General features: G+C 35.2%; 7 protein-coding genes across 9 annotated transcripts in view; 3 read left to right on the top strand and 4 right to left on the bottom strand.

Moving 5' to 3' along the window:
• LOC129802891 (transmembrane protein 64) overlaps nt 1-496 on the top strand; it is a 17,416-nt gene extending 16,920 nt beyond the window's left edge. For both annotated transcript variants that reach the window (XM_055849083.1, XM_055849082.1), the window contains exon 5: nt 31-496. In XM_055849083.1, coding sequence (XP_055705058.1) covers nt 31-108 — 78 coding nt within the window. In that variant the 3' untranslated portion in view covers nt 109-496. The remainder of the gene's footprint in view (nt 1-30) is intronic.
• On the bottom strand, nt 433-12,522 carry LOC129802887 (alanine--glyoxylate aminotransferase 2, mitochondrial). 2 transcript variants are annotated; one of them, XM_055849079.1, is made up of 4 exons: nt 12,344-12,522; nt 2,909-4,128; nt 842-976; nt 433-738 (listed from the first exon to the last, which is right to left on the bottom strand). In XM_055849079.1, the coding sequence occupies exons 1-4, from the start codon at nt 12,366-12,368 to the stop codon at nt 643-645; spliced, it is 1,476 nt and encodes a 491-aa protein (XP_055705054.1). In that variant the 5' UTR covers nt 12,369-12,522; the 3' UTR covers nt 433-642. The 2 variants fall into 2 exon arrangements, with proteins under 2 accessions (XP_055705054.1, XP_055705053.1); XM_055849078.1 differs by having other exon boundaries at nt 433-603; nt 12,344-12,472.
• LOC129802888 (uncharacterized) lies at nt 7,314-9,109 on the bottom strand. The gene has a single exon (XM_055849080.1). It carries the CDS (start codon nt 8,882-8,884, stop codon nt 7,502-7,504), a length of 1,383 nt encoding a protein of 460 aa, XP_055705055.1. The 5' UTR covers nt 8,885-9,109; the 3' UTR covers nt 7,314-7,501.
• Nucleotides 12,523-12,577: 55 nt separating the features above from the next.
• Nucleotides 12,578-20,929, top strand: LOC129802885 (uncharacterized). The gene is made up of 6 exons (XM_055849076.1): nt 12,578-12,808; nt 12,900-13,145; nt 15,625-16,523; nt 16,583-16,645; nt 20,175-20,350; nt 20,415-20,929. The coding sequence occupies exons 1-6, from the start codon at nt 12,685-12,687 to the stop codon at nt 20,545-20,547; spliced, it is 1,641 nt and encodes a 546-aa protein (XP_055705051.1). The 5' UTR covers nt 12,578-12,684; the 3' UTR covers nt 20,548-20,929.
• Nucleotides 20,930-25,256: 4,327 nt separating this feature from the next.
• On the bottom strand, nt 25,257-27,071 carry LOC129802884 (dnaJ homolog subfamily A member 1-like). Its single transcript, XM_055849075.1, has 2 exons — nt 26,180-27,071; nt 25,257-26,087 (listed from the first exon to the last, which is right to left on the bottom strand). The coding sequence occupies exons 1-2, from the start codon at nt 26,678-26,680 to the stop codon at nt 25,392-25,394; spliced, it is 1,197 nt and encodes a 398-aa protein (XP_055705050.1). The 5' UTR covers nt 26,681-27,071; the 3' UTR covers nt 25,257-25,391.
• A 2,507-nt stretch (nt 27,072-29,578) lies between these two features.
• On the bottom strand, nt 29,579-30,969 carry LOC129802883 (ATM interactor). The gene is made up of 2 exons (XM_055849073.1): nt 30,829-30,969; nt 29,579-30,769 (listed from the first exon to the last, which is right to left on the bottom strand). The coding sequence occupies exons 1-2, from the start codon at nt 30,874-30,876 to the stop codon at nt 29,912-29,914; spliced, it is 906 nt and encodes a 301-aa protein (XP_055705048.1). The 5' UTR covers nt 30,877-30,969; the 3' UTR covers nt 29,579-29,911.
• Nucleotides 30,970-34,238: 3,269 nt separating this feature from the next.
• Nucleotides 34,239-70,668, top strand: LOC129802882 (calcium-transporting ATPase type 2C member 1). Its single transcript, XM_055849072.1, has 6 exons — nt 34,239-34,514; nt 49,347-49,590; nt 49,671-49,827; nt 53,962-55,286; nt 60,366-60,681; nt 64,714-70,668. Exons 1-6 carry the CDS (start codon nt 34,398-34,400, stop codon nt 65,411-65,413), a joined length of 2,859 nt encoding a protein of 952 aa, XP_055705047.1. The 5' UTR covers nt 34,239-34,397; the 3' UTR covers nt 65,414-70,668.
• Nucleotides 70,669-71,461: the final 793 nt, after the last annotated feature.

The raw sequence follows: 71,461 nt of genomic DNA, 5'->3' as shown, positions 1-71,461 counted from the left end.
ACAACACAGAAATTATTTTTTATGTTTCAGAAACGTTCCAAACTCAAATGGATGCGGAAATTGTACAAATGTGACAATACTATGGTCATTAATCCGCGTATAATTTAACATTCGCCGATTAATGCTATCATTTATGGTTAACATTAGAACAAGAAAACAAGTAATTTTTTCGTAAATAATTTTTACATGAGAAAATTTCATTATTGACTTTCTCGTTGTCATGACTCATATTTTTTTGGAGGGATCCACTGAAGATAATAGTCCCTTTTTTCCACGAATTTTAGCATTTTTTTTTTAGTAGAGTTTTATAATAATTCTCATTATATTTATGTTATTAAATGTGTAGACAAAAAAATTGTATTCTCTTATAATTATTTTTTAATAATTTTTATTATAAGACGTTCAGTGTTGTATTAAGTAAAAAAAAATAAGTAAGAAGGTCAAAAAGTCACAATTTATTATTCTTAATTTATATTATAAAGTCTATCGCAGTGAATTCCGCCGTCTTTTACTGTGATGCAGCATCAGAACTTTTTCCAGGGCCTCCAGGGTCAATTGGGCATCATCCTGGCTGATGCACATTGGTGGCTTTATTCTCAGAGTCTGGAAGAATGAAAGGCGTGAGATATCTTTGATGGAAATCTACGCATTTCGACTCTCCAGGATATGATCAAGGACTTGCAGTGTAAAATCAACATCTTGCGTGTTAATGCACATGGGTGGTTTAATGCGGAAGACCTGTTAGTTTGAAGGAAGAAGTGTTTTGATGAGTTTTTGAGTGGTTTTTTTTCTTGCTTTGAAAATGGATAGAGTTTCTATTTTTTGTATAAAAATTCCTTACATTTCCATTGAGACCTCCACGGCCCAGAAGAACACCTAGATCTTTACATTTCTCCCAGATTTCGATCACATGAGGTATGCTCAATGGTTTTCTTGTATTTCGATCCTCAACCAATTCCACCCCAATCATCAAACCCTGAAAAAATTCCAAGTAATATGTAGGGGAGACTGGGGCAAAAAGTCACAAATCGAAAATTTCATAATTCAATATCTTCCAAGGTAAAAGAGATATCAGCTTCAATTTTTTTTCTATAGGTAGCTTCCATAGACATTCTTCAATGTCGTAAAGTTTCTTAGAATTCGAACTAGAAATTTAGAAAATAAAAAATATCGAAGTCTTTAGCCCTATTTTTGAAATATTTTCCTTGCAGAAAATAACAATTATTACCTACTTATTTTCCAAAATTGATGCACTGGTGAATATTTTCGAAATAATTTGGACTTTTTGAATACGAATCCGCTATCTATTTTAGAATTTCACAAAAGTTCTTTTCTTCAGAAATCCTTTTATTAAAAATGGCCACTTGGGGTAAAAAGTAACATAAGGTATAGAGCAAAAAGTAACAAAAAAGCGAAGCAATTTCTGATGTGTCACGGCGAAAAGAAACGTCATTATCATGTCTCGCCGCTTTTTGTTTGCATTGGTCAAACGATTTGCAGTCTTTTGTGTGTTTTTTTTTCTAAAATAGCTTTAAAAGCGCTTTTCTCGTTATCTCTTTCGTCTCCTTTGGGACTCTGGGTACCCATGGAAAAAATATTTTTTTTAGACTATTTAGAATCGATTAAATTTCGATTCTTGTGGATGATTACAAAATTATAAACTATAAGGATGTCCAAATCTAGGATATAAAAAACGTGAATTTTCGGTTTTCTGCTTCCTTGCAGATATTGTGACTTTTTTGATATTTCTAGACCCGAATGAGGAAAAACCTCTAGTATGACAACTAACAATTACAGATTACATAAATTCGAAAAACAATTTTTTCTTAAATTTTCAAAAAACTTGTTCAAATTCTATGGGTACTCTCTCGTCTACAAAAATCTAGAGGTCAAATGTAAGGTTATCCCGCCAATGCCCGCCATTTGCTTTTTGACACCAACCTTGTAAGAAAATTCCAAGCGGTAGCGACATTTCTGCCAATATGGCCGATAATTTTGACATTTGGCAGCGTGGGAGATTGCTTTCCGGGAAGTTTTTCCTGATTTTAATGAATTCTGATTGTCCACGAAGGGTTTTTTTTGACTCTTGAGAAAGCTTAATGTGTCTACAATAACATCGTGTTGAAAGAAATGTGTTTTAAAGTGTTATGTGAGGAATCTGTTTACAAGCAGGAGCTGGGTGTCTTTTTTAGCACTTCCTGGACATCACAGAAGATACTGGTCAATAATTCACCTTGTTTTAGTTATCAACATCGTACAGGAGTTCTTTGACACGCACAAATAGTTTACAAAATCGATAATATTGGCTTTGGGAAAATTGAAGTTTGTATCCTTTGCGTTCTTTTGGCGACGAGAGTACCCTTGAGTTTTTCAATTTCCCAGAGGCGGCTAAAATTCTTTCTCTACAAAAATATCATATTTGACCACTAAGAGTTACAATAAAGTGAGTTTTACTGAAATTCGTTCGTTGGATATGTTGTGGTCCGGAAAGAGTTATCTCACTTTTCTCGCAGAGAAAAAGGTGTTCTACAAAGGTGTAGATGAATAAATTTTCTATGAAAATATATCCTCTAGGCATTTTTTCAAATTTACGAAAGCCTGTGATGAAGCGAATCAAAATATTTTAATACTCAATGTCTGTTACTTTTTGCCCCAGCATTTTTGAGAGTAGTCACAAAATTACCTCTTAGAAATTGGCTCGATAAACGTATTTCCTTACAAAATAGAGGAAAATTACTTTCACAAAGTTGTAGAGCGGTAAATTTCCTATAAAACTGCGCTAATTAGAAATTTTTGAAGCGCTCGAGTAGCTTATAAAAAAATAAAATATCCGTTTTGTGACTTTTTGCCCCAGTCTCCCCTATAGTTTTTTTTTCTGATTTCAATAAAAGATTCCAAAGAGACTCACCTTCCCTCTCACATCACCAATGATTTCATATTTCTTCTGAAGCTCAAGAAGACCCTTGATCAGACAAGTTCCCACAATTTTGGAATTCTTCTGAAGTTCTTCTTCCTCAATAACATCCAACACAGCTATGCCCACAGCACTGGCCAGAGGATTCCCGCCGAAAGTGTTGAAGTGCAGCGCTCTGTCGAGGCACTGAGCTATCTCAGGAGTTGTAATCACAGCTCCGATAGGGAATCCATTGCCAATCCCCTTAGCACATGTCACAATATCCGGAATGATTCCATGTTCTTGGAAGCCCCAAAAATGATCTCCCGTACGCCCAAATCCTGACTGGACTTCGTCCGAAATGAAAATTCCTCCATTCGCTCTCACAAGTTTAGCCGCTTTTTTGATGTATCCCTTTGGATACTGCACAGTTCCTCCAACACCCTGAATTGATTCAGCAAACATCCCTGCAACTTTCCCACGAGGAAGGGAGAATCTAAAAATCTGTTCCAGTTCATGATAGTACTTATCCGAGGCTTCACATGAGTTCCCATCTTCACAGTTGCATTCCCTAATTGTCTGGGCGATGGAATCCCGACAATATTTCCCGCCCCAGTGTCCGAGAAAGGGATCAGGATTCATAGCATGAATGATCCCGTTGCTGACACCAGGAAGTGGGAAGCGCCACGTGGAATGAGCAGTTATGCCCATTGTGAGTGGTGATGCTCCATGATAGGCATTCCTGAAGGAAATAATCTCATGGTTTCCGGTATGTAGACGTGCCATGAGAATTGCGAGATCATTAGCTTCACTCCCAGAATTCACAAAGTACACCTTCTTGAGGTTTCCAGGCATTGTCTCAGTGATCCTGTAGGCATATTCGTGAATCTTGGGATGCATGTAGATATTTGTGGTGTGCCAGAGTGTGTCCATTTGATCAGCTAAGGCAGCATTGATTTTTGGATGGCAGTGTCCAACAGATACCGTTACAATTCCTCCAAACATATCCAGGTACTTTCGACCCTCATGATCGAAGAGCCACTGCATTCGACCGGAATGAATAAGCAGGGGCTTCTTATAATAAGGAGTCACGTTGGGTGTCAGCCTTGTCTTTTGCAGTTCAACAATTTTTTCATACGTCGGACCTCGATACGCAGGAGCTTCGAAGTCACTTACTGGAAGTGAAGGCAGTTGGGAACTTGTGGCTGATGTTGTGAGGCCTCGCAGGGGTATGTCTTTAAAAAATATAACATTTTAATTTATGGTTTCATCCATAGTATTATTGGAATTTTTAATATTTTATTAAATGAGTAAGCTCTATATGTCAATAATTTTAGGCCACGCCCCCTCAGGAGTCATGATCAATTATTTTAGATGGACAGATATATTATAACTCCCTCCCAAAAATATTACCTCCGATATTTACATTGGTAATGAAATAAGATCCCATGTAAAATAGGCCCCGCCCCCTACAAAATTTAGTGTTAAAAGTAACAAATTAAATGAATATTTAATACCAATTAGCATATGTATACAAAAATACCAAATAGTGTTTTGGGGCTTATAAACTAAATATAGAGAAGGTCTTTTAATATTTCAACTTGTGGTGCTCTTCCTTACAATAGGTTTCCAATCAATTTTATTGTGAACACTTGACTTTAGTTTCCCCAAACAGGAGACTGAAAATTAACTCGAGTTGTGTAGTACTCGAGTATGGCTTCATAAAGGCTTTGCTCATTACTCCTTAAATTACTTTCGAGAGGGAGACTCCTAAGAGAAATAAATCTAACGAATAGCACAATTAAAACAATATCAAAATGAGATAAGTCAGCGTTTTGTGGTGAATAACGAAAATACAATGGTATGACTGAATCTTAACAGCAAGTACTTAATTAAGATCTTTGTACAAGTCATTAATTAAATAGTTTGACACGCAGGTTAACAGCCCCGGCCTTTTGATCCTCCACCATTCCAGGAAGATAATTCGCGCTCAGTCCCAAGGCGGTCTAAGGCAAGATCCTGAATTTGTTTCAGCCACCATGTCTTAGGTCTGTCCTGAGGTTGATGCCGCTTCACAATAGTTTGCAGATATCCCATGTAGCCATTTTGAAATAGCATTGTAGTCGTGGGTAGGTTTACCAAACCTAAGGACACTCTAGCTAGAGTTTCGTTTGTAGTTCTAGTGGTCCCCGGTCCACTAGAACCCCGGTCCGGGACTAACGGTTGAAGCAACAGGTTTTCCATTGTCTAGCATATGTCGTTTCCTGTGCAATTCATGCGCACGGATGCAATCCATCTATTCGGTAGTCCGCGATTTAGTATTCACTAAGGACTTCTCCTACGCAAAGATGCCAATTTGTGCCTAGCTATTTCCAAATAAACTGTAGCAGGTTGTAGGACCAACTACAACCATTCCCTACAACCACCTGGGGACGCGCGCTCGATGGGTACCTAACCACACAGGTGTACGAAGCCATTCACTGACTGAGAGAAATCCGAAAAAGTTAAAATAATATTCCAGAAATGTTAAGTTTACCCTGCAGTGATCCAAAATCGGTGTAAATATTATCCTTTTTAGGTGTATTAGGGGTTAAAGTTACCCTTTTTCATGTTAATTTTACCCTTAAAAAGATGTAAAATTAACAATAAAAATGTTGATATATTTTTTACACCTAAAAAGTGTTAAGGTTATGAGGAAAAAAAGTTAATCGCATCCTCTTTTTTTCTCAGTGTTAAAATATTACTATTTATTGAGTACTTTAATTTAGGTCTTGATAAGTACTTATTAAGGACTTATTTTATGCACTTGAACAAAGGTTTCATTAAAAACCATGCATAATGCCTTTAATTATAGAATTGCCATAGTAACGTCTTACCTTGTACACGCAGAGAAATTTCCAATTACCCAGATTCAATCCCCATGGGATTGTTTCAATTCCACGATTTTTATCTCAAAAATATCCCAAAATTATCCCATTTTGCGATTGAATCGAGAGCATAATTTCTCTGCGTGTATTAGCCAGGAAGCTTAAGTTAAAATTAAAGCATTCTAAAGTAGAACGAAAAGTATACAAATAGCAAAAAATCAAATCTGATCTTGAATTCGATCAATCTTCTTGTCTTGATCATTCATTTCATTTTAAACTTTAAATTTGAACCCTTTTTAATCGTTTTAGGACGATTGGGTCACCCGTAACCCATAGAGAACATGATTTTTCCTGACTACCTAAAGTTATTCCCTAATATTTATACGTAATCGTAAAGTAGAAGGTTGTAAAAATCTAGAATATTTTTTGCAAATCACCAACTATTTGCTATATTCTAAATATTTAAGCTCAAGAGTGGCGAATTTTCAAATGACAACACTGATAGGTTATATGATTTAATTAATAATTTATATTTCCAATTTTTTTTAACCAAAGCCCTCTTGGGAATAGAAAGTTCTATACTTATATACTTAATATTTTTCATTAGAGCGAAAATTATTATACATTGGTATCGTTAGAAAAATTACTTAAATTTTTAGGCTATTTTTGCCCCTATAGGCCATAGACGCAAAAAACACATCGAATCAGACTCGATGTAACTTTCGTTATCACACTTGCACATTAAAATTTTAATGTGATTCACATTAATTGTCGCTTGTGAGCGTCCAAATATGTTATTTGTGTCTTTGAGTCACCTAATATTTGAGGTTTTTCTATTTATTGATAAAGAAGTGGACTTGGCCTGCAAAAATAAGTTTAAATTTACCTAAAGCATAAATATTTTTCACATTAAAAAATTAAAGAGAAAATCGCATTAATTTTTCGCATTAATGTTATAAATCAATTTATATCAAATTTTGCGGGCCAAGTCAACCTTTTTATCAACAAATAGATCAAATTTTGAATATAAAATGATTCAAACACACAAATTATACATTTGGACTCTCACCAGCGACAATTAATGTGAATCATATTAAAATTTTAATGTGCAAGTGTGATAACACAGTAAGACGTTTCATTGATTTTATTTATCAGTTTTATTTTTATTGTTGATTTTCGGTCACCGAAAAGTGTCTCATCGTCCTTAAAGGGTTAAACAAATTACCCTTTTCCAATCTTTAACTATATTATTCATTTGATATTTCTTTTACTTTTTTCTTTTCAAATAATTTTTTACTTCGATCGCTCAGAAAAAGAAACGAATAATTCGCAGTAACCAAATTTTACAGGAGAGCAATTTGAAGCTGAGATTTTACATGCGGAGTATAGAATTTTTGAGATTTAAAATCTCTATAACTTTGAAAATAATTAACTTTCAAGTATAATATTAACTTAAACGATTTTTGTGAAAAATCGAGTTGTTCGACTTATATTCTGAGTCGTCGACTTATCCTTTACAGTTAATCATTAGCAATTGACGATAAAAAAAAATATTTTTATTTTCTTTGCACTTAAGTTTACATTTATTCAGTCGTTTCTTTTCAAATTTTAGAGCACCTCAAATATATTTTTTATTACATATTTGATTCAAAATATTTCCAGCCTCAAAATGAAAACCATTAATTTTACAATACATTTTTTTAAGTCGCACAATCAAGCGATGGGAGGGGCTTCTTTTCTTTTAAAACATTTGCCGAAGACGTGTGTAGATGCTCTTCATTTCGGGCCTCAGGCTATAATTGTGCTTTGTGCAGAGGTAGGCCATATATATTATTCGGACAGCAATGGCTCTGGCCGTAGGATCGGGTCGGTCCCTCATATCAATCACGTGCTCTACTGATCGATCGCGATTGATGAGATTGTGGATATAGTTGCGAATATGTCTGCCATCGGGATCATCCTCAACTTGGCAAGCGAGTAGCTGCATAACCGTTACCCCAAAGCTGTAGATATCGAGTTTTGTGGAGACATAGTGGGGCCAGAAGATGTATTCCATGGGGTAATAGGCGATAATTTCGTAGAGATTATCTGTTGGCATGGGCGGATCGCGTGGCAGAGGTCCTTCCCTGGCTAGGCTGAAGTTGGCAATCTTAGGCGTTAGGTCGATGTCTAGTAAAATATTGTGTGGGCGGATATTGAGATGAATGAGCGGGAGATCTCGGTGGGTGTGCAAATAGTTGATTCCCTTGGCAATTCCACGACAAATGAAGAATCTTCGGTAAAAGGGTAAGGGATTCTCCACCGGATAGATCATGTTGATGTGGTAGTATAGGCTGTATTGCAAGGCATATGTGTAAACTAAGCACATCTCATCTGCCTGAAAGCCAAATCCCCAGAGTCTCAGGACATTCTCATGTCGATAGATCTGCATGTACTTTATGTCTTTGAGGGCCATCTCCAATTGATGCGTATTGATCTCAAAGTGCCCTAATTGGCAAAAGTGGAATTTTTTAATCAGCAACTTCTTTCCACGCACTTCTGCTTTGTAGTGGGTGTTGAAGGTACCTTTCTGGACAATTAGGGAAGGTTTAAATTTATCCGTTAATTTCTCAATGGTGCGATAGGACATGAGTATCGTGGTATCAACGCTGTAAATGTAGTCACAGATATCAATCGGGCGGATTGCTCCTCGTTCTACGGCCCCATTTGCCGGTAGGTAGTTCTTGCGGTAGTCATACTCCAGTTGCAGGGATAGTTTCTTGAGGAAAATCTTGAGATCGGTGGATTCTTCTAGGAGGATCTGATACTTTTCATCCACATACTCTTTTAGTGGGAGCATACCTCTTACGCACTTGACTCTGGCCAGATAAACGAAAAGATCCGTTATCGTACAATCGGAATCACAGAGTCTCATCATCAAGTATGATCCTGGAGTCAGTCCACACCGTGTGTACGTATACATCAATTTAAAGTACCCATAAAGTACTTTTAATTTGCACGTGGAATCGAGAATTCTGGCCAAATTCTCCCTCACGTGGATGGGAAGCACTTTCACCGGATGGTGAATGAAGGAATCCCCCTCAGCTGGGTAATCAAACTTATCATCCCACGTGGGAAATAGCATTTTACACTTGGAAACACTTTTAACAATCACAAACACGTAATTTTCCACGTAATATGCGTGGAAAAACTCAGGGACGACACAAGAAAACTCCACAAAAACCTCCTTTGTCCCTAAATGGCGAGACTAGGGCAGACAATGGCCAGATGGAATTGGGAGTTGGAGAGAAAAGCCCATCCCAAAACGAGATTTTTATCAAAAGATTTGCAAAAATCCGTTACATTCTCTGAATCTCTCTTGAGAGAAATTCTCTTATTTTTTTTGGCGGGAAATGTCGCGCAATTGCAAGGGAAGCGGCACAAGGGACAAGGCGCACTACACTCAGTCCCGGGATTACGCACATTTTTGGGACCGAAAAAACGTGCGAAATGGCATTATGCATCGAGAAAATTTGTATACCCACAGGGGCTTTCTTTTGAATACAGTAGACTCTCACTCAATCGGCTCTTTTTCAATCGGGCGACAAATTTTGTTGACAATTTTCACGTTTAATTATGAAGCTAATTCGCTCAAATTCGCCGTAGTTCTTCCTATTTTATCGTGATTCTTTATAATTGAGCGCTTTTTGTGGAAATTACAAAGGCTTTGACGCCCAAATCTATCGCTAAACCGGATGACATTTTGCCCCATATTCCCGATTGAGAGAGAGTCTACTGTAAATCGGCCGTAGAACGAATTTCGCGCGAAATAAAAGTAGTTCAAACAAAAAGATTCAACTGTTTAATAGAAATGCATTAACTAAAGCTGTCTACACATTAGACAAATTATTGAAATAATAGCATTTCAAAGTGACATTGAAAAGAAACTTCAATATTGAAGCGAATATTGAAACCAATATTTCAATAATTGCCTACACACTAAACAAATTGACTTCAATATTAAAACTTCAATATTAAAAACACCAGTATAGTCAGGAATTTACAGATCTTCTGGGATTTTCTTCCGTATTTTGACAAGAACACCCAAAAATACTCAAGTTGGTCAGAAGATTTCTCCAGCTTCCTCCAGGAAATCCCAGTCTTCTGGGATTTTCTTGTATATTATGTCAAAAACACTTCAGATACTTTCTGTGGTCAGAGGATTTTTTGAGCTTTCTCCAGAAATCCCAGATCTTCTGGGATTTTCTTGTTCATTATACCCAAAGCACTTCAGATACTTTCTGTGGTCAGAGGATTCCTGGAGCTTCCTCCAGGAAATCCCAGATCTTCTGGGATTTTCTTGTTTTCAAAAAAATCCAGAAGACTGGGATTTCCTGGAGGAAGCTCCAGGAATCCTCTGACCACCTAACGTATCTGACTGGTTTTTGATATAATATTCAAAAAAATCCCAGAAGATCGGGAATTTCTTGGAGGAAGCTCCAGGAATCATCTGACCACAGAATGTATCTGAAGTGCTTTGTTTGGGCATAATATTCAAGAAAACCCCAGAAGTTCTGAGATTTTCTGGAGGAAGCAGGTGATTAGTGCTGACCATGTTGGGTTCTTGAGGAGATTGAACAAAATATATAACCAAATTCCAAGAATCTGGGATTTCTGGAGGAAGCAGGAGAGATGTGTCTTGACTTGGATTTTGATCTTGGATGTGTTTTCATTCATGAACAAGGAAAATCGAGCAGTTCTGTGATGTTCTGAAGGACGAAGATTCCTGACCATTAAAAAATATTGAAGGAAATATCAAATCAATTTGATATTTAGAATTTCTTTGAAATTTTATTTCAATGTGACTTTGAAAATTTTTATTGACATAATTTGGCCTAGTTTGTAGCCATTCAAAATAATGAAATAAAATATTGAATAAAATGTTCCATATTGAAACAAATATTTCAATATTTGCATACACACTGTACAATTTTCTTCAATATTGAAACATTTATGTCAATAAATCTTTGCAATGTGGAGGCAATCTTTGTCAATATTTGATATTGAAAAGAAATATGTCTAATGTATAGCTAGCTTCAGTCCCGGGATTACGCACATTTTCGGGACCGAAAAAACGCGAAAAAAATTGCATACCCACAGGGGCTTTCTTTTGAATAAATCGGCCGTAGAACGAATTTTGCGCGGAATAAAAGTAGTTCAAACAAAAAGATTCAACTGTTTAATAGAAATGCATTAACAAACAGTACTCTTTGGCCAGACTTCTTTAATAAATGGATAGAATATTTAAAAAATTTACCTTAATAAAAGAAATTAAAGTTTTATTCTGAAAAGTAGCAAAATCTTTTCAAATTTCCCGCTTCACAACGTAGTATACATTCAGGCGATTCAGGCATATTTCAAAAAAAAGATTTCATAAATTGACTCCCAATGGTAGGCAAACTTGCATAATTGTTTTTTTTTTGTTTCCCCCCTTACCTGTCCCCCCTTACCAAGGTCTTAGGCCTTTAGGCCTATTTTGACCAGTATCCTGTGTAGAAAATCCTTTAAAAACCAAAAACGTCCACAAAAATATATACCAAAATCATCAATCTATAAAATTAAAATATCTCCCAAATACTGAGTAAAAACAATAAATATTTAAGACGGTAACCTTACACATTAATGGCCGTACCTTGCATAATTGTATGTACATAATTCCGCCAGGTGCATAATCCCGAAGGGCTTAATGCCGGGACTGAGTGTACTCGCCTAATTTGATTTTATGATTTTAATTTTTTTCTTATCTCAGTAATTATTTTATTGATAGATTACATTCCCCAAAAAATGGTTCAAAGTTTAAATAAATTGCCCTTTCTATTGCAGCTGTGCTTTTTTGTTAGATTCTCCTTGTGAGCTAGAACACAGGAACAAAATCAAAGAATGGAACAAATTAATTATCAGCATTCTAATTCACTTTTCTAGGTGATATATTGAATAATTTTGATTAACGCTAATTTCAAAAATGGCCAAGGTCAAACAAATCAACCAAAAATAGCAATCTTATCAAATCGTTGATTTGTGATTCCTCTCTACGCTATCCGTAATCATAGCCGTCATAAAATGGTTCATGTATTAATAAAATAATTCTCCAAGTGTATTGATTAGAATTAGATTGTTTATCATTCCAGTGATTCCAGTATTCTAATGAGTATTTCCTGTTTCTTTGAAGAATTTTGCTTCTTTTTCCAAGCTCTATTGGATTTCTAATTATTTTTTGTTCACTGAATTCAATTGAAATCAGAGTGAAGAGGCGGAAAAAATGTAGCTTCTCACTGTGACATTTTTGGATTTTGAGGACCTCTCTCGACCTCTTGATCCGGCTGAATTGCTTTAATGAAAACATTACTCTAGCATTTCAGTGTTTATCAACACACAAGCTTTAGCACTTGAGCTAAGAGCGTATCAGTCGTATCAATTGTATAAAAAACCACCAGCAAAGTACATTGATAATGAGCCGTAAATCTTATTAAAATGGGGAAATCAGGAATTATAGATTTTTCTTGCACCAAAACCTTGCACAAATTGGTTAAAAAAATCTTCTTACTTGTGCGTAAAATAGTCGAATACATGATTCCTGAGAATAATTCTATACACTAGTGACTTTTTCTTCCTACTTTTGCCAATGAATTAGCACCTCCACAATTGACCGCGGTCTACAATTTACTGAGAAATTGCGCTGCATTTCGCGATCCCATCAATCAACGGTTTTTTTTCTGGCGGGACATAAAAATCCCGCCAATTTGGTGCCATCTGGCGGAAATTTCCAGAAACTAGTTATACAGCTTTTTGCTGTCAGTTGGGGACGTCAAAATAAGTCCGTCGTCTGGCAAGTGGGAGAAAAAACGCAATTTTTTATTTGAAAATAAAAGGGTGGTTTTGTATAGTATGGCCAAAGAGAATAGTGGCAAAAACCCAGATGAACTCCTGTCTGTCCTAGGAAATAGTGATGGTGTTGTTAATGGCACGGCAGAAGAGGAAAATACCGAAAATCCAAGTGGTGACAACAATGGTAGGCCCCCTTGACTTCTCCCCGTCACTTTTTTTCCCTATTTTCCGGGGAGTTTGGGGTAAAAATTGATGGGATGTTGTTTGTATTGTAGGTGTATCAGCTGAGGTGCCCAGAAAAGAGGAGAATCCCTTCTCTTTCAAGCATTTTCTCAATCGCGACAGTGGAATCTCAAGTTCAACGAACCGAGCTCCTGGAGGGTCCAATTCCTTCAATACCGGTGCACGTCCCAAGGTTCTTCAGTCCAATAGCACCAATGAAATACCCAAAATGAAGCGATCTCCCAGATTTCCATCCTTTGACTCACAAGCCAGTCTCACAGAATACACAGACGATCTGAGTAAGTTTTTCCTTTCTATTTTATTTTATTTATGTCTTTTAGACTTTGTAATGCTCCCTTGTAGAAAGAATCCCTTTTTTAACAAATCCTTTGCATAATCTGAAAAAGTTGAGTGATATATTTTTTGCAAAACTTCATAAATTTTCTTGGGATCTGAAAGTTTAAATGGCATAGCTAGAAACCTGTTAAAGTTCTGAACCTTTGGCGAGTTTCTAGCAAAAATTACAGTGTGCACCAAAAAAATGCATCCTTTGAGCATTTTATACTAAAATTATTTTAGAAAATCATAGGCGTAAGTGGGGCACCTTTAAAAGTGAAGCACCTTTGAAATTGGGATTTTTCACCTATTTTCAAATAAAATTCAATCTTATCGTGATATAATTTAGGTGCACAAACAGATTGAGAAGCTAAATTATATCACGAAAAGGCTCAATTTTATTTCAAAATAGGTGAAAAATGCCAATTTCAAAGGTGCCCCACTGCCCCCTAGAAGTGAAAAAAATTATCAAACGATATATAAAAAAAATGGGTAAAATGTGATAAATCGATAAATTCAAAATTGAATTATAGTAGACTCTCGCTCAATCGGTTCTTTCTCAATCGGGCGACAAATTTTTTTGACAATTTTCACGTTTAATTATGAAGCTAATTTGCTCAAATTCGCTGTAGTTTTTCCTATTTTATCGTGATTCTTTATAATTGAGCGCTTTTTGTGGAATTTACAAAGGCTTTGACGCTCAATTATATCGCTAAACCGGATGACATTTTGCCCCATATTCACGATTGAGAGAGAGTCTACTGTAATATTTTTAAAAATAAAAGAGACAGAGGCTTTAAATTTTTACAATATAAGCTTACAAGAAGCTCATTAAATTAGAAAATTAAAAAAAATCGAAATGAATACGGAAAAAATTACTGCGCCAAAGACATAATAGAAAGAAAAACTCTCATAAAAATAAATTGTCTTATTGATATCTTTGTCGGAAGACGGATAGCTGTTTACTAAACACCCTTTCACTTGAATCTTGCGGAAACATGAAGAAATTTAGAGAAAATTTTCAAATGACAAGCTTCCTCAATCGCGCGCAATTCAACAACTCGAGAGAGAGATAGAGACACAAATAACTCAATTGACAAACGTTTGGCGGCGCTGCGGTTGCAGAAATCTCTAAAATGCGACAAAATATTTTCTTATCTATTTTATCCTTATTAGCAGTTTTGTGTCCCTTCTTGTAATATGTGCTTTTGCATTCCTTATTAACCAAAATAGTGTTGTACAAAAGGGTTTTTCTCATACCTATCCTGAATTTTGAGACACCTAAGAAGAATATGAGTCTTCCAGCTCAAAATTTCTTCGAAATGTTTTTGTTGTAATATCGACAATTATTCACAATTAACCCAAATAACTGTATTCAACTAAATTATTTTAAAGTATTTAAAGTATTTTCTTGTGAAAATGGCTTAATTTTAATGTTTGCTGTATTTTTTTTACAATTTGTTAATGCTATGTAAACTTTAATTTGTTTTACACTGTTATAGTTATTTTGTTATGTCACTTATTGTAATATTATCAGCGGCTTATACGACTAGTGATCCGGGGTTTTCTGCCGTCTTACCCGGTGAAGTCGGTTTTGAAGTCGGCGGCAGACGCAAAAAATGGAGATTGGAAATAAATTATTATTATTATATTATTTAAGAAATTAAGCAATTTTCACATTAAAAACCTTTCATTTTCTCTACGTGAATTTTCGCTGCATTTCGAAGAATCCCAACTGGCACCACCAAATTCGCTTTTGCTTTTATTTTAGCTCAACAATCAGCGCTAAAGCGTCATTTATATGAACTTGGACTTTAGGTTTCCGATAGATTTTCGAATAAGGTTTGGCTTGGCTTTGTCTCTTTGAAAGGTTGTTAGTTGTTACTGAGCGGAGCCATTTCTTCCATTACCTATGTTCGAAAAAAATTCGATATCGAATTTTCAAAGATCAAAGTTTAACCACTTTGGAGGGTCTATTTTTCAACCGATTTGCTTAAATTTGGATTTTTTGAAAGCGAATTAGCCCAAACAGAAGTAGATTTTGATTCTCCAATAGTGTCTTGGATAAAAGGTAAATGGAACTCTATTTGCACAAAAAGTCGTTGAAGTTCGAAGAATTTCGAATTTCAGGACTTCTTATGGAAAGTTTCATGGAAGTTCATGAGTAGAAAAAATGGTTAGAGGCTAGATTATTTTAGTAATTAAATATCTTGTAATACCGAATGAAACACAAATTCATCTAAATGGGAATTCCTTCTGAAAAATATCTTGGAAAACATCATTGGGCGGGGCTTCCTCGGTAATGCCAAAATTCCTTTTATAATAAATTGTAAAAATTTAAATTTGCATTCAAGTTAAGAGTTTTGCAGCCTACTTTCTTCTGGCCTAAATATTTGATTTTTGGGCCAGTTGAAAATGCAATCAATTTTTTTTTTGTTACAGGAAGCTCAATCGGCACAACATCCTCGAATTTCGGCAAGAGATCTTATTCCAACTATGACATCGAGAGCCCCAATTCGCCACGTCCGGAGCGTCGAGGCAAAAGTCCCATTGTGCCAGCGAGTGTGCCCTCGAGCCGGAGCACCACATCAAATGTGGGCGGGCATCGTTTGGGTAATTCTGAATTCTCAGCAGCTCTGCCGGACTTTGTGCAGGATCACCTCATCATTGAGCAACTGTACAATAATTCTGCCCTTGGTGGCAATGGATCTCCCAATACATCACCCCTTTCCGTGGATTTCGATATAATTCCCGGATTTGCAGTCAATGAAGCGGAATCTCGGCCAGTGGCAGATTCAATGGCCTCGGACATGCCCTTTGACCTCATGTTCACATCAGCTCCACGTAGCCGAAGTCCGCTACATCGCAACAGTCCTACAATTCCACTGGATCTGCCTGTGTCCAGTGCATCTAGCATCCCGCTGGATCTAACGGGCAGTCGCTTTGGTCACAATTCACCACCTCCGGACATCTCTCTGGATCTGACTGAACGTCATGACTTCAGCAGCGTGAACCAACCGCCCGCCGACATGATTCAGACGCTGCCGGACTTTCTTTCCGACGGACCTATTCACAGTGGCCGGTTAGCTGATGTTGCCAGTGATCTGCCCCATTTGGACTCCCCGGAAGAAAGCGCCGCCACGACAATTGCACGCCTAAGGCTGGAGAATGAACGACTGCGCCATGAACTGGATGAGAACAGGAGACGTCTCTCTGATAAGACGCGTCACAGTGCCGAACTGGAAAGGACGCTGGAAAGCATGAGGCATACGGAAACACAGTACAGTGCTACGCTGGCCGAGAGTATGGAACAGGTGGAAGAGAATCTGGACAGAAGCAATGTGAGTGTTGGAAAAGTGTTTTTCAGGTGCCATTTAACCAATCTTCTGTATTTCTGCAGAAGAGAGCAGCAGCAGCACAGTCCTTAGCTAATAAGCTAAAGCAGCAAGTGAAACAATTAACGGTGAGTACGCTTTTGTTCTCTAGCATTTTAACACTTTAAGGACGAGGGTGTCAAAAATTGGAAGTCAGAAAAAATAATTTTTCCTTAAATGCCTTAAATGCATGCAACTTTTTTGATGCGGTAAATGTGAACCGGTTTCTTCTTATTTTAAAGCAAATTTAACTGTGTTATCACACTTGCACATTAAAATTTTAATATGATTCATATTAATTGTCGCTGGTGAGAGTCCAAATGTGTAATTTGTATGTTTGAATCATTTTATATTCAAAATTTGATCTATTTGTTGATAAAAGGTAGACTTGGCCCGCAAAATTTGATATAAATTGATTTATAGCATTAATGCGAAAAATTAATGTGATTTTCTCTTTAATTTTTTAATGTGAAAAATATTTATGCTTTAGGCAAATTTAAACGTATTTTTGCAGGCCAAGTCTACTTTTTTATCAATAAATAGAAAAACCCCAAATATTAAGTGACTCAAAGACACAAATAACATATTTGGACGCTCACAAGCGACAATTAATGTGAATCACATTAAAATTTTAATGTGCAAGTGTGATAACGCCGTAAAGCGAAGAAGATGAATTTCTTATGTACAGATGGCGCTGAAAATAGTCCGAAAATTGATGTTAAAAGACATTTGCATATCTTACGGCGTATTTCTGTATCTCATTTGTAAGAAATCTTCTGTGAGAATGGTGAGAATGCAATTTTTTCTGGGTGTATAAAACTACTTCGCGCAGTTTTTCGGTCTCGAAAACATACATAATCCCTGGACCCCCTGTATTTGGTTTTAAAAAGTCAAGAAGGCGGCCTTTTAGTTCTTTTTCTATCTTAGACGATTTTTGAATTTTCAGCTGAATAACTTATTGGAAACGGGAAATATAGCTTACCATTGAAAAGGTCTTGAAATTCTATATTTAACTACGTGTATTCCGATGTTTAATTTTAGATAATATAAGCTAAAAATTGATAAGAACGAATAACCCATTTTGGACAAATTTAATTTTATAGAAGCTCTTTTGAAAGTCACGTATAGATGGCGGTTTTACCCATAACCGAAAAGTCGACAAAAAGATCAATTTTAATTTAATGCGGAACCGTTACTAAATTTTATCCTCGTGCTGAGAGATCAGGCAATCCGGAAAGATTAATCAGGTACATCGATTTAGGTCCGAAAAAGTACAAAAAATACATGGAAAATTTCTTACTTGTGATGACGACTGTACTCTTAACGATATTGCCGATATGATAACAGGATGCTTGAAAGCACTCCATTAAATAAACTTTGTCCTTTAGCAGGGATTGGTCTTCATTGGGTAAGGAAAGATATAATCTCTAGGGTCTAGGAGAATAGACGCGACTTCGGCAGGTCCGTTTGCCATTAAGATCAAATGGTAACTTATAAGTAATTATAATGGCTCCAATTTTCCGTTATCCGAAAAATTGTATAAGTTCCGAGGGTTCTTTGAAAAAATGGGTCCCGGTCAAAATCCCGAAAGCCAAAATCCCAAAAGCCAAAATTAAGAAAGCCAAAATTCTGAAAGCCAAAATCCCGAAAGCCAAAATCCTAAAAGTCAAAATTCCGAAAGCCAAAATCCCGAAAACCAAAATTCCGAAAGCCAAAATCCCAAAATCCAAAATTCCGAAAGCCAAAATCCCGGAAGCCAAAATTCCGAAAGCCAAAATCCCGAATTCTTAAAAGTGTCATAGCTATACACCCACAATTGCACCGGCGCTTGCTGGAGGCAAATAGAAATCTTCTGTGTCTTGGGAAATTATTCTAAACATTTTCCTCCACATAATTTCATCCCTTTCATGATTTTGAACATTCGGGATTTTTGCTTCGAGATTTTGGTTTTCGGGATTTTTGCTGCCGCCGGAAAAATGTATGGGTTCTCCGGGTTCTCCATAGGTTCCCTGGTCAAATTGCTTTGAGTTTCCCGAAATGAGTTACCACTTGATTGGCATAGTAAGACATACTAAAAACTTTAATCCTCGATGTGAATAAATACTATTAGTTAAAAAATCAAAGTGGTTAATAAAAAAATAATTTTCCGATAAGTTTCTTAAATTTAATGTATATTTTACTGCTCGAATTCAAAGAGAGAGCAGTACATCGAATACGGATTTTTTCAACTTATCACCGTCCTACATCTTAAATACTATGAGATATCAATTTCTTATCTTCGGTGACCCCCAATAAAAAAAAACGTTGTCTCCAGACGTTTTCTTCTTTACCCTAAAATTGGCCCAATTTTTTCAATTATTTTCGGATATGTTTTGGAGGAGTCCCTGGAGAACATTCCGTCCATACAAACCTATGCCTGGAAAATTAGCCATTTTGTTTTTTTGAAAATCAAAACTCAACCACTTTGGAGGGCTCATTTTTCAACCGGTTTTGTTAAATTTGGATTTTATGGAAAGGTTTTGAAATTTCCAACCCGGCTGCATTTGTTTTAATCGGCAATGAATTTTTTAAGACTCATTAATTTTTGTTCTGAAATTGTTTTTTTTTAAATTTAATCTTATATCTGTTCCCGAACTAGAGGTCAAACTGTAAGAAATATCGATTTCTGGTCAATGATCCCCTTTACGCTAAAAGGAACACTATCTCGGGCGGTCTTTTTTCCTTTCTCCCTTCGCCCTCTTCATCCCCTCAAAACCATATTTTTCAGTTTTTCTCAAAATTGAACCAAGTTTTTAATTGATTTTCGGATATGTTTCGGAGCTACTCCAGGAAAACATTTGATCCATACTTCCTTTGATCGGAAAATTCGCCTTTTTGACTTTTTGAAAGTTCAACCACTTTGGAGGCTCATTTTTCAACCGATTTACTTAACCTTAGATTTTTTGGAAAGGTCTTGAAATTTCCAACTCGGCTATAATCACTCCCAATCGGTAATGAATTGGTCAAAGTAATCGTAATAGATTTTTTTTCTTAGATTAAGTCTTTTTATTTGTGCGTAGGGATATTACTAATGTCAAAAATAATATTCTAATATGCACACTTCTTAAACAATTTTCTAGTGCAAAATTGTTTTATGATTTGTAAATTAATTTGAACGGTAATAAACCTGTATACACCCAAAAATCATGCAAAACGATAATTAACGGATAGGTCTGTCTCGTGAGTTCGAGAATTCCGCAAAGTTGGGACTCTTTGCCGTCTCTTTTTATGAAAGAAATACATTTTACCTATTATTTGTTTATATAGGTATACCTAAAAAAATTTTATTTTTACAAAAAAATCACCAAAACTGGAAATATGGCTTTTGGGATATTCGAAATTGAAATTTTGAAAATAGATCATTCATTTTTAGAAATTTTGCGGTGGTCAAACACAGTTACGATATTCTTAAGAGTTGCTACATTTCACGATACCTTTATTTGCGCCATCGATGATTAATTTCTTGCAATTAGAACGGGTATTAATGGCTTGCAGACCCTCTCAAGGATCAATTCGATAATATAACGGTTTATTTATTTATCAATTGGGTCAAAAACTTAAAATATTTTTAATGTGTAGGCCGAAGTTGAGGCACTTAGGCGTGAAAATGAGACACTGAAGGAAGAAGGAGCAGTAGGAGGAAGTAGCAGTAGTGGATCAGCTCCAAATGTTCGCTCCTACAGCAGAATGTCTAGATCACAGCAATTGTCCCGAGAACTCATGCAGGCAGCTCTGAATGCTGAAAATAATCTCCGGTAAGGATTTTTCTTTTGTTTGGCTTCTCTGAAGGCCCCGAAATCCCTCATGTTCTTCTTTTAGGCAACTTCTGACTGGTGTGGACAATTTGCGTATCATGGCGGCAAATATTCAAAATATGGACCGAATCTGTGATCCCACGGATGAATTTCTCTCCGATTGTGATGATGAGGATTTCACTGGTCCGGCCCTCTAGTGAGGCAATTATTTTAAGTCCTTGACGTCTTTCTTTTTTGTTGAGCAAAATTTTTTTTGTTAGCTTTCTCCTTTTCCCACACGATTTCTTCTTCCAAGATCATTATGTATCTCATGCTCGTTTTTTAGCGTGATTTTTACTTTCTGTTTTCTCTAGAAGAGGAACAAAAAAATTGTCTATATGGTTCGGTTTTATTGCTATCCATCAGCAGTAATACGGAGATATTTAAAAAAAAAAACCATCACACAAAATATTTGGTCGATGCTATTGCGAGAAAATATAGGGAAATTCTTGTCTGTCATTTCTTCCAACCACAGTGGTTGAGGCAAAAAATATTGGATGAATATGTGAGAATGAAAATACAATTATCATAAAGAAAGGACATGATAATGTTTTTATTGTATTTTGTTTTCACGGAATTTTTCGTGTGAGTAATCATAAAGAGATTTTGTGGATTTTGTCCTTCAATTCGATGTGGAAGAAAGAGATTACACATCAGTAAGTTCTTGGTTTTATTACTCAGCGCAAAAAGTTCTAAAGTTTCAAAAGTTCAGTTTCAATGCCTCTAGAAGTAAATTTGCGAAATTTATTCAAATCATGACACCGAAAGGTCTTTCAAAGCAAAGTTTTTTTCTGCTGTTTTTGAGTTTTCGTTGTTTTTTTTTTATTTATAAAGTTCATCAAATGGAAATAGCTTGCCTTGAAAATAGATTAAGGATGCATTGACAGCCAGGGGTTGACTCCTCAGAAGGTCTCTACTAAAAGGTAAATTGCATGCAGTCTGTTTGAACAAAATCTCGTTAGCATTGACATTCGAAAAATCAAATTCAATTTTGAATTTTCGAACTAAACTTTTTCCGAAAGCTCGCAATCGCGAAAATGAATTGTACTTGATGTAACTTCGCTTAAGGCGTTTTTAAGTGATTATAAGGAAAATTATAAAGTGATAGAAATTACTATGAGCGTTGTATCTTTCATTTTCTTAGAAAGAATTCAAGATTAACATATTTTACTCGAAAACTTCCAAATTCGAACAGGAAATGCTATGCAATGAATGAAAAGAAATTGTGTGATATTAAAGAATCATACCTTGGCTTTCGAAACTGATCTTCGAATATCTTCTCAGGAGACTCCGGCTATGAATACTCGTGTGTTACAGCCGGAGTTTGATTCTCCAAAAGTGTCTTGGATAAAAGATAAATGAAACTCTATTTCGGTGGCTCAGAACAAGACTCGAAGGACTCGAACAACTTGCAAATGGTCAATTATAGGATAGTAACGTCAAGCTGAGACTTTAGACGCTGAGTCCGCTACGAATATAGGGCTTTAACATTCAAAAATCCTATTATTTTAGGAATTATTAACTTTCTGATTCATAATATTCAGGTGCGACAGGGAAGGTATGGGGTGTTATACGGGCTTCAGATCTAAGGCTTAGCCATATGGCTTCACATCTTTAATTTCTTATCAGAACAGAATTTATAGACAATTTGAATTTAAGATTGTATTAAGAGAAATTATCAACTACATTCTGAACAACCAATAAAATTAATTGCTATTTACGATTTTGAGACCTTTGGGAACTGGGTTAAACCTCTAGTATGAAGACCGCTTTAAGGAGTTACTCGAAAAGCAGAAAAATTAATTTTGTGAAAATTCGAGTTATTCGAGTTTTATTGTCCGAAAAAATTATACACTTAATTTTGAATTTTCAATTGAGTTACATGAAATATCATACTTGCAAGCCGTTCAAAGAGTTACTCAGTCAGTGATTATTAGAAAAATTATAATGGAATAAAAGTATTATGAGCCTCGTTGCTTGGAATTTTCTAAGAACAAAGTGAAAACTAACATTTAACTCGTAAAAAAAAATGTTTGAAATTCGAGCAATAATTTGGCTTTCGAAACCGATCTTCGAATATCATTTTTTTTCGAAAAGACAAAGCTTTAGTAATTTTTTTCGAAAATCTATCACAAGTTCAAAAAAAAAACAAAGGAGTTTGCATATTCGCCAATGATGAGCACTGGATGGTACTTTCTTTTTGAATTCTTCATGGTATTTTCCTTGCACTTTTTTTTTAAATTGTTGTCTCTTTGAAAATAGCTAACTTTTGTGGAGTTGTTTTTTTATTGACGTTTACATTGATTCAAAATTTCGAACATACATTGATTTTTTAGGTAAATCTTCCTGGATATAACATGCAAATTGATAGAAAGATAAACTTCAACTGGTAGAAGGACTCAATGGTTTATAAAATGGAGAGAGGGTAAAAATTCTTAAATTAAGATTAAAATATTTTCAAAGAAAACATCACCGAATTATCCAGGTGAGATTCAATAATCTAATCTTTTATTTAGAGATTGTATCATTCATATTAACATCTATTATCTATCTATTATCATCATACTATCTTCATATTATCGGCATTGCACCGGATGATCTAAACTAAACTAAACTTTCTGTTTTAATCTCGAATATTTTATTTCCAAAAAGAAATCTTGTTAAAAACGGACCCAGTAAGACAAAAAAAATTATCCATGTCCTCGAGATTCAAGAAACAAATATAAGAGATAGTGTTTATAATACGTTGTGATTGTCAAATTTTTCTTTTAGGTCATTGCATAAAAACTCGGATTGACGTGTAGTCGAACAGAAATAATTGAAATCTAATCCGGCTCGAGGGACCATTTTCAAGCTCTGACTTAGATTTTTCTTTTGGAACCGTTTTGATACGGTGTAATGTCTACAAATTTGAGTTCATTTCGTTTTATACAAATTTGTTCCTGAAAGTTGGAATAGAATTTGTTGCACTCGGCTGTTTTGTTCCCACTGTCAGGAACAAATTGATACATTTTTTTATAACAATATTATTCCTACATCTGTAACATATTTGTTCCAAAAATTTTCGGTGTCCGTGGGTGAGGTAATTTTTGGAACAAAATTGTTACTTATATGTGAAAACTTTGTTCCCATTGTCGGGAACAAAATCGTGTAAAATATTTCGTCTTACAGTTAAGGCCTATACTTCAGTCGAGATGGATTTCGGTGGCGAAAGTTCGTAAGGAACATCAAATAAGAATCAAGGGAAGGGAATCTCGAATTAAAAAAGTGAAACCATGTAGCGCGAAAATTGCCACAGATTTGGCATCCTCTTCGCTTCGTTATTTGTGTGAGAGAAAGGATACGATTTTACACTATAGACATTCTTTTGGAACAAATTCGTTACTAATATTGGGTATCTTTTTGCTTCTCCTAGAAGGTACAAATTTATTACAAAAATTTTCGGTGTTCCTGGACGAGCTACATTTTGGAACAAATTCGTTACTAATTTTGATTATCTTTTTGAGTCTCGTAAAATGAACAAGATTGTGCCAAAAATTATGGTGTTCGTGGACGAGCTAATTTTTAGAACAAATATACAGTAGACTCTCTCAAATTCGGGTATTTGGGACCGAAATGTCACCCGAACTAGAGAGAAAATCGGGCATCAAATTGTTTGAAATGCAACGATTTTTTGTTCTTCCGCACTCATACTAAGTTTACATACTCGTATTTATGGTAAATTTCATGAAACCACCCTTATAATGCAAAATCACATCACACTAAGACGAAACATGCCAAATTTCAGAATATTATCTTCATTCGAAAACTTAAAAAATGTCGATAAACTTTTTTCAAATTTAACTGATGCCCGAATTAAAAAGTAGCCCAATCTTAACCCTTTAACGACGAGACAGTTTTCGCTGACCGAAAATCAGCAATAAAAATGAAACCGATAAACAAAACCTGTAAAACGTCTTACATCTAACCTTCGAAAAGCAAACAGAGTATGATTTAATGTATTTTTTGTCTTTATGAACGATAGGGATAAAAATAGCCCAAAAATTTAAATGATTTTTCTGACGATACCAATGACTGATAATTTTTACTCTAACGAAAAATATTATGTTTGAGTATTGTAGTTTCCTTTTCCAAAACGATTTTGCTTAAAAAAAAACTGAAAGTATAAAAAATAATTAAAATTAATTTTCAATATGAGAATTTAAAATTTCGTCATTTTTGAGCTTAAATATTTATCATATAGCAAATAGGTGGAGACTTGCAAAAAATATCTTATACGGGCTTCAGACCTAAGACTTAGCCATATAGCTTAACTGTTGTAATTCCTTATCAATCAAGATATTTCAGAAAATTTAACTTAAGATTGTATTATTAAGGACTAATGACCTGTTAGATTCTAAAAAGGCAATAAAATTGGTTACCATTTAGGATTCTGAGGTCTTCGGGAACTGGGCTAAACCTCTAGTCTGAAGACCGCTTTAGATTCCTTCAACCTTCTATTTTGCAATTACGTATAAACATAAGAAAAAAATAACTTTAGGTAGTCAGGAAAAATTATTTTCTTTATGGGACACCGGTGTTCCAATCGTCCTTAAAGGGTTAAAAGAGCCGAATTAGCGAGAGTCTACTTCTACTGTATATGCCGAAATTTTTTATTGTGTACTTCCAAAGCCTACTCACAATTTAAATTTAAATCGAGTTTAGATTGTAGTTTCGCGTTTATCTATTGACTAATTGGGAATAATTTCAACTTTACTTGGTTTATAGTCGCTGAAGTGGGCGTGGTTTAATTTTATTTTAGAGCGAAGCTTTTTTTCAATAAAGGATCACCAAGAGAAGATTCAAGACCAAAAGAAAATTTACACACTTTAGCGCTTGGAATAAGTTTATTTTCATAAAGTTTATGCATTATCGCTCTTTTTCTGAGTCACAATTTTTTTTTAATAATATCCCCTAATCCAACCCTTGATGGTCGGCTTTTTGAGAGTGCGCCCCTGCGCATTTAGCTGGTGGCGCATTGTTGGACACGTGGACCGGGGAAGTAGTACTCTTCCTCGTCCTCTTGAGCATACCTCTGCCCACGTCCGTGGTCTGGATCAAGATCAGACAGGGTGCACTCTTCTGCGTCAATGGGAATTGTGACTTGTGGTCTTCCGGGTAGGCTCATCTCGAGCGTGGGAATAGCTTCCCGGGGGATAGTGTCCGGGAACGTCACGACAAATTGAATAATGAGGCGCCCTTTCTCGAAGGGATTCTTGTACTGGGGCATCCCTTCGCCCAGCACACACTTCAGTGATTCATGCTTCACCACTTCTCCAGGAAGTGAAGTTATCACCAAGTCACGTTCATCCAGTGTCTTAATGACCTTCTGGAAGCCACAGAGAGCCTCAACGAGCTGCAGGGGCATCGTCATGATGAGGTCATCCTTCGAACGCTTAAATACTGGATGCTCCTTCTCGTCCAGCACGATAACAATGTCTCCGGGCTGCAAATCGGGCTCCTGATCACCCTCACCGGAAAACACAATCTTCTGACTGTCTCGCATACCCTTCTCCACGTGCACCTCAAGGATCTTACGTTCTCGCACGGTTTTCTTCCCATTGCATGTCTTGCATCTGTCCTTGGCTGCTATCAACTCTCCCTGGCCATGACAAGTTCGGCACATGTGCTCAAAGTGCTGCATAATGCCTGGGCCAACCTGGAGAAGATAATGCGATTCAAAGGTCAAATATAGTTCCGGAAATTTGAGATTTATCGCGTGGAAAGTATTGAGGATGATTGATTGCTTACCTGTTGGATCTTTGTCTCAACGCCCGTTCCTCGGCATGGGGCGCACTTCTCCACGGCACCTTTCTTGCCTCCACGTCCCTCGCACTTATCACAAATCACGCTCTTCTGCAGCGCCAATTTGCGCACGGCTCCCATGTACAATTCCTCCAGAGTTACACTGAGCTGATGTACCAGATCCTTCCCACGGCGCTCCCTGCGTCTGCCACCCCCAAATCCACCACCAAAGAACATGTCAAAGAGATCCATGGGACTGGTAAAGCCTCCACCACCTGATCCACCCTTCTTAATGGCCGCCTCGCCACCCTCATCGTAGATACTCCTTTTCTCAGCATCAGACAGGACTTCATAGGCCTGACTGATCTGCTTGAACTTCTCACCCTCATTGGGATTCTTGTCCGGATGATATTTGAGGGCTAACTTTCTGTATGCCTTCTTCAAGTCGTCCGCTGAGGCGTCTGGACGTACGCCCAGAATATCGTAATAGGTTGTTTCCTTCACCATCCTTCTCTTATGCCTTTGCCACCACTTTTATATTCACTTTTTCAACTTATTTGGGAGATTTTCTATGAAAAACCAGTCAATGAAAACTTTTCGTGAAAAATGCTCTCGCTGTCTCCAGAAGATTCTAGTGTGAAAGATTGACGCGTCGTAAATGTCTTAATTACCCATTGTGTAATTTATTATTTTTGTACTGGGGAGCTGAATTATTTTAATTATAAAAAGAAAACTAAGGTTGCTTTGTTTTCTTTTTAAATTTAATTAATCTTTTATGTACGTCCTTTTTTAATTTTATTATTAGCGATGTGTATAATTAATTTTTCTTTTAGAATTTAGAAGGCAAAAATGACTGTTTTTAATTACACTATATTTTGTTACTCAGAATACACAATCATTTTCTACCTAGTGTTTTTCCTCCATTTTTATAGCATCTGTAAATGTCAAAGAACTTTTCGAACAGGACTGAAGTTAGCAGCACTTTGTTATAAATTTTTTCAAAAAATTTCCAACTGAACTTTCCTTGGATTGCATTTTCACAAAAAAAAAAAAAAAAAAAAAAAAATAATTTCCAATTTAAGAAAATTTTGAACATTTTTTTTTCAAATGTCTCTTATCAAATACAACAGAAAACAATGTTAAACATAATTTTAATGCACAGCAGCTGGATATCTCAGTTATGTGCCTTATCAATTTTATTGCTTGAACTCGAACTACATTTTTATAGGAAAAGCAATGACCAATAATTGAACTTAAAAAAAAACACATTTATTATTTTATTTCCATTGAGCCCCAAGGAATGATATTTTGTGCATTAGTTGCTACACTGAGAAAAAAAGAGGGCGCGATTAACTTTTTTCCTCGTAACTTTAACACTTTTTAGGTGTAAAAATATATCAACATTTTTTAATGTTAATTTTACACCTTTTTAAGGGTAAAATTAACATAAAGAAGGGTAACTTTAACTCCCAATACACCTAAAAAGGGTAATATTTACACCGATTTTGGATAAATACTGCAGGGTAAAATTAACATGTCCGGAATGTTATTTTAACTTTTTCGGATTTCTCTCTCAGTGTAAACAAAAAGTATTTTTTTGCATTACTTCATATTTTTGAGTCCATTGTCAGAGTGAGAGAGGCTAAACGGTGAGAGATAGACACTTGGGGTCTACGGGAACCTCCTATAATTTGACAGAAACTTTACAATACGGCGAAGGTTTATTTTTTTTATTATTATTTGTTTATTAGTCATCATTATTTAAATATCATCTGGTATTTGCGACAAATGTTTTTTTGGAATACTATCTTTCGAAGAAAAGAATTTTTTGAACTTAAGAAATCCAATTTTTAATAGCACTAAACCTACTGACCGTTTTGGTAGTTTTTCCTAGCGCGCTCGATCAAGACAGACCGCGGTAGGGTGTAGTATCGGTAGAATACTCAACAATTTTGTCATTGTTTTAATGTGTTATTTTTAAAAAGTTTTCTAACCGGTCAATTTGACCGGATCTTAGTAGGTTTAGTATTAATTTAAGTTTATTGTAAGATACTGTACAAAGACCTTAAATGCTTAAATCTTCATGCTTAAATATTTAAGGAAAAATCCACCTAGGCACTGTTTTTTTTAAGGAAATTCTGTTCTTTTTTAATCATTTTGATCCATATCTCACCGATTTTGAAGGATTTTAAATAAACACAAATACAAAAACAGATCTTCTTGAGTAGCGAAAAATCTCTAAAACAATTCTGAATCGGGTTTTCTTGCTGAAAATTAGCTTTCAATATGATTTAAAATTGGGAAAATTTTTGGTAAATGACTCTCTGGCACACCTTTTAGATCGGGAAAATATCATGTTGTAATCGAAATTCATATCCTTTTCTTTCTCAAACATTTTTTCATATGTCTATCCCAGTCGATTGGACTCTTCTTCTTTTGAACGTCATAACAAATTCAATTTAGTTTAATATAATTTTGAGTGCGAAATAATAAAATAGTTATGCAAAACGATCTAAAAGGTGTGCCATAGCGGCCAGTCATAAAGAAAAATATTACTTTGTGAAACCCAATCTTAATGGCTCCGGCACACCTTTTAGATCAGGAAAATTTCATAAAGTCGAAATTTGGATTTCAAAAGATCTGCAAAAGATCTCAAAAGCTTTTCTACAAAACCGATTTTCACGAGGTCTTTGTTAGAAGATTCCTTAAAAGCTATTCTAAGACGAAACTGTAGCTTTCTTTGAGAAAAGTCAATTGAAAGCTTCTCCAAATCTCTTCCAAAAATCCAGTTTAAAGTTTTTAAAATTAATTGTACAAACTTTCTTAAACAAATAGCATAAATCCATTTTTTAAGTTAAGTTGACTGATCTTGAGCTTTTTGGAAAGCTCACAAGATTCATCAAGAGACTTTTCAAACCACATAGATGTGCTTTTTGGGTTCGTATCTTTAGATTTTGTCCTATTGATTCAAAGCTATTCTGCCATAAATAATAATGACCTTGAAGCATGCTTTTCCTACATTTTTTCAATGTCAAAAGTTAAACAGCTCTGAACAACAGATTTCCCAACCGATTGGGACAAATTCGGATTCATTTGAAAGGTCTTTGAATCCCAAAGAAAATCTAACCGGTAATAAATCGTATTTTATTAGAAATTCAATTATATTACAGTAAGTTAAATCAGATCTATATTGAAAGAAAATATGAGTAAATCGAATTATGCGGAACATCAATCATCCAAAGCTTCAAGGCCAATATTTCTGTCATAAATGACAATGAACTTGAAGCACACTTTCCAATATTTTTTCAAGGGCAAATGTTAAACAGCTCTAGACAACGCATTTCTCAACCGATTGGGGCAAATTCAGATTCATTTGAAAGGTCTTTGAATTCCAAAGAAAATCTAACCGGTAATAAATCGTATTTTATTAGAAATTCAATTATATTACACTATCTCTAGAATTTAACTCAGGTCAATAATGAGGTGATTTATAAAGAAAACACAAAAAAAAGTGACGCTACGGAATAGACTTTGCGGAATGCTCGAACTCTTCGTGAGATTTTTTTCAAGATCTCAAATTCTTCTCAGAGGATCCAGCCTGCAAATTTTTGAGCATTCTGCGAAGTGTTTTCACAGTTGGTGATTTTTTTGGGAAACCACGCGATTTGTTGATGGCAATTCACGCAATGAGATTTATCAGTTGATTAGATGTTTTGCTCAACGGAGCAACTCTGTGAATCATGTCTGCGTGTGTGTTGTTGTAAATGAGGCCATCTCTTCTTCCAGGCACTGAGTGAAGCTCGTTTGTGTCTCCGTGGACACGAGAAAGTCTTGTAAATCCGGCGGTGGCCACGTGGTTTGCGTCTGGACGTCCGAGAGGCCCAGCTCTGATAGCATTTCGTCGCAGGTCTGAGTGTACATGTGACTGTAGAGCAGAGGATCCAATCTGGAAGTACGGTGAGTATTGAGAATTCTTCCTTCCGTCTGGGTTTCCGTGCTGCAAAGGCTCCCATCGAAGTTCCCAGGAAAAATACTCAGACTGTCATCGAAAAAGTCCACCATGGAGGGAGTTTTTGTGGTCTGGGATGAATTGTTAGTAACTCTAGAATTTTCGACTGGAGTCTGAGTCTCTGTAGCAGTTGTTTTTGTCCCTTTCGCTTCCTTTCTAGTTGTTTGAGTCGTTTGAGTCAATTTCCTCTTTTTGGGATAATTCTTAGCTGTCTGAACTGATTGATGAACTTGGTCAGAAGTTTTCTTTGGGGATTTCTTGGGCAAAATTTTTATCTTGAACAAGGTCGCCGGAACTATTTTATTCTCAAACTCAAATTTATGATTCTTCCTCCGTGCATGCGTGAGCAGAGCTTCCCTCGAATTGAACCGCCAGTCACATTCATAGCACTTGAACTCCTTCCCGCACTGCCTCTCATGGGCCAGGAGGAAGTTTTTTGTGGAAAATGCCCTACTGCATACACACTTGAATTTTTTCACAGCATGGACTTTCAAGAGATGCTGTTTCAGATGCTTTCTCTTCTGGAAGTATTTCTTTTCAGCGTAAGAACATTCAGCAATTTGACAGAACAACTTCCCGTCTTCACTCTGAAAAATTAAAATTATTTATATTGAGTGGTAATTTATCAAAAAATTAAGTCACTTACTTTCTCCACACTCTGATTCATCAGTCTATTGATTTCCATTTCATCCATTTTCAGGATTTTAGGGATAATCGCAATGTTTTGTTAACTGAGGATTCTGTTTTGTTGAGTGCACTGTGCACATAACCTCACATTTATGCCGACAGTTCGTAAGTTCGAAAAAGTAAAAAGCATCGGGCAAGACTTGCTATAAAATTTGAAGTCGATATACCAAAGAATCTCCTAAGAATAGAGATTCTATTGATGACCATTAAGAGCTGTGAAAGTCGGACACTATAAAAAAAAATTCAATTTCGAATGAATTTTTAAGCTGATCTTATCATGGGGCATTTTAAGAATTATTTTAGCAGATATTTAAGTTTTTAATAACAAATTAAAAGAAATAATAAAAGAACTTACGCAAATTAACAAAAAGCACATTCTCAAAAGGCGGACAAACATTTAAAACGGATATAGGAAATAAAGGAAAAATGTATTTCGGCAGTTCTATATTCTATAAGTTCAATTTTATGCTTTTCTATCTGTATCTGTGGTTATATTTCACTCCCAAAGTGTCACAATAACGAGCCGATAATTCGTGAAGAGCCGACACTCATTTCATCTCATCATTTGGATCTAACGATACTAGAGATTTGATAGTATCGAATCGATACTAGCGAGAGTTAAAGTTATCATTTCACCCCAGTTTTTGAGGTTTTCCTACCTAAAATATTTTGAATAGTCATATTATTTTTTCTTTTGTTTCCGAGTAACGCTTGAAGAATTAAGTTACAAGAGCTTCCTTGCCAAGCAATGGTATCTTTTTGTGAAAAAGAAACTTTTCAGCATATTTCAATACCGAACTCACCAGGTCTTCTTTCCACTACTTTAGGGAGTTATGAATGAAGCTGCTCCTCTCTGTCTTTCTTAAGATGTTTTTACCAATAACAGACACAAACTTTAAAATCTGGAAGGTTAGTAGCTTTTCTTAAGGAGATTTCATACTCAATAGCTACTATTCCTGTTGCAAATATTTCACCGGGCCTATATGGTCCTGGCCGCCGCGCGCCCGTGAAGCCTATAATGATGATGATGATTTCACCGGGCAATTAATTAATCTTCTTCATTGACGTCATTTTACTGCGCAAAAGAACCAAATTTATACACTTAAACAATTCTTCCGATATTGCATAAAAGTTTTTTTTTAATCTCTTTAGAGCTTCAGTAGTTCTTATAGATCTTTTCTTCATCTTCTACATCTACATGTATGTATTTCCTTCAATTTTATTTGCGCACTTAAGTTGTGCCTAAGATAATGGATTTTGCGCAGTTTACAGCTTAGGCTACAATTCTTGCGAGTAACAGATATGTCTGTGTACAATTGATGCACATTGAGCTTCTTCATGAGTTCTGGCTAATCTACAAGCTTTGAAAAAATTATCGTATGATTCTTGAAGAGAGACAGATTCCTTCTTTGATCTATTTTTTGCTCCTCTCTGAAGCTTGATTTATTCGTTCAGATACTGATACCACTACTACCCGAAGTACAGTAGATTCTCGCTCAATCGGCTCTTTCTCATTCATTCATTTTCATTCATTTTCAACCGCTTATCCCTATTGGGGTCGCGGGCCCATGACACCAAGGTTAACAGCCCACGGCTGTCGGTCCTCCGCCACTTCAGGAAGATGTTCGAGTTCGATCCCAAGGCGCTCCCATGCAAGATCCTGAATTTAATTCACCCACCTTATCCTAGGCCTGCCTCGAGGTCGAAGTCCCCTCACAATGGCTTGCATAGCTTTTCTGGGGAATCTTTCTCAATCGGGCAAAAATTTTGTTAACAATTTTCACGTTTAATTATGAAGCTAATTTGCTCAAATTCGCTGTAGTTCTTCCTATTTTATCGTGATTCTATACAATTGAGCGCTTTTTGTGGAATTTGCAAAGGCTTTGACGCACAAATCTATCTAACCTACTATTAAGATGAATGATTATGAATATGATACTTGTGATCGTATTCTGAAGTGAGTTCTCTAATGAGAGTCACTTCAAGTTTTGCTACGAATGCTTTTCAAGAAAGGCGTTCGTCGGCCTTATATTTAAGGCTTACTTAGGTGACAAAAGAGTAGTTATACAATGTTAAACGTCCATAAGAGTTAGTTTAACGTATGGCTTACAAGTTGGTCCTTTTTAGGGCTTACCTTGAGTATTTTTTGCCTTCTGAAATGCTTTACATGAATGCAATTCTTATGGCTTACAAGTATTTATTAAAATAGTTTTACAGAATTTGCTTACAAATGCTTTACTTGTGTATTTATGTAAGGTATCCTTAAAAACCATAAAAATGCATCAATAGCTTTCCTATGCCTTACAAGTAAGGCTTATGTAAGTGACAAAAGTGTGGTTATACCATGTAAAACCTCCTAAGCGATAGTGATTAGTAAGGCTTATGTAAGACATCTTTTCGCTACTGGGATATAAACCGGATGACATTTTGCCCCAAATGTCCAATTGAGAGAGAGGCTACTGTAGTACCTCTCGGTCGTTCTTTCTATCAACAATTCTTTTTAGCGCTTTTGGTAAGATTTATTTATCGCCTTTTGACAGCATCTAGAAAGATTTTCCCTAGATCTCAAAAGATACAATGCTTTGATGTTCTTTTAAAAACTTCCTGACGAAATAAGGAAGTGACACCTCCACTGGTAAAAATAAAATTATCAAATTGATCCAAATTTGATCCTTTTGCAAAGGATTGATCAAATTAACATGTTCTTATTATGATAAATATGCATTCAACGTTTGAAATTTGATCCATCCTTTGCAAAAGGATTAAATTTTGATCAATTTGATCGTTTTACTTTTACCAGTGTCCCATATTAAACTGTTACCGCTGTTACGAATCTTACATACAATGCAATTTGCAAATGGTTTTTACAAGCCACTCTTTGACTGTATAATAGAGGACTTGGCATTTAAAATTTTACAAATAATCACAAAATCAGAATGAAAAATCTTTAGATGGAAAATTTAAATATTTAATGAACTTTTCATCAAATCCTAAGGAGCGTGTCCAACTTTCCCGATAGGTTGGTCAGACTTTCAGCTCTGTGCTGCTTTCTGCCCGAAATTGAAAAAAATTCGCTTTAATTCTAATACATTTTAGCACATTCCAATCCAACCATAAATTTAAATTATCTCTGCGGAATTTCCTTCTCTTATTAATTTTTTTTATAAAAAAAATAAAATAATACTTTTCGTAGGACACTGCATTTGAGCTGTATTTTTTTTGGAATCAAAAAAGATTTTTTTTAAAAATATTTTTTGGATAGGCTACGTTCTTATTTTTTGTTTTTTTCGTCTCGGTGAATTTCCGTACCAGTTGCAATATCAGTGACTTTCGAGGGAAGAATGCGTGCCCCAAAATACGCTAATCGATTGACGTGTTGTGTGATTCGATTGGACGATGCAGAGTGGTGCACATAGTGCTGTGAAAAAGTATGTCGTGCTGGTGAGAAAAGCCGTGAAAATGGAGTAAATTCGGGTAGTGCTGGTGCGGCAGACAATTCCACGTGTTGTCAGTGATTGTGGGCACAAGATGAAAAAGACCAAAAGTCCCAACAATTATTCAAAATATGAGAAAATACCACAAGACGTGAAACAGGGCGACGGCCAAGTGTGTTTTGGGGGCAGCAACAGACAGGAATCGATTGCGGTGAGGAAATCTACTTATTTTCATCCTACTTCACCCACATTTTCCCCTTTTTCCACTCATTCTGATGACATTATGATGCAATTAGTCGATTTTCTTGAGAAAATCTGCCTATTTAGGGCTTTTTGTTGGAGCAAATGTATCAAAGAAAAGTGTCCTTTTGTTCTTTCTCGGCGGCTTCGTCTTCTGCACAAAAAAGCGCCCCCATCCTCAAGTAGACAGAACTACCCCCACCCGGATGGGTCAATTAAGAGGAATTGATCGATCGTCGTGAGGGGAGAAAAACAGTGGCTTGGGGGATTGGGGTAATCCACCCGCATTTGGTGAAGAACGACGCTGTTGCTCTCTCTTCACACATCGATACATTTTCCACCCTCGAGCATTTTTCTCAATGAAAATGCCATTTTGTCCCTCTTGCATAGTGCAAAAGACCGTTGAGTCAGCAGCTAACATTTGCCTATTAACTTTTTTTCTCCCCAAGAGATATTGAAAGGGTTCCCCGGGGTAATGGGGGCTACAAATGGTTGGTTCGTGCGTCCTTCCAATTGCTCTTGGTCATTTGCTACCCTGGTTATTCGGAAATTCATGGCAACTGAAGGAATTCCTTCCACTAAACTAGGTTCTGTTGTATGCAAGAACTTAGAAGAAAGATAAAAGGGTGGGAAATTGCTGTACGATTTTGTTTGTCCCGATTCTGATAAGATAAATATTTAGATAAAGTGAGTTTTATTTACACAGAAGTTTTGCCGATTAAATAATCTGATTTTTGACCTTATAAATAGGGAAATAAGAAACCATTTATTGATATTTCTCAATAAATTCATGCAAATTAAAATCTTGATCTTTTCGATCTTTTTTTCTCATAAAAAGCATATGCATCACGCTATTCGTTACGTTTGTTTGCGCGCCACTGACGGTAATCAGGCGAACTTTGTGTATACTAGAAAGTTTGTGTTCTACCTTTCAAGCAGTTTTAATATCAATTAATTACTTTCCCTTCGAAATAACAATTTTTTCCAGTAAAAATGAAAATTTGAGACACTTTAAAAGGTTTTGTTTGTGTTATTTTTATCAATATTACTAATACAAATACAATTTAATTGGGTCCAGATAAGATTTATCAAGCCAATTCGAGGGACCCCCTTTTAGGCTGCTCTGGAAAGCTTTGCTACCCTTTTCTACTGGCCATGGATTCATTATGATTATATTGGGGTGAAATGATAACTGTCTCATAGGTCTCATAGCAATGTATCGCTAGTGTCGAGTGTCGATTATGGGTGATCGAGATAATCATTTGCATTTTTTGTCGCTAGTGTCGATAATTATCGTTAATAGTTTATCGACACCTCTGGAGCTGTCGATTTGTAACATCGAAGTGAAATTTAGGGAATATTTTACATTTTTTAGTACGAAAATACTTTACTTTTATTCTTTTAATTCATATTTATTATGTGGTCAACGGACATATAACAGACGGGACGTATTTGCAAAAATATTCCGCGAGGTGGAGACACAGACGGACGAGCATGGACGAGCGCAATTCACGAGCGCACGACAGACGACAGACAGAGACCAGACGTTGTAGAGAGAGGACGTGAGTGAATAAAAAGCTAAAAAGTATTGAGTGTTTCAAAAAAAAAAATGGAGTCTACAGCTTCAGGTGTGGGGTTGAGCTTTTCTCCCACTCTGCAAGAGATGAGACAAATCCTGATTGAAATGGGGGAAGAAATTTCGCCCACAGCGTCGCTGATGCAAGTGAGAGAAATTTTCAAGAGAGTCGTGGGCGTGCCGCCATTGGCGGGAAATTCCAGAAAGGACGCCGAGGGATTTTCTGCTGGAGCTGTCCCTGAAAATTCTCCAAATGTCAATCAAAGTTCTCATATCGACTCCGAGATTGAGAATGTGTTCGATCAAGGGGGTACAGCACAAGTGGAGCCCCAGAATTTGGTGGAAGATGATACTGAGTCAAGCGTCAATGTTAACCGTCACGGAAATGGCGTCCCTGCGAGTGAGAATGACAATGTCAATGCGATTATGAGTGGATTATTGCGCGCTCTAAGTGTCTCACAGAGTGCAAATCAGCTAAAATGCTCATTCAAGGACATAGAGAATGCAGTGGAGCATTTTTCTGGAGACGATGGATACAAGGTTCAGCAGTGGATTGAGGATTTTGAGTTAGTGTGTGACGACTTTGATGTGCCGCCAAAATCTCGCTTGGTGTTTGCCCGGCGTCTCATTGATTCTGGCCCAGCAAAAACTCTTATTCGTACCCAACGATTCAGTGAGTGGAATGATTTGAAGAGAGCTCTCATCAAAGAATTTGGACAGCAAAAGACAGTGAAAGAGGTGCTGGAGAAACTCAAGCAGAGGACAAAGAAACGAGATGAGACCTGTCAGGAGTACGTTTTGGCCATTCAAGCCATGGTTTCCGGATACCCTATTCCGGAAGAAGACATCATTTGCGCCATTATTGAGGGACTTCAGGATCGATCATCCAATATCGCGATGATTGCAGGCTGCAGGACTTTGGATGAATTGAAACTGGCAATGCGTCGTTATGAGAGGAGTATTTTGAGGAATCCCACTTCCAGTGGGGCCATTCCAAAAGCGTCTTTGAGTTCTGATGTTGCCACTAAGATTGAAAATAAGCGCCGTTGTTATAATTGTTCCGGAACTGACCACATTGCCCCCAATTGCCTAAAGCCTAGACGTGATCCTGATACCTGTTTCAAATGCAGGAAAGTAGGCCATCAGCTGAAGGAGTGCCCATTGTACAGGAAGCCGCAAACTACAGCAGCAGTTGACGAGGGGGACGATGGGGATTCTCAAAAGGGTGACGAGACAAAGCCACTTCTTTCTCATCAGCCGGTAAGTGTGACGTTCGGTTCCGATTGTAATTTTGGGGTTACTATCAGTCTCTCTTCTTTGCTCGATACGGGCAGTCCAATTAGCTTAATTCAACGTTCCAAAGTGCCAGAGACACTTCTGCCTCAACATGAGTGCACCATTCTACCTTACCGGGGCCTGAGCGGGGTAAAGATTGAAAGCTATGGAAGAATTATTTGCTCAGTGCGACTGCTACAAGTCTGCAAACCTATTGAATTAATTATTGTCCCCGATAAGGTGTCACCATTTGAAATTTTGTTGGGCAGGGATGCTTTGAAACTACTTGGGATTGTATTGACGTTTCTGAATAAAGATGAGTTTATACCCAAGAAGCCTGATAATTTTTCAAAAGAAAAGAAGTTGACTATGTGTACATTGGCCAGTTATAAATCAGCGGATAGTGTTGATATTGAAACTGCAGAGAATTTGAGGGATAAATTAAAGTGTAAAGTTGAAATTGCTGATCTGAATAATGATGATATTCAAAGTAGTTTGAATAAAGAGAAGACGGAAGATATTTTCAGTGCGAAACAAGAAGACAATCAGTTGTTCGAGTGCGAGAGAGAAAGTGAATTGAGCGAAACAAACAAAATCATACTTTCTGAAAATAAGGTTAGAAATTTTGAGCGGAAGGGAGAGAATACCTACGAAGCAATATGTGATGTAGAAGTAATCTTTGGGGATGATGAGGCCTTATTAGCATTCATTACTGAGTATTCTGAAGTAGGTAATTCTAGAGTGCAAGATGATTTCATTGGAGCAGTTGTTGATGTAAGCATTTGTCCGGATTTGCCTGAAGAATATCAGGATAAATTGCGAAAACTTGTTCAAGATCATTATCACGATAAATTCTGTGAAGAGAGAAAGTCTGATGATTTTGAGATGAAAATTCGATTGACAAGCGATGTGCCCTTTTATTTTCGCCCACGTAGGCTTGCGTATTCTGATAGAGAAAAAGTTCGCGAAATTGTGCGAGGTTTGTGTGAGCAAGGAATAATCAGACCTAGTGACTCTCCTTACGCTTCACCAATCGTTCTTGTAGACAAGAAGAGTGGGGATACACGAATGTGTGTCGATTATCGTTCACTAAATAATCTCACGGTTAGGGATAACTACCCACTTCCGCTAATTGAAGATTGCCTAGAGCATTTGAGAGGCAAGAGCGTTTTCACATTGATTGATTTGAAAAGTGGTTTCCATCACGTAAAGATGGCCGAAGATTCTATACAGTATACTGCTTTCGTAACACCAGAGGCCCAATATGAGTATTTACGCATGCCATTTGGGCTCAAGAATGCCCCCAGTGTATTCCAGAGATTTATTACAAAAGTTTTGCGGAAGTTCATTGAGGCAGGGCAAATAGTGGTGTATATGGATGACATCCTAGTAGCGAGCATTGATTTTGAAGAGCATTCGAAGATATTGGAGCAATTGCTTTCGTGCCTTGCAGAGAATGGGTTAATTATTCAAGTGGGAAAATGCAAATTCGGGTATTCCTCAATCGAATATTTGGGATACCAGGCATCTTCAGAGGGAATTCGTCCTAGCGAGGACCATCTGAGAGCTATTCAGAACTATCCAATGCCACAAAATGTGAAGGAAGTCCATTCTTTCGTGGGACTTTGTGCTTATTTCCGCAGATTTGTTCCAGGATTTTCAACTATTGCTCGTCCCTTGCTGTCTCTTCTTAAAAAAGATGCGCGATTTGATTTTGATGATTCTTGTGTAGAGGCTTATGAGGAGTTAAAGAGACGTTTGATTTCTTCGCCAGTTTTGGCCATTTACGATCCAAAGAGAGAGACAGAGCTACATACTGATGCCAGTTCGTTGGGATTTGGGGCTGTGTTGCTTCAGCGGCAAAATGATCAGAAATTACATCCAGTGGCGTACTTCTCAAAAAGTACATCTAACGCTGAATCAAAGTATCATTCATATGAGTTGGAAACTTTGGCGATTATCTATGCCTTGAGTCGTTTTCGAGTTTATCTAAAAGGGATACCCTTCGTCATTGTTACGGATTGTAGCTCACTTGCAATGACGTTGAATCACCGATCAGATAGCCCACGTATACAACGATGGGCGCTTGAATTGGAAAACTTTGATTATAAAATAGTTCACCGAAGTGGAACAAGGATGCATCATGTTGATGCTTTGAGTAGGTGTTATCCAATAGCGGCCGTTGACTGTGATGATATAGATTTTCAACTGAGTGTGACACAGAGTAGGGATAAGATGATTAGAGATTTGAGAGTCAAGTTGGAGAAGGAGGATAATAAAATGTTTGCTTTGAAAGACGGTTTGGTTTATAGACGCGATCAAAGAGGGAAGTTATTCTTTTACGTACCGGGAGAAATGGAAGTGAATCTGATTCGACAAATTCATGAGAAAATCGGACATTTTGGCTCGCAAAAGACCTACGAGAAATTGCGCACTCACTATTGGTTTCCGGGGATGAAAGAGAAAATTGACAGTTATGTGAAAAATTGTGTGAAGTGCCTCTTTTACTCTACTCCCGCGCGAAGCAATATGCAGTCCTTGTATAATATTCCAAAACACCCAGTGCCTTTTCATACTCTTCATATCGATCATCTCGGGCCGTTGCCTTCGCTAGTGTCAAAAAGGAAGCATATTTTGGTAGTGGTTGACGGATTTACGAAATTTACGCGAATTTATGCTGTCTCGTCAACAAGCACGAAGGAAGTGTGCTGCGCGTTGGAAAAATTCTTTGACTATTATAGTCGACCAGTGCGAATCATATCAGACCAAGGGAGTTGTTTCCGCTCGAATGAATTTAGGTCTTTCCTTGCCGAACGCAATATTGCGCATGTAGAAGTGGCAACAGCGTCCCCACAAGCAAACGGGCAGGTAGAGCGTGTTAATCGGGTTATTACTCCGATGTTAGGAAAACTAAGCGAACCTCTTCAACATGCAGATTGGGTACGTCATTTGGGTAAAGTGGAGTTTTCCATTAATAATTCGTTCCATCGTTCAATTGGGACCACTCCAAGTAAACTACTTTTCGGCGTCGATCAAAGGGGAGAAGAGGTAGATCTCTTAACCGAGTATTTGGATACAAAAGAATTAGATAACGGCTCGCGTGATTTGGTTGCTCTGAGAGATTCCGCGACAAAGAGAATAGAGCAGGTTCAAAACCAAAATCTGAAGCAGTTTCAAAAGACACACAAGAGTCCGTTGATTTATAAAGAGGGCGATTTTATTTTATTGCGAAACGTAGATACTACGGCAGGTACAAACAAGAAGCTTATTCCGAAGTTCAAGGGTCCCTATGTAGTGGCTAAAGTGTTACCCCATGATAGATATGTCGTGAGAGATGTTGACAATTGTCAGATAACTCAAATACCCTACAATGGTATCATTGAGTCAAAGAACATGAGACTGTGGAGATCCCCTGAGTTTGTACAAAATCGGGAGTGGACGTCTCACTCCGATGATGAGGATGATAGTGTGAATTAGGGAGTAGTTAATTTATATTAGGATTAGCTTTGACTTAAATGAAAAACTATAAAAAAAAATATTGTTAATTTATATAATATGACATGGACTGGACAAATACAATAGACATAATAAGGATCGGGTCGATCCTGAGTCAGGTTGGCCGAGTTGTGGTCAACGGACATATAACAGACGGGACGTATTTGCAAAAATATTCCGCGAGGTGGAGACACAGACGGACGAGCATGGACGAGCGCAATTCACGAGCGCACGACAGACGACAGACAGAGACCAGACGTTGTAGAGAGAGGACGTGAGTGAATAAAAAGCTAAAAAGTATTGAGTGTTTCAAAAAAAAAAAATGGAGTCTACAATTAAAGTTTTTTAATAATAAATAATTCTCATGAAATTATATTTATTCTCGATCTATTATAAAATGCGGAATTGCGCGGCATAATCTCCGACAAATCGAACACAAAAATTTTTCTGTCGATTCTGTTTAACAAAAAAAAAAGTATTTTCGGATCGACCGGGAAAGGTTCATCATAGGAAAAACTGCTACCATATATTCTGTGATTGAAGCTACAACACTTGAGGCGCTCACCAGGAAGTTGAAGAAGTTTTCATGGACTCCTTGTCATGAAATCGATAGCAGAAAGTTATGAGTTGTAGAAGGTAGTCGCAGGTTCGACTGCTTCCTTCAAATCTACTGCTGTTTCTTAACAAATGTTAAGTGCGCTACAACCCACAAAAATCCTCACATTGCTGAAAAGGATGATAAAATTCCTCAAGTTTCCGGAGCCATTTCTTGATCGATAGCTGTGTAGCAAATGATAGACTCATCTGTTTTGTTTGATCTAATACAAAGTAAAAATTATGCGTAAATAGATAAAAATTATATGAAGATGTTAGTTTTTTACTTGTAAATATTCCGGAAGCTCGAGAGTTGCTTTTATGTCAGAACGTTCTCGTCCTCGTTCCAAATAAAATATGGGCTTTATCAGTAACCCAATTTCCGTGAAAAATCACTTATGGGTTGATTACTTAAACTTAAAATTATTAAATTTACTGGAAAAACTTATTTCATCTCATCATTTGGATCTAACGATACTAGAGATTCGATAGTGTCGAATCGATACTAGCGAGAGTCAAAGTTATTATTACCAGTTAAATTTTGACTTGAAAATTCAAGATGGCGATTTTTTTAGGTCATAGATAGATTTAGGTCATATGTTTAAACGAAATGTTCGCCTGGACCACATCTAAAGCCATTTTTGAGAAAAACAAAAAAAAACATGGTTTTGTAGGGGTGGAGGGGGTGGGGGGTAAATAAAAATCATAATAATGTTCCTTGATTCGACTTATGAGGGGTCCTCCAAAGATAAGATGTTCATATCTGTTACCGTTTCGCTTCTGTCTGGATGGGTAACAATTTTATGGACTGCAAAAAGAATATTTAAAAAAGATTGGTCATTTACGGGTACTTAACCGATTAATTAAATAATTTCCGATTCATTATCGAAAATTTATTTAACGCTTTAACCGTAAAATTTATCAACAATTGTTACAAAAATGTAAAGAAAAAGATTTTGAAATAACCTGGGAATTGAGGATTTATTTGCAATAAATGCATGAATAAAATTTGTGAAATTTATTTATTTTTTTAAAAAAATCTATTGTCTATTCTGTTATAGTCTTCTATTGACTTTATTATATTGCATAGATGAAAATGAACAATCTGATTCAATAAAAGAATGTTATTTCTTGGTAAACAGCAGAACTTGTGCGAATCCACAAAAAGCATTTTGTTTAGACGTATATTTAAGAATAATTAAGTTGTGGATGACGCATTAAAACCGAAATCTAGTACGTTTTAATTAATTTGTTTTTATATTGATACCTTTGCCTAAATTCCCCTTATTATAGTGATGTACCCTACAGTTGTCGAAGCAAAATTTTGATCAATCTCTAGAGTCAATTGATGTAATTTTGAATAAAAGGTAAAAGTAGCACATTTTGCGACTCTTTCAAAAGAACATGAAGTAACTGTTACGCACAAGTAATCATAGTAATCATAGAGAAGTTTATGGATTATAATATTCAACTTGTTCTCTTCATGATTTTTTTTTTGTTAATTAAATAATTTGCATTACTGTAGAAGAATCTTCAATTTTATATTTACCTGTAATGAATGCTTTAAATTTATATAAAAAAAATATGTTTACACACAGACAAATTTTGACTCTAAATTTAAGAATATAAGGTAAAGTGCCCTCGAGTCGACCGATTCCTCGACTCGACCGGTGGTCCATATTTGAATGTTTCAATGGTGAATTTCTATAAAATTGTCACTGATTCGTGTTTATTTATGGAATAATTGACTTATTACTGTTGAATCATACGCCAAATATTAGTGCTAATATATAAATAAATTGAGAAAATAACTGTTATAAATAAATAAAATAAATAACTTACCTTATAAGAACCTGGGAACTTGAATTGGACATGAATCCTCGAGACGTGTAAGTTTAGAAGCTCTGAGTGAGCGAATGAAATGGGCTAGAATCCCTATCTCTTTCACATTAAGAGATCGGGAACTTAAGTTCAGCTTTAGCTGAAAAATGAAAAATGTATTGAGAATTGCAAATTACGATTAAAATTAAATGATCAAGGATTCACGATTAGGGTATTGGCATTCATTGGATTAGATTTGAAATTAAATTTCTGGGTGTTTCTGTTTAAGAATTTTCCATTTTTCTGTGTGTATGATTATAATGGCTATGCAAGCCATTGTGAGAAGGCGTCGACCTCGAGGCAAACTTAGGATAAGGTGCCTGAATCAAAATTTCAGAATCTTGCCTTGGAACGTCTTGTGATCGAACCCGAACATCTTCCTGAAGTGGCAGAGGATCACCAAGCATGGGCTACTAATTTGGATGTCATGGGCCCGCTACCCCAATAGGGATAAGCGGTTGAAAATTAATGAATGGAATGAATAAATGAAAGAATAAGCCAAGATTTTAAGGGAAGCCTTGGGTGGAGTGATAACTTTTTGATATCGAATCGATAGGTTCGATAAAGTTATAACATTTAGAGGAATGTCTGTAGGCTTCGTACCCATTCTGGCTTTGAACACTTTCTATTTTTCCCATATTCCTTTAATGCTAACCTATCTATGGCTATATTTTTTAATAGTTAGCCTTAAGTCACACATCTACTGAAAAAATGGTCAGATTCATTAACTTGAACTGTTCGAAGCCAGAGTGTATGCGAAGCCTGAATGTCTTCTCCTACAGGACATTTAGCTTTTTTACAAATTAATATACATTGAAACAACGTAAATAATGATTCTAGATAATTTTGTTTAATTTCTAATGTAGGATTTTAAATACATTAATTTATTATCAACTATCTTTGAGTCACAATATTTTAAATGATGTTTTTTTTTCATGGTATTTATCAATCACCATAATTAATGCAATTTTGATGCTTGAGGGGTTTTCTTTTGCAGAATCCGGGTATAATTTGTGTATTTACTGAAAATTGTTTGCACGCAATGAGAATGTTAATTGAGTAAAGTGTTCACTTTAATAAATTCTAGGACTGAACTTTCCTAATCCGATTAAAAGACACAAGTGCATTATTAAATCAGGATAATTGCATTGTTAGAGAAATTTTCTGGAGATTTGGATTTGTGGAAAATGGTCTGCAAAATTATTTACTTTATTAACAACATTGAACTTCTTGGATGAAAAAAAAATATGTATCAAGTTACTGAGAGCTATTTTACATAGTCGTTTCAATCTCGACATCAGATGATTGGATTACCTGTTAATTCAATTTCACTGCCAGGATCGAATTGTGGACAAATTCAATCATTGCTTTTGACGGTGAGAAAAATCATGAATTATTGAATGTCTGGCACGGAGATGGAAATTGAGAAAAAAAGTGAATGAATATTTCTCACCTGAATTATTCACTTTAAATAATTTCCAACAAATTGAACAGAATGAGTCAAGAGTTATTCAGTTTAATTACCTGCAGAGTTTTTTCTGTTTATTTTTTCTTTTTGTTTATTGCAGATTTAAGAGTCTTTGATAAGATTGTCTGGTAATATTCGTGTATATACAATTTTTTTGAATAGGTATTCAATAAAGCTCAATGTGGAATTATGTTCATATCGTATTTCGCCTATAATTAATCGCTCAAGATTAATAATAACGTGTAGAACGTGTATTATGTCATTGTGAAAATTTATAATCTGATAAGTTGTTTGTCCTCTCTTCTCGTATTTCACGTTACCGCAAAATTTAATATTTAATTCTAATAAGGTGATAGTCAACATTAGAAAAGCCAGGTGCTTTAATTTTTTATGTGGTGGTGGTAAGAAAATTCGTTTTCCTTTCTGCTTCTCTCTGGGACAAATTGTTTATTTATTCTGAGTATATATCGTGTTGAATGGTTGCAAAGAACATTAGGAAGGCTATATAGAAAGAAATCAGAGTCAGACAAGAACGCAAGGAGAGTTTATTGACCGTTTTGGGCAAATATTTGAATGTCTATAAGAGAAGTCAAGTGGTGAAGAATTCTATGCGTGCGACATAAAGTCGAAAATATGCCTGAAAATGTGGGTAAAACGTTTTTGTTTTTGCCTTAAATTATTGATGAAAATCGATAATAATGAAAATGAGGTGGCAGCAGAGAGAGTGTAAAAGCCTGGCGAATGTAGGTTGATTATCAACAATGTGTTGTGCTAAGTTAATTACATGCTCACAAATGCTTTAACACTCTCTTCAGTTTCCTCTAGTTAAAAAAATAATAATATTGTAGATCAATGTCAGGGCAATTAAAGCAACTACGTCACAATTAAGTCAATTTAAGCATTATGATAACATGATGTTTTTTCTCAATATTTTAATGGAAATTCTACCAGACGAATACTGTCCTCTTTGTGGTTGGTTGAATAAGACTAGATATTTTTTTTAACCATCTCTAAGTAAAATATACCATCGCATGGTAGTTTTTCTTAATTAAATATCAATTAAAAGCTACAACATTCTGTTTTCTTTTGTTATCAGTATTGACCCCATTCTTCTTTTAAATGTTCATTAATTGTTTTTACTTTATTTTAAGCTCAATGAAAAGTTATTTAATGGTAAACACGTGCCTTGTGTTTAAGTGCCTTAAAAGTGAAATTGTTTTTTTTTTAGATTCGGGAACTTGGGTTAAAATGTAACATTCTGAAAACTTCAAAATTTGATATCTGACAAGATAAAACAAACTGAGATCTTAAATTATTGTTTTAGATTTCCTTCAAGAATCTTTCAAGAAACCTGTCAACTGTGTCGGTCAGTTTTCGAGCGAAATGCGAGAGAGAGGCAAGATAAAACAATTGCTGTCTTTTTTTTTACATTCTCGCAGTTCAGAAAGTATTAATCTTAATATTAATCTTATATGTGACATGGTCATGAAGGTAATCCAAGAAAAAAATAGATATGTTCTTCATGACCATGTCATATATAAGATTAATATTAAGATTAATACTTTCTGAACTACGAGAATGTCAAAAAAAGATAGCAATTGTTTTATCTTGCCTCTCTCTTGTGTTTCGCTCGTAAACTGAACTGACCGACACAGTTGACATTCATGAAAAATTGCTCGAATTGCCTGTAATGCGATTCAGAAGCAATTAATATGAACAGTAATATCTTACTCATCGTATTATACCACTAGAGTGTACTCTTTCTAACACATGTGATATTCCATTTGAAATTTTTCATACTATATACCTCTCTCTCCAGCTTTTCTTAATATTAATATTAATCTTATATGTGACACCACGGTCAGTATTACTGCGACAAGGGTAAAAAGACGAAATAGGGTAAGATGAGGTAATTTGGAATCATGTCTATTTTGGAATTTTGAGATTTTCTCACTGTTTAAGATGGTCAGAGAAGAAAAGAACCATGGAGAAGTAAAAGACTTTGCATTCATTGTTTTTCCTTTTGTCATATAAAAATCTTAGGAAACCTGAATGTTCCAAATTAGAAATGATTCCAAATTACCCTATCTTACCCTAGGAGTCCAAAAAATTGTGCTGTTTATGGACGCAATACTGTGCTCGATGCAACAGCAAATCGGTGGTTGAAACGATTCCGTTTCTGGGAAAATGAGTTGAGGTACGCTGTAGTTAGGAAGTCTATTGTCGAAAATGCTGGATTCAGGAAGAAACTAAGTGTATGGGTGTCTCACGAATTGTCATAAAAGAACTTTTTAAACCGAACTAATGTCTACGATTCTTTGCTGAAACGTAACGAAATCGACTTATTTTTGAAACGGACAGTGACTAGCGATAAAAATGGGCCGTATTACATCTTTAACGATGCGTCAGAAGCTTCGAGAGCGTGGATGGGAGCTTCTATCGCACCCGCCGTATAGTTCAGACCCGGCACCAAGCGATTATTATCTTTTCAAACATTTGCAAAATTTTCTTGATCGTGCAAAACTATTTTTATGAAATGCTTGTAAAAATGAGCTATGTCAAGATTTTCACCAGTAAGACGATGAGTTCTTCAATCGTGAAATTATGAAATTTGCTTCAAAATGGACAAAAGTTAACAAACGGCACGTATTTGACCAAAATCGGATAGTCCTAACTATATGTTACTTTCAATAATGCTTAAAAAGACTCAAGAGAATTCTTTTACCAAAAAAATGCGAGGAGAAGCTTACGGACAAAAATTTGTGTTTAAGCGTAATTCTCGTACAGTAATAATAGGATATCATACGATATAGAAAAATAATAGACTAGGGGAGGACAGAGCAGTTTTACGAAAATTATCAAGATGGAAGTTTGGTATGTCTTATTTTAACCCTTTATGGACGAGTGGGATACTGGTGTCTCTAAAATAAAAACAATTTTTTTGACTATAGAAAGTTATTTTGTTCTCTAAATTGCAGCTTTATTTTATGTATTATTTTATTTATTTATTTGGCTTTTGAGATACAAATCTCTTGAAAAGATAGTGTGGTAGCAAGTGTATGTAAAAAGAAGCCACAAACGTCCACTGCCGTCTTAGGTAACCAACTTCCATAGCAAAACGGTGGAAAAGCTCTTTCATAGGTTGTATAAGTCAGGAGCAACACACTAATTGTGCAGTGTATACGTTACAAATTCGGAACCTATTCTAATAGGTTCTGCACCGGTAATGAACCGGTTCATAACAACCGGTAACTATTTTACTGCTCGAACTCTACAGAGAGAGTAGTATATAATCCCTCGATTTTTTCACCACCCCAAATTTTCACATTCTACCCCCTGGGGATAAATTCTCTAATTTTCGTGAGTTGGTCACCAGTGACACTCAAGAAAAACAATCGACCAGTTTGTTCTCTGAATTATTTTTGAGTCACTGGACCATCATTCTGTGAGAAGTGTCACGAAAATATCGTGAGAAATGTCACAAAAATGGGCATGGAGAATCACACTTAAGTGACAATGACAAGTTTCGGTATTTTCTCATTTTTAGCACTTCTCACGTTTTCACAAAGTTACAGAATTTACCCCCTGGAGACCACTTTTGTCAACAAATCTTCACGTTTCAGACGATTTTTGAGAAATGTCGTCACGCTGTTTGTCCGTCCGGCTGTCGCCAGCTCTAGAGTCCAAACGGTTAGAGATAGAGACTTGGGACCTTCGGGGGACCTCCCCCATAAGTCGACCCAAGGATTGTGAACACGTCCCTCATTTCCCCCCACCCATCCCCTTCCCTTCCAAAATCATGTTTTTTTGGGATTGCTCGAAAACGCGTCGTGCGATTTTTTTCATTTTTGGATATGTTTTAGAGATTACCCAGGCGGATATTTCGTCCTTAGACGAAAATACCGTTGAATCACTCCCAATAATGGTTTTTCAAGGTCAAAGGTTAAAAAGGCACTAGAAAGCGCATTTATTAAGCAAATGGCGTCATATTTGGACTCGTTGGAAAGGTCTTGGAATTTCCTACAAAACTGAGCCAGTTCCAATCGGTTTTGAACCGGTTCATAGCCGATAAAAAATTTTTATCTGAAAATCTATCCTATTACTTTTAAAACTATTTTGGGGTATCTTTTGTGAGATTTATGAATCGGTTCAAATCGGTTGAGAACCGGTAAACGTTAAATGATGCCAAAGTACTTTTGCGGTATAGCATCTAAGTCACGAGTTCGAGCATTTCGCAAAGCCTGGGACGCTTTGCCACCCCTTTTTATTTTAAAATCAATTTTATTACTCTTAAGCTATTTTGGGCGATCTTTTAAGTAATTTATGAAACGGTATCAATCGGTTGTGAATCCATGACTGTAAATGTTGCGAAAGTACTTATGAGGTATAGCATCGAACTTTCGATTTCGAGTATTTCACAAAGAATGGGACGCTTTGCCACCGCGTTTTATATACATGGCTTTTAGAGATAACTCAGAGAACTCTGAAAAAAATCGTTACATTATTCTTTTCAGGCTGACGGTGCAGACACACCCCTCGGCCCTGAGATGCTTCTGTCCACAACAGAATCCTCAATTTTGTCTGCAAGTGAGGTTGCTGGGAGACTTCAAGTGGATCTGAGGACGGGCTTGAGGTGGTCTGAGGCAAACTATCGTGCTAAAATAGTTGGCTACAATGAACTTCATGCACCGGAGGATGATCCAACATGGAAAAAGTACATTCAGCAATTCAAAAATCCTCTAATTCTTCTATTGCTCGGTATGCAATTTTTTTTGGTGGACTTTTTTTTTAAATCCATTTTTGCAAATGATTGGCATTGTTGGAAATTTGATATGCAGGTTCAGCCCTCGTCAGCATCTGCATGAAGCAGTTTGATGATGCAGTCAGTATTACAATAGCAATCATTATTGTGGTTACTGTGGCTTTTATTCAAGAGTACAGATCGGAGAAGAGCTTGGAGGAGTTGAAAAAATTAGTCCCACCAGAATGTCATTGGTGAGTTTATATAAAGTTTTTGTTGATAAATAATTGTTTTTTTTTCTGTAGCTCGTACACAGAGGGTAATCAATTAGAGTGTATTTGTCATGGTGGTATAAAAAAGTTTTTCAATGACCATTAATGGAATTTTTATTTAAAAATTCAATATTAAAAATTGTTCAAATTTATTTACAATTGATTTACAGTAAATTAGAGAAAATATCGAATAACCAGAAAATTTTAAGCCAAATAATCCACCCGAAAATTCAATGACTTTTATTCAAGCGTGAATTTTTGTGATTTAATCTTTTGCATCAACAAGGTAATTGGTCACCCTGAAATTCTATTGAATTTAATTGAAAATTACCTATTTCCACCTCATTAGTCAATAACCTTTGAATTTTGTGTGATTCGCAAGAGAAATTAATTCAATGTGATGTAACAATAATTATATCCATATCTATTTATTGATTTTCTCTCAACAATTTATTTCTATGATAAAATAATCTCCAAAGATTATGACCACGAAACGTGTACGATTTAGAAGAGATGCTCTCATCTCGTAATTCTCTACCACAAGGATAATCCTGTAAAAGTTTCGTGTAGTATAGTGTTCGAAAGGGGAAGATAAAATTGACTTAATCTTTTACAACTCCTTCTACAGCTTCTTTATAAATACCTATTATACTCTTCCCTTTTGCGGTTCTTCATAGTGTATTGTTGGTATAATTTTCATTTTCCTTTTAATCGGATTTTCAAATGAGGCTTCAAAACCTGAACTCAATTTAATTATCATTTATTCTTGTGACAAAGGAAATTTTTTAGATAATTGCCTTTTGATAGAACGATGATTTAATATTACTCAAATTGTGCAATGGGTGGTAAAGCGTCCCATGCTTTGCGGAATGCTCGTACTCGTAAATTTGATGCTATACTTCAAAAGTACCTTCACATCACGATAAGGAAAACAAATAAAAAGACAATCAAAATGAGAATGGAACAATATAATAATTTAATAAATTAAAAATAAAATCCACGTAAATAAATCTGTGATTCGAATGAATCACGAATGAATCATGAGTGAATAACATGCCTTTCTTTTGTTTATATCCTATCAAAACCATCTTTTAAAATGTCTTTCAAATACATCGTACAATTGTATATTCGAACATTTAGTCTGTAATGACAATCCTTTTAAATTTATTCATTGTAATGATTATTGAAAGTTAAAAGTCAACGGAAATAATTAGGTTAAGGGGTTACGTGTGTCACGAAGACTAAGGAAAACAGCATATTTTCTCTAATGTTTTATCCTATAAATAAAAAAAACAAAATAAATTCAAGCTCTTAAGCACAAAGTACAACATTAAGCTATTTTTTTTAAATTTGATTTAAATTTTTAAATATTCAATCGTTGGGACATCATTTTCGGAAACTTTTTTTTTGATAAAACTTACTTTGCGGTAGTCCACTAAAAGCAAAAGCAGATTGATCTTACGTCAAAAAAACCAAAATATTTAATTCTAGCAGATAAATTGAAATTATTAATAGAGCGAAGAAAATCTTGTTTTTTTTTTTAATTCTAATAAATCTAGGGGAATGTTTTGCACCTTCGTAATGTTGCAGCTTCGTAAAAGTTGATTTTTTTTCCAAGTTACTAAATTAATTTCATTCATGGACATATAATCTAAAAGCTAGTCCTACATCTCACATTTCTTGACAAACTTGGAAGCCTAGGCCTTTTTTTCCTGGGTCCAAAAGGCAAAAATAAAAAATGGGCCGAAAATCGTAATTCTGATGTATAATAATAATAATAATTTATTCAACTTCGTATAACCCCCCGTACCATGCGTCCGCCGCCGTCTCACAAGAATGCAGTTGATAGTTACCATTTAACTATCACAAGAATGCAGTGCATTAGCTCAGATTTAATTTATAAAACCAGTTTTTCGTGAGACACCTGATTAAATACATGACGGTCCGAGGTACAGACAGACTACATATTTGCAATTAGACCACTTTTTTTATTAATTTTTTGTAAAAATTCAAAACGCAAATGCACAGATATAGTTAAATGGATCACTAGTAAACCGATTAGCATACTCAAAAATACCAAACAGTGTTTTGAAGCTTATATTTTCAACTAAATATCGAGCATGTCTCTTAACATTCCGATCCGTGGTAATCTTCCCTTAGTATAAGTTTAAATTAAGTTTAAATTAATCTGAGAGTTCATGCAGTCCGGAAAAGTGCTCCACGAATCAGGGGCGGAACGAGGTAACCGTCAGAACAGGCCGCGGAATGGCCTGTGTAATATTTTATGCATTTTTGCACACTCTAAGTGACTTTTCGAAAAAGCAACTATTCCAAGTTATAGAGGGTTTATTCGGGTTAATATTTACCGAGAAAATCTTTGGCTTGAAGGGGTTCGTTTTTGTGGGTGGAGGAAAATTCATAAAAATTACCACCTTTGCAGCTCAGGAAAATTGAATTTTGCAGATTCGTAAAAACATCTTTCAAAATTATTGACCACCGAATTTGACAATTCCTCACTGTTTTGGGTCACACTGTGCACGCCGCTCGCGATATTTGACTCATCAAAGATACCACTGAATAAATTCACAAGATAATTTTGGGATAATTAACAATTTTCACTAAAATCTCGAAAGAAAACACGCGTTTCCCCATCAAAATGAGACTTCATCAGGTTTTTATTTTACTTCTGTCAAATTAAACATTAAGCCTGAATCTGCTTATGGTAGGTGTAATTCTTTCATTGTCCATGCGGTGCGTTTTGAAAATTTTTCGTCCAATTTGCTTTGTTTTCAAGCGGAATTTTTCACATTTTACTTTGAATTAATCACTGGTAATTTTAAGAATCACTGATGTACAAAAAATGTTCTGTAAGACATATTCAAAGTATTAGAGAAAATACGAGGATTACAATAGGTGTGATTGCTGCTTTCTGATTTGTGCAGTGATGAAACTAGGCTGCTTATGGTAGATGTGATTCTTTAATTGCCACTTCGATGTATTTTGAGTATTTCTCAATTAATTTTCCTTGTTTTAAAGTGGAACTTCCCACATTTCACTTTAAATTGGTGGCTGGTTATTTTTGAAATCAGTTACGTCCGAAATACGTTCTGTAGGACTAATTGGAGGTGTTAGAGAAAATCTGAGGATTACATTAGGTGTGATTATGAGAGAATCATACCTAACCAAGCTCTTAACTGACTGTCAGAATGCAGGGAAAAATGGTTTTCCGAGTGTCAAAAAACATGCGTTAGAGAAATGGCTTAAAATTGATTTTTAATGCGTGATAGGGTAAAGTGGTACAAGTTAGACAGTGCAGTGGTACAAGTTGGACAATGGTACAATTTGGACAGGGCTTTTTGTCTTGATAAATTTAGTACTTCATTTTTATTTGTATATTTTTAATGCTTTAGTTTTATAATTTGGTTGCTTTGCTTAAAATCAAATTTTTTACTGTATTTATCAAGAAAAAAGCCATATCCAACTTGTACCGACGAATTGTCCAACTTGTAACACTAATTCCAAATTATATCACTTTACCCTACCTCCTACAAATGGTGAAAACAAGTACATGAATGTTCCATCTAAGTAGTGATGCCCAAATTTTTGTGTCCGGTATAATGTTTTCGGGGAAAATGAGGCCTACAGAGGTGGAAAAAAGTGGTACGAAGCTGAGTTAACCAGGGCACCTTCGTAAAAAATACCACTACATTTTCATTTTCCTGTAGAGGAAAATCCAAGGACTTCCAGGAATTTTGTGAGGCAGAATTATGAACTCAATAAGTAAGAGATTTTTTTGGTATAGTGGTATAACTGATTCGGTGTGTGTGGCATTTAGTAAAACATCTTAAATCTTGGATTCCTTTTTTAATACAAACCTTGAAAACCTCCCCCTACAAATCTAACACCGATCATGAAGGGTTAAAGTTACGAATACGAACATTCTTCAAAGTTTATCAGAAAAATATGCCCCTTTGAGACATTTTCACTTGATCTTATTCTTGTTGTAACAAATATTTAAGACATGGTCAGATTTCGTTCCGATTTTTTCGGCTGATTATTAAAATTTGAACACTAGACCGTGTCAAATGTTTTTTTTCTTCTCCCGTAAAATTGCAGCCTCCGTGAAGGACGTGTTGAGACCTTCTTGGCCCGTGAACTTGTTCCGGGTGACATTATTTATCTCAATGTCGGTGATCGTGTACCAGCCGATGTACGTATTTATGAGGCCATTGATTTGTCCATTGATGAGTCGAGTTTCACGGGAGAAACAGAACCGGCCAAGAAGACGTCAGACGTTATCTTTCATCATGGGCATCACAATAAAGATCACACCAACATGAAGAATATCGCTTTCATGGGTACCTTGGTGCGATGTGGCAGTGGTAAGGGGATTGTGGTGAGCACTGGGGAAAAGAGTGAATTTGGGGAAGTGTTTAAGATGATGCAGGCTGAAGAGGCACCAAAGACACCTCTGCAGAAATCTATGGATATCCTTGGTGCTCAGCTGAGTTTTTACTCTTTCTGTATCATTGGGGTGATCATGTTGCTGGGATGGCTTCAGGGGAAGGCTCTTACAGAGATGTTTAACATCAGTGTGAGTTTGGCTGTGGCAGCTATTCCCGAGGGCTTGCCAATTGTGGTGACAGTTACCCTGGCACTGGGGGTTATGAGAATGGCCAAGAGGAGTTGCATAGTGAAGAAATTGCCCACAGTGGAAACTTTGGGGTGTGTTAATGTAATTTGCTCCGATAAAACGGGTACAATCACCAAAAATGAGATGACAGTCACGGTGATTATTACCTCTGATGGCTACATGGCGGATGTTACGGGAGCTGGGTATAATGATTGCGGTGAGATTCACATTAGAGATTGCAACAGTCACGATCAGGCCAAGCAGAGTATTATGAATTTGCTGGAGATTGGGGCTGTGTGCAATAATGCTGTCATCCAGAATGGAACGCTACTTGGGCAACCTACAGAGGGAGCATTGTTGGCTGTGGCTATGAAAGGTGGATTGTATGCAGCAGCGGATAAATTTGTTCGTGTCCAGGAATATCCTTTCAGTTCAGAGCAGAAAATGATGGCGGTAAAATTGTATCCGAAGTATGGGAATGCCAAAGAGGAGATTTTCTTTGTAAAGGGCGCCCTGGAAATCCTCCTGCCGCAGTGCACGAAGTACATGTTCGGTGGTCAAGTAGTGCCACTGACAAAGAAGAATGAAGCAGAATTCATGACAGAGGCTTACGAAGTGGGCCGCAAGGGACTTCGGGTCCTGGCTCTGGCTAAGGGGAAGAGCTTTCAGGATTTGGTATTTATGGGAATTGTTGGGATTACAGATCCTCCACGTCCACTCGTCCGGGAGTCCATTGAGATCCTCATGAGGAGTGGAGTTCGTGTAAAGATGGTCACGGGAGATTCTCAAGAGACAGCAATTGCCATTGGTGAGTTACGTATTTTTATTGATTTATTTACTGTCATATTTTCAATGGGTTGGAAAATTGATTGGCAAACATTGCAGGGAAATAGTGCAAATTTTCTCACGTCACGATGAGTTGGAAGTTTGAAAAAACTATGATAAGAAATCAATCATTTTTTTCATTTCAATAGGTACTGAAATGTTTGTGAACGTAAAAATCACACTTTTCTAATGTTGAGAATGAATTGCGGAAAAAAGAATCATGACTATAAAAAGATTGTTGTTAATGTTGCTATCATCATACATTCTGCTTTTTCTTACACAGTATTAATGATGCTCAAAATGTCATTTAATATTCATTTTTAATTCAAACATAATAATGCATTTATTGCAGTAATTATATAGAATAATTGGATAATGAATTGTCCATGAATTTTTAAACATGATAGGTATAAATGCCAAACTTTTAAAAGAGATAATTTCGTGGACAAAGAAGCCGAGAAAACTATGATAAAATAGGGTGAATTGTGGAAAGGGAGACACTTAAGAAAAAATTCAATTTCAAATGCTTTTTTAAGCCGAATAAATATTTATTATTTTCATTTAATGACTAGCGCACAATAACTTTTGTTTATAAACATGTTTTCAAAATTTTCTGTAAGAGTGAGCGAGATGACTAGATCTAGATCTCACTCACTCTCATGGAAATGTCAAAAACATGTTTACAAAACAAAATCTATTGTGCGCTGGGTATAATTTGTATCAATTCTACCCAACAACTCCGGGAGCATGGAAGAAGCATCCACAATGCGGGGAAGCGCTCCTGGGCGAGTCTACAAACGGACTAGCAGATTCTTCTAACACGGGATATGGACATTGTAAAAATGATTACCTTTGTAATGAATATATCTCGATACAATTAATAATAATAATTTGTATCATGAAAACCCTTGTGAAATATTCTAACAGAATCTTAACAATTTTTATTAGAATTTTCAATCAATTAATTAGAATATTCAATCAAATTAGAGAACAACACATTTTGAAAAGATGGACAACATTTTGGAAAGTGGGACAAAAAATTTTGGAAAGATGGACATAGTGATAATAATGACAAAATATTATACGAAATATGTAGAAAATCAAATCGTCAGTTAAATCAGCATTTATCGTAACTTAATTTTTGCGGTTTTGAGATATATACATATTTGGAATCAGCGTAATTTTGTTTATTAAACGCACTTCAGAAAAAGAAACTTGCGTTTAAACTTCAGAAAAAGAAACTTTTATAAGCCCAATAAAAATTATTTTAAACAAAAATTATCGTAAGTGCCCTTAATTAACAAAAATTTATTAGAATTTGTCGTAACTTCCATTTTTGGGGAAGTTACGACAAATTTCCATACAAAATATTCAATAATCAGCATTTGCCGTAAGTTCTTTTGCTCACTTGCGTGGCTTGTAATTTGCAGCAAAATTGCAATATTTCTCAATAAAACGTTTATAAACTCTTCCAAATATCGAAAGACAGTGCGAATAGTGTAACATGAAATCATTTTAATTCAATATTTGCGAGAAAAAAGTGAGAAAAAATCCCTACCCATCTGTCATTAATTCAAAACAAAACAAGCGACGTGGAGCACAAAATTTATTCAATAAAACTTATGAAATAAAAGCTTTTAAGGACAGGGATAACAGTATTATTGACTAATTTAGTCAAATAATGGCGCTTATTATCACTAGAATAATTCAAATTGATATAATGCATTTTAGAAAATTGTCGTAACTTCCAAAATCTCCATACATTGGAAGTTACGGCTTTATAAATTATGGAAGTTACGATAAAATATTATTGTGTTTCTTCTAACATATTTCTCAATATTGCAGCTTTTAAATAATTTTATAAAGATTTTCTCGAGTTAACTTACAGTTTATTAGTGCCACTTTTATTATTTTGACTCAAAAGTATCGCATTCGGGGCTCATTTTTAAGAAAAATAATATTGAACTGAAAATTTCGTAGAAAAGTTGTCAAAAGGCAGTTATGACAAATGCTGATTTAACTGACGAAATATTGAGGGTTTTCTGTGTATACTTGCACATTGGATAGTTATGCTAATCCCTGCTTTATGTCCGGGTAACACTTGTGGAATCCTAATTACCAAGAACTTCCTGGACGTCCAACCAAAAAGAGGTTCTGTAAATTTCACAGACGCCTCGCGCTGTCCAGCAATTATAGTTTTAAAGCGGATGCAATTTTTAGCACATTTCAATTCCCCATCCGCCCAAATCCTTTTCCACTTGCTTTGGGAGTTCTGTAGAGGCTCCTATTTGTCTTTCTCCAGGTGTTTTTGCGATATTTACTACCCACTCTATCAGAAAAAGTGGTCTTAGGAATCTGGAAATCCTTGCAGCCTTTTCCAGGAGATTTTCTCCTTATCAGCTGCTAATTGCTGTTGCAACTATTTCTCCGGATACTTACGGATCTTTGTCGTCCTTGTTAACACAATTTCACTGCACAAAACCACCAAATTCATTCACAAAATCAACTTGTCCAAGATTTCATAAAACTTCTTTTGAAAGCAACACGAAATTTAATCACTTTTCTATCCTTTTTAAATGTAATATTTCACAAATATTTTTTATTCACCATTTAAATGGATGTATGTCCTTCGATTTTCACTACGGACTTAATAATATTTCACAAATTATGCCAAAAAATCAAATAAAACACTTTGATATTTTCCTAGCAACTTCCAGAAGAAACAGAGAAAATGACAACTACCGTGAGAAGGCTATGAATATCACGCATGTAACACATTTTTTAAATTCTTCTTGCAAGTCACCCTTTGATTGTTTTATAACGATTTTTGCATTTTTAACTTCTCAAATAATCACAAAATTAGACTTAAAAATCTTTTTATCGAAAATTGAAATATTTAATTGATTTATTATCATGTTTTTAGGGATGTGTCTCACATTCCACACTGCTTGGTCCCACTTTCCAAACTGTCTCGCTTTCCACTTTTTACCCTAATTGCATCAATGATGATTTTAGAAAAACTTCAGCATTAAACAATAATAAGTGTTTTTTCGCTATTATTTCGTCAAGATATTGCTCTTTAGAGTTTAAAGAGGATGTCTAAGCATCCCAGGCTTTACGAAGTACTTGAAATCGTGACTTATTACCACCAAACACGGGGTACCACCAAACAGTAATTTTTATTTCTAAACTACTTGGACTATCTCGACCATTCCTTCAGTGGACAAGCATCCCTATAGTGCCTATAAATTCCTATAGGCCTTGTCCTCAGAAGTCGAATATCTGATTAAAAAATCGCAGTGTTTGGTGGTGCCCCAGTTTCCCCTATATGATTTTTCAAATTTGCTTTCTTAGGTCATTTTTGAGAAATTTTAATTTGATTTTGTTTTTCCGCCCCCAAGGATTTTTTGAAAAAATATCACATAATTTTCAAGTTGAAGCATAACTACTTACCTTTCCAACGGATGCCCATTTGTTAAGTTCTGTACACTAGAACCGGAGGAATAATTGGTAATATGTGACAAAACAGCAAAAACAAAAAAAAAATAATTAAAGAAAATTGTGACGTGTAGGAGAAAAACCAAGAACAGATTCTTGATCAGGGGACTCGACTCTACCAAAAGTACCATGTGAGATCTGTGTGCCAAAAAAAAGTTGTCTATTTGTTGCATAGTGTTAAGTATAAACCAAAAATCTAAACAATGTGAAAAATTTTGATTTGTCAAATTTTCTGGGTTATCCTATCGAAAATGCAATAATTTGCTTGGTTTATTGTGTCCACCGCCGTCTTAGCAACCCTTTTATAATTTTTTTTGCAGAGGTTAAGAACATTAATCTGAATTAATTAGATATTAAATTTTATTATCAAGCAAGCATTTTTATTATTTTTTCCTAATTGTACAACATTTAAAGATCAATTACTTAATCACATAAATATTTATTTAGAGTTTCCTGGTTTAATTATTAATTATTCTCACAAGGTTAATCTGTGAGGGGGATTTAGTCGATTTAGCATTAAGTTTTCTGGGGTTTCTGTTAGATTTAGCTAAATTTAGTCATGACGATGGGCCAAATAGTCGAATTTTCGGTGCAATAGGGCTGCTTTGCTGGCCACGACATCCTTCTTCAATGCGACTTTCTTGTGCAAAACCTCCAGGGATCTCTTTCCCAACAAATGAGCTTTTACTTTGTGAACAAGGGCTGAAAGGGGATCGAGTTCTTCGACAACGGGCACAACGGGAGCTTCGACAGCCACAGGAACAGCTACGGGCACGTGAGTCTCGACGGGTACGGCAACTGGCACAGGCACTGGAACTTCCTGCACGTGATGCTCAACGTGTTTTACGATTGGAGCATGAACTTTTCTGATGACATGGACTGTCCGATGCAGAGTGGGTGGTTCAACGTACTCAACGTGGGATGCGAGGGAGGTGGTAAGGGACAGGGCGAAGAGTACACAAGTCAACTGGAAGGAGAAACGTAATCCGATTATTTCTGTTCAAGTCACAAGCGTTCGAAAAGCATAAAAAATGATGGGATGAAAATCTTGACACTCACCATGAAATTCATTTTTTTTTGGGGTAGGAATAATTTTGTGGTTGAAATAGTAAGAGGGTGAAAGGAAAGGGGAAAAAATGAACAAGATTTTGAAAGAGGAAAAACCACCCTTACAACAACATTAACAAACTTCAACTGTTGAAAGTTACTCAAGTGTTTAGGCTTTTTATAGAGGAGGCAGTGAAGAAAAAAGAGGGACAAAATTATTTTTGGGTGGAAGGTATTATGATCCAGAAATACTCCTCAAACAAGCATTAATCTTACATAAGAGGAATTTTGCTGAAAATGTTTAAAATGAGACGCTTTCCTGTTAATCAAGTTTATTTTTGGGGCTTTCTTCAAGGTGGATGGTCTTTTTAATGTGAAAAATATTTTATTTTTTGATCAAGCACCTTTATTTACCTGCAAAATTTCTCAATAATCCAACCTGTTTTGCAACCTGTGTGGCATTTATTGCTCCCGGGTTTTTTTTTTTGTACAAGATTTTATTATTTGCCCTTTGTAGCGTCTCTCATTGGGCTGGATGTGGTGCATCAGCAGGCAATTTCCGGACAGGAAATGGATCAGATGAGCGATATACAGTTGGAAAAAATAATAAACAGCGTGAGTGTTTTCTATAGAGTTACACCCAAACACAAATTGGCCATCGTGAAGGCGCTGCAGCAGACGGGGAATATTGTGGGAATGACTGGAGATGGAGTTAACGATGGTGTGGCTCTCAAGAGGGCTGATATTGGGATTGCCATGGGAAAGAATGGGACAGATGTGTGCAAGGAAGCAGCAGATATGATACTCGTCGATGATGATTTTCACACTATAATGTAAGTAATTTTTTATTAACCCTATTAATAAAATTATCGTCGCTTGAATCAGCAACTGTGCTACCTGATAATTCTTCAAGAAACCTTTTTTTCATTTTCTTTTTTTTCTTAAAAATACCCGTAAGTGCGATGCTTTGAATTACAATACCGAAAAAAATAAGAAATATCCTTTTAGATAGTGAAAGAAAATTAATAAAATAGTAAGATTTTAATACGCAGTTATCAAAAATGTCGATATTATCGACGGTAAGTAAATTTTTCGAAAGAGTACTTAGACTCGTTCAAAAAACGATACAAATTAAATCAGATTTAATTTAGAATTGTTACCCTTTTTTAAAAGCTAATTTTGAAAGTTTATTTTCTAAGTTCCGAGTAATTTATGATCTTTATATAATATTATTTGGGATTTAATTAAAATACAATAATGAAAAGTTTATAATGGCGTTACTCAAAATTGAGATAAAAATGCGGTTACCCTTGATAGTTAAGCAAAAATACCTGAAAATGGTTAAGGTGTCTCGGATTCATCGCTACCATCAGTCAATACAGTGCCCGCTCTCTAATCCGGATCGCCGCAATCCGGACGAGTTATCGACGGTTACATTTAAAATAATTTTGAGGTCATGTATGCATGTGTGTTCAGCAATGAAAATGAATTATCCTGTGATGTTTTTATTTAAAAAATGAAGTATAATAGCGTAGAATTCTCTATTTTTCGATCGTTGATTTCAAAACACTGATTTAAAGTTAGGTTATGTTTTTTTAGTACGCGACATGAAATGTTGTCATAATTATTTTAATATTTTTTGGTAAACTTTATTGAGTACCCACCTGCAGAATCTGAAGAAATTCTGCAGAACTATGTAGAAATTCGTCAGATTTGAAAATGTAACTGCCGAAAATTCTGCAGAATTTTGTTCTAAAGGTGGATCCGATCGTTGTATAAAAATTCTGCAGAATTTCTACAGAAAATTCTATGAATTTTCGGCACTTTCCTCAAGATGTCGTTCTGTCAAAATGGACTTGGAATATTTTCTCTGAAATTATTTATCAACTTGGTAGAATTTACAATCACGATTTTCATGATATATTATATATATATAAATACTGCGAAGGTATGCTGTTGCTGTCTATAGAGAAGGATGAAAAAGCAGTATTAAACATACTACCGCCCCTCCCGCCCGACCGAAAATTCTGCATTTTTCATAAATTGTACAAGAATTTTCTTGAGAACAAAAAAAAATTTGCGATGAGATTTTCAGCTGAGGCCTTTAAAATTATTTATTATTTATGAAAAAAATATTCTTTTCATTTCATTAAGTAAATTCAATTTTTCCAATAAAATGTATAGGGTAAGTGTGAAATGTAATATTTTAAATTCAAATTGATTTTTTTTATTCTTTCTTCTGAAAGAGTGTTGCTTGGAACCTTGTAAAAAGTTTACCGTCTTTTTTTTACTCTAAAATCATTCTCAGAGTATTTTAAAATGAATAAAAATATAGACATAGCTTTGGTGCCCTATTTCGGCCACCTTCATTCTCATAGTTCCGTGTCCTTCGGGAATTCTTCCAATATCTTTTTCATGTTATATCTTTTGTCTAAGCTACATTTTTTGAATTGTATAATATTTAGAGTACGTAAAATCTAAAAGTTCATGGAAATTCGAGGAACAAAAAAGATGGCCGAAATTGCAAGCTGGCCGGAATTTGGCACACTTACCCTAAATTTGAAATAACCGTCTCTGAAGCAGCCATTAGGTAACGGATGTGAGACTTCACTTACTCGAGACGAATTTTGATAGCTTTGGTTATTTGCCGTTACGATCGCTAGTGCGGTTTTTGAATGATGGCCGTTAAAAAAGGAAGAAGAAGAAAAATTGCGGAATTGCAGAACGAAGTTTTGCTGGGTAGTTGTGATAATTGTGATCCATAATGAAGAGAGCGATGACAAGTACCACAATCGCAAAGAAAGTGGAAGCCGTCGAGCAATTTCAATACTAAAAGTCGTTGATAATTTAAAAAAATGACATGGACTATAGCGCGACCCAAGTATCAAATCTGGAACCAAATATGGCAAATCGTCAGTTAAATCAGCATTTGTCGTAACTTCCTTTTGAGAACTTTTCAGGAGACGAAATTTTCAGTTCAGCTTTATTTTTCTTAAAAATGAGCCCCGAATGCGATACTTTTGTGTCAAAATAATAAAAATGGCACTAATAAACTGTAAGTTAACTCGAGAAAATTTTTATTAAATTATTTTAAAGCTCAGATATTGAGATATATGTTCGATGAAACACAATAAGATTTTATCGTAACTTCTATCGTTTATAAAGACGTAACTTCCAATGTATGGAGATCTTGGAAGTTACGACAATTTTCAAAAATGCATTATATCAATTTGAATTATTCTAGTGATAATAAGTGCCTTTATTTGACTAAATTAGGCAATTAAATTGGTATCCCTACCTCAAAAAGCTTTTATTTCATAAGTTTTATTGAAGAAATTTTATGTGTCGCGTCACTTGTTTTGTTTTGAATTGATGACAGATGGGCAGGGATTTTTTCTTACTTTTTTCTCACAAAAAATATTGAATTAAAATGATTTCATGTTACACTATTCGCACTGTCTTTCGATATTTGGAAGAGTTTGTAAACGTTTTGTTGAGTAATATTGTAATTTTGCTGCAAATTACAAGCCACGCAAGTGAGCAAAAGAACTTACGGCAAATGCTGATTATTGAAAATTTTGTATGGAAATTTGTCGTAACTTCCCCAAAAATGGAAGTTACGACAAATTCTGATAAATTTTTATTAATTAAGCGTACTTACGATAATTTTTGTTTAAAATGTTTTTAATGGGCTTATAAAAGTTTCTTTTTCACAAGTGCGTTTAATAAACAAAATTACGCTGATTCCAAATATGTATATATTCCAAAATCGCAAAAATGAAGTTACGACAAATGCTGATTTACCTGACGATATAGCGAGGCTCTACTGTATTTTGACTAAAAATTTAGTATTTTTGGTATCGTCACTTATAATTAATAATCGTAGAATACTTTGTTAACAATGTAAGCATTTTATATTGCTGTTATTTTCCGTGATGGAAGAATCCACTAAGTCCCTGTGTAGACCGCCCAGGAGCATCTTCCCGTAGTGTGGATGCTTCTTCCACGCTCCCAGAGTTTTTGTAGGCAGAGGCGGTGCATTATATTACATTTTATCACAGTGAAAATGTCTTTCCTGACATTTATTTTGCTTGAACTGCGCGGGAATCGAACTAACAACTTTGCGAGTCGAGTTAGAGATCTTATCCGTCCAAGACCCAACGCTCTAGCCTATTGCGCCACTGAGATCGCTATTGTTACTTGGATCATTAATTGTCATAACTTTTTCGATACCTAAATCAACAATCCTTGTATAATTTTTCTGTATTGCCACACTGAGAAAAAAAGAGGGTGCGATTAACTTTTTTCCTCATAACTTTAACTCTTTTTAGGTGTAAAAACATATCAACATTTTTTAATGTTAATTTTACACCTTTTTAAGGGTAAAATTAACATGAAAAAGGGTAATTGTAACCCCTAATACACCTAAAAAAGGTAATATTTACAACGATTTTGGATCAATACTGCAGGGTAAAATTAACATTTCCAGAATGTTATTTTAACTTTTTGGGATTTCTCTCAGTGTAGTGTCAGCGACATGCTTTTTTGGGGCAAGCTGACGCTCATCATCTCTCATTATGTTTGCTTCTGTCGCTCCTTCCTCACGCAACGATAGCCATTCACCAGCAATTTAAATTGTTGCAAATTTTTAGAATATACGATGTGTGATTCAGGATTTTGCCATTTACCTGATGTGATCGATCGTCATAAGACGGCGGCAGTTGCAACCAAGCATTAATTGAGGAGAAATATATTGAATTAAATTGAATTGAAATGATCAGGAAATTACGAAAAATTGCTGATCTAAGCGATAAAATAATTGTTACATCTTCAATTCACTTTAATGAAAAAAACTTTGCTTGCAGTGCTGCGATTGAGGAGGGCAAAGCCATCTTCTACAACATTCGCAATTTTGTGCGATTTCAACTGAGTACCAGCATTGCTGCTCTCTCCCTCATTGCTCTGGCCACACTTATGGGCATTGCCAATCCGCTCAATGCCATGCAAATCCTTTGGATTAATATCATCATGGACGGTCCACCGGCTCAGTCGCTTGGCGTAGAGCCAGTGGATCAGGATGTGCTCAAGCAAAAGCCCCGAAATGTGAGACAACCGATGATAACGCGTTCTGTGATCGTGAATGTCCTTCTGTCGGCCAGTATTATTATTCTGGGGACACTTTGGGTGTTTCAGCGTGAGATGGCTGATGGATCGGGTGGTAAAACTAAGAGGGACACCACGATGACTTTTACGTGCTTTGTCCTCTTTGATATGTTCAATGCCCTAAGCTGCAGGTCTCAGACCAAAAGTGTTTTCCAAATTGGCCTCTTTAGTAACAAGATGTTCCTCCTTGCTGTGGGATTTTCTCTGCTGGGGCAATTGCTTGTGATCTATTTTCCGCCACTGCAGATGGTATTCCAGACGGAAGCACTGACAGCAATGGATTTGCTCTTTTTGGTGTCGCTCACATCGTCGGTGTTCATTGTGTCGGAGCTGAAGAAGTGGTTTGAGCGATCAATGGAGAGGCGAATGTATAAGAATCGCTCAGAAATGGATTTTGTATGACAGTCAGCCCACGCTGGAAGATTGCACATGGATTGAATAACGTTTGACGACACTTTGAGAGCTGGAGATTGTGGAGGTCAACAGCAGGTAAAAACTAATATTCCTTCTTTTACTTCAAACACAAAAAAAAACTACAATTTCCCCCCTTTTTCAATTTTACCATGATTTTATTATTATTTTTTTCGAAAAATTAAGCATTCGCCTGAGAGTAAATTTTTTGGGTGAAGAAATTAAAAAAAAAAGAAATAAGAAAAAAATTTACAAAAATGGTTTCTTGTCCATCTGGGATTTTTTTGGGGTAAATTTTTGAAAGTAAAAACAAATATTTCAAAGTGATGATGCATTATGCCCAGCGCACAATAACTTTTGTTTGTAAACATGTTTTTTTTTTACATTTTCTATAAGAGTGAGCGAGATAACTAGATCTAGATTTCATTCACTCTCACTGAAATGTCAAAAACATGTTTAGAAAACAAAACTTATTATTGTGCGTTGGGCATTATGCCCAACGCACAATAACTTTTGTTTGTAAACACATTTTTGGAGCTTCCTGTGAGAGAGAGTGGGATCTAGATCTAGTCATCTCGCTCACTCTCATAGGAAGTTTCGAAAACATATTTAAAAAACAAAAGTTATTGTGCGTTGGTCATGATCAAATAATACTTATAAATTTATATTTTTTTAATTCTCACTATAAATTGAACAAATTAGATATTATTTCCATTTTATTTTTGCATAAAAGAAAACAAAAAATAGAACAAAAAAATAGGAGATGAATTGACGGAAAAGAAAATCATTGTTTGTGCCTATAAATGGAACAATAATGTGGGAAATAGTTGGTTAGAAAATTTACATTTTTCATTTTACCTATTACACAATTCTTCAAAATTTGTAATTTATTTATTTTATTTTCAATTAGCAAATATTTTATTTCTATTATTAGATTGTTTTTTAAAAATTACTCGAGGCGATAAAAAAGGTAATTCTTTCAGAGGATTATTGTAGGCAATAGATTTATTTTTTAGTTCTATTTTAGTTGTAGTTTTCTGTTTGTCAATCTGTTTTGTATAACCGAGAGAGTAAACGTAAAAAAAAATTGTGGAAAGATACTGAAATTAGTTGCTACTGATTGTGATATTACGAATAAGCAGCTCTTCTTTTTTGCCAAGTTAGTTAATTGATTTTTGACAATTGTTTGAGACAATTTGCTCTTACACTCTAAGCCAGATACATGAAGAAAAAAACTATTTATTCCAGCATAATTATCTAGATAATGGACTAATCAATATTTAAATGTGGTGTTTAGAAAGTTTATCGACAGATAGCAAAGGAACTCTTAAATTCTCTCTTCTAGCTTAAAAATTGAGAAAAATTTCATGCGTTACATTGGAAATCAATTGAACGGATTACAGACCTTTTTTCGCATTTAAAATAGATGTGACATGTAAAAATCACAACTAAATGAAGATTGGTTATGAACGTTTTGAATCCGTTCATTTTACCACATTTAAAGGCGAAGGGCAATTCATAGTGAAAAAAACAACCCATTTGTCTGAGAAACGCATCCAAGAAACAAAGAAGAAACATTCCTAGAAACGCGAAATGAAGGGAAAAATGTGGAAACTTTTCTAGAAACATGAAGGCATTTCTATGAATGCTAAAAAGTGTACAAGAATTTTGGAAAGCGTTCTAAAAATGCAAAAATTGATCGAAGAATCACAGAAAACATATCTAGACACGCGGAAATACGTTCAAGAAACTTGGAAACATTTTAGAAATACGGACACACAAAAACATTTCTAGAAACTCGAAAATGATTCTACTCGAAAATGATCCAAGAAACACGCAACCTAGAATTCGGGGAAGTTATGCAAAAATACGGAAATTGGTACAATCTCACAAAAAAAAACTATCCAGATACGCAGATATGCTTTCAAGAAACAAGGAAATGTTTTGTAGATACGGAAACACGAAAACATTTCTAGAAACTCGAAAGTGATTCTAGAAACACGAGAAGCAAATCCAATACACGGTGAAAATATTTTTAGAAATGTGTCTAAGAATCATAGAAACGTTTTTAGGAACAAGGAAATGTATTCAAGAATAATACGGAAACATTTATTGACATACAGAAACGTGTTCAGAAAGTCGAAAGCAGTTCTAAAAGTATTAAAGTATTTCTAGAAATACGAAAACGTTGAAATCAATTAAAAAATAATGGGAACCCTTTAAAATTGAGAAAATAAATTGAAGAATTACAACAACGGTTTTAAACGCACAGAAATGAGTCGAATAAGCACGGAAACGTTTTTAGAAATACAGAAACCCTTGTAGAAACGTAAATGCAAAAATAATTTTAGAAATGGATCTACGAATCACAGAAATATTTCTAAATACAGAAACATTTTTTTATAGAAATGCTAAGATAATTCTAAAAATGCGAAAATATTTCTAGCAACACAAGAAAGTTAAGTTCCACATAAGAATTATGAGAACCCCTTTAAAAATGTGGAAATGGATTCAAGAATTGCAAAAACGGTTTTAGTTTCGGGAAATGAGTCTAAGCAACATGGAAATGTTTCTAGAACGGCTAAAATATTTCTAAAAATCCGAAAAGGGTTCTAAAAATGTAGAATCGTATTTAAAAAACACGAAATACGTCTCAGAAATACGAAAATGTCTTAGATGTCTTTCATGTTAATTTTACACTTAAAAAGGTGTAAAATTAACATTAAAAAATGTTGATATATTTTTACACCTAAAAAGTGAAGTTACGAGGAAAAAATGTTAATCGCACCCCCTTTTTTTCTCAGTGTAGGAGCGTAAAACCATTTCTAGAAATTCGGAAAGAATTCCAGAAACGTGGAAAGAGGAAATGCACCCAAAAAATACGGAAAGGTCTCTTGCGACTTGGGAGCGAATGTGATAAACACATAAACGTTTTTAGAACCGAATACACTTCTAAAAATTTAAAATGCTCATGATTCTTTATCTCCTTTGTTACATTCTACAGAAAAAGGACGAGAAGATTTTATTATCTGAAAGTGTCTCCGCTAAAAAACGGTGTTGATGTTCGAAAAATTAAAACAATATTTCGAAGTGTTATACACTAAGATTGAAGGCAAGCTTCACGTTATTATGAAGGGGTTTGACAATGGAACCGGTATGAGGTACGTAATGAGCACCGTTGCTTTAATTTTTCTCACAACATGGTGAAGATCGGCACATTTTTGTATTCGAATTTCGAACAAGATTTTCTTCACCCTCAACAAAATGGTTTTGTTCTATAATAACTACAAATATCAGTTCTATTCGGGAAAGTCCAGCTATTAATGCTCGAATTGTCTCTCTGTTATAAAAGGAAGGTGTCTTGGGTTAAAAGCATATATGGTGTAGAGTATGAGATAACTAAGATTGTCTTTGGCTAAATTTCTTTAGTTAACCGGAAATCATAAAATTTAGCTTCAAATGTTTTTTATAGCAATTCTTTCAATTTGAAAAATTTCTTAACTTTTAAGCTAGAATGGAGTTTGTTTGTCTCAATATATAATATTTCCCCTTCCACTTGAACATTAAAATGTGTGAAAGGATTTTTTCGACGGACCAAAAGAATTAGAAAAAAAAGTTTGTTCAAAGATTTGTCTTGACTATTAAAATTTATCATTCATTGTTTGCAATTAAAAGATTTTCTTTTTATAACTGCTTTTGTTTAATTTATCAATTCCCCATTCCCAATTCAAATCCTATCGAAGATGAACATTAAATGTTCCATCTTCTAACCCTCTCCTTTCCTTTCTCTATCAACAAAAAAAAATCTCTCTAGCGATAAAACTAACCACATATTAAAACTTGGTATAGAATACTAATGAAACATAATGGTTATCACAATAACATTCGTTGTCTAAACATGAAAGAAAGAAAAAAAATATTGCTATCCACATAGACGAGGAAATTATAAAAGGAATAATTAATTAAGAAGTAAAAGATGTATTAAAAATCAGTGAATGAGTCAAAAGCAAAAACATGATAAAATCTTCTAGCGTGAGGAAAAATGATTAAAAAATGAATAACGATGAAGTGTTTTTTGTACTAAAATTTACCAACATTAAGGTATTAAAAAAAATTGAAAGTTACGGAGGAGTGAGAAAATGCATTAAAATAAGAAAAAAAATATTAGGCACTTTTGACTATTAACAATTTCAATATAGGATGAAGACAATAGTGATTAAAAAAAAATTATTGAAGATGTAGCAAACAGAATTGAAATAATTATTATTTTCTCAAGATTTTGATGGTGACAACAATAATTACAAATAAAACTCACGTGCACTTTATTAAAAGAATTAGTTAGAAGATGCTTTTGTCAAAATAAAAGAATTTTAAACACGATTCCGTGAATAAAGAGATCATTATCACGCATTTTCCAATTTGATATTAAACTTAAAACACTTTTAGAGAACACAATTCACTGAAATATTAGTACTTATATTGATATAAAAAAATATATTTATTGTTGTGTGAGGATTAAAGTGACAAAAAAACTCTTTGTAGAACTCTAAATATTTTTTACAAAAAAAAACTTCTTTCAATCCTATTTGCATTTGGCTTTTTGCATATGCGGCTATACTATATTGATGTTACAGACGAAAAGAGAAAGAAAAGCAACTATTTAAAAATGAATTAATCTTAAAAAGAAAAATAATCGAATTGATAAGAAAAATCATGATAGCATACTTAATCACTTTATACTAACTTCAACATATTCCCCAAAAGAAGGAAAGAAGAATATATTTAAATAAAACAAAATCAAATCCAGAAGAATGGAGAAAGGATTAACATAAAGTACGTAAGAAAATCGACAAAAGCATGATGTTAATTTAACAATGTTCAAATAAGTGAGGCATATCTAATTGGATGAATACTCGATTTGAGACATCATGGACAAATTGTTTGAAGACAAATTTTGCATTGAATTCATATCACACATACACTTACCTTTTGCCGAATTTTCTGTGTAGTGAGAGCTAAAGATTGATGAATTTTTGGGCAAATTCGCACAAATTTTTGAGCAAGAAAAAAAAGAAAACAAGAGAGATAACATTTTGGAATTTGAATTAAAGAAAAAAAATCACTTTGCAACTTTGTAGACCGAGTTCAATGGCAACATATTCGCTTTGTAATCTGTAGTCGAGAAAAAAAAAACATTCTAATGACCAATAAAGAAACCACTAATTATGTATTACAATTATGAAAAAGAGTATTTTATTTTGCAGTTAGATGTTCGACCCTTTAAAAAATTTTGCATTTAGATTCAGAACTTCATTAATAAGGTGAGTCTTTTGTATGGTTTTTTAAGGCCGTTGGAATATGTTTTTTTATCTTTTTAAGTTTCAGTTAGATTTTAGTTAAATATAGTAAGGTGGGGTAAGTGGATCGTTTTCCAAAGAGTGCTACTTAAACGCTTGTTTTTGGACTGATGAAATTCTTTTTCACTTCTTCTAAATCCATAGAATTATTCACTGTTTCATTCAGAAACATAATGTAAAAAAAATTATCAAAAATATTAAAGAAAATTTATAAAATAATGATAATACTGAAATAAGTCAGCATGCACTAACTGGGTCGCCTTTTCGCTAATTCACTTTTAATTAAACCTTTGGATTTAAAATATTTTTTCACAAGGAAAAAAACAATAAATGTTTTCAATCTACCAGCGAAAATATTATTGCTAGAAAATTTTTAGTGAAGAACCCAGCTGGCACAAGATTGAAATGAGTCGATTACACTCACTTATTTAATGGATAAAAATATTATTTTTGCTTTTTCTCAAACTTGAATAGTTCTATTATGTCACTGCAGTGACTATATTATGGAAATAAAAATAAAAATATTATTGTAACTCTTTCGCGTCACACTTTTATTCAGCAGATGAATTCATGTAAAATTGAGTTTTTCCTAATGCTTTATGATCAAATATAATAGTTCTGACAGGAAAAAAAAATTTCCATTGCGTGAAAACTCGGAAAAAGCCCGGGCCATATATGACCC

The sequence above is a fragment of the Phlebotomus papatasi genome, chromosome 2, assembly GCF_024763615.1.
Source record: "Phlebotomus papatasi isolate M1 chromosome 2, Ppap_2.1, whole genome shotgun sequence".
In the NCBI taxonomy this organism is placed as follows: Eukaryota; Metazoa; Arthropoda; class Insecta; order Diptera; family Psychodidae; genus Phlebotomus; species Phlebotomus papatasi.
Note: the sequence above shows the minus strand (reverse complement) of the source record. Positions and strands in the feature narration are given on the sequence as shown.

Bases quoted from the DNA above. Each gene is read 5' to 3' on its own strand.
- LOC129802885 (XM_055849076.1), top strand. From the start codon at position 12,685: ATGGCCAAAGAGAATAGTGGCAAAAACCCAGATGAACTCCTGTCTGTC. The intron at 13,146-15,624 runs GTAAGTTTTTCC...TTTTTGTTACAG, and splicing joins AGAATACACAGACGATCTGA to GAAGCTCAATCGGCACAACA. The intron at 16,646-20,174 runs GTGAGTACGCTT...TTTAATGTGTAG, and splicing joins AGCAAGTGAAACAATTAACG to GCCGAAGTTGAGGCACTTAG.
- LOC129802882 (XM_055849072.1), top strand. From the start codon at position 34,398: ATGAAAAAGACCAAAAGTCCCAACAATTATTCAAAATATGAGAAAATA. The intron at 34,515-49,346 runs GTGAGGAAATCT...TATTCTTTTCAG, and splicing joins ACAGACAGGAATCGATTGCG to GCTGACGGTGCAGACACACC. The intron at 49,591-49,670 runs GTATGCAATTTT...TTTGATATGCAG, and splicing joins TCTAATTCTTCTATTGCTCG to GTTCAGCCCTCGTCAGCATC.
- LOC129802883 (XM_055849073.1), bottom strand. From the start codon at position 30,876: ATGGATGAAATGGAAATCAATAGACTGATGAATCAGAGTGTGGAGAAA. The intron at 30,770-30,828 runs GTAAGTGACTTA...TTAATTTTTCAG, and splicing joins TGAATCAGAGTGTGGAGAAA to AGTGAAGACGGGAAGTTGTT.
- LOC129802888 (XM_055849080.1), bottom strand. From the start codon at position 8,884: ATGCTATTTCCCACGTGGGATGATAAGTTTGATTACCCAGCTGAGGGG.
- LOC129802887 (XM_055849078.1), bottom strand. From the start codon at position 12,368: ATGTATTCGACTATTTTACGCACAA. The intron at 977-2,908 runs GTGAGTCTCTTT...GAATTTTTTCAG, and splicing joins TTGGTGATGTGAGAGGGAAG to GGTTTGATGATTGGGGTGGA. The intron at 604-841 runs GTAAGGAATTTT...TCATTCTTCCAG, and splicing joins GTGGAGGTCTCAATGGAAAT to ACTCTGAGAATAAAGCCACC.
- LOC129802884 (XM_055849075.1), bottom strand. From the start codon at position 26,680: ATGGTGAAGGAAACAACCTATTACGATATTCTGGGCGTACGTCCAGAC. The intron at 26,088-26,179 runs GTAAGCAATCAA...TATCTTCTCCAG, and splicing joins TTGAGACAAAGATCCAACAG to GTTGGCCCAGGCATTATGCA.